The 67,731-nt window shown below is 44.1% G+C and overlaps 1 protein-coding gene across 1 annotated transcript; it reads right to left on the reverse strand.

Moving 5' to 3' along the window:
• Window positions 1-2,560: 2,560 nt before the first annotated feature.
• NFRKB (nuclear factor related to kappaB binding protein) lies at window positions 2,561-60,072 on the reverse strand. Its single transcript, XM_068240375.1, has 26 exons — window positions 60,010-60,072; window positions 56,552-56,693; window positions 54,518-54,719; window positions 53,371-53,498; window positions 45,845-46,019; window positions 45,669-45,770; window positions 41,717-41,790; window positions 37,679-37,763; window positions 32,263-32,440; window positions 30,303-30,411; window positions 29,751-29,877; window positions 29,316-29,381; window positions 28,975-29,054; window positions 27,787-27,830; window positions 25,412-25,472; window positions 25,118-25,292; window positions 22,965-23,071; window positions 22,745-22,868; window positions 22,575-22,654; window positions 15,715-15,929; window positions 15,367-15,634; window positions 14,954-15,151; window positions 13,980-14,660; window positions 12,615-12,721; window positions 6,461-6,596; window positions 2,561-3,332 (listed from the first exon to the last, which is right to left on the reverse strand). Exons 2-26 carry the CDS (start codon window positions 56,684-56,686, stop codon window positions 3,198-3,200), a joined length of 3,792 nt encoding a protein of 1,263 aa, XP_068096476.1. The 5' UTR covers window positions 56,687-56,693; window positions 60,010-60,072; the 3' UTR covers window positions 2,561-3,197.
• Between the last annotated feature and the right edge of the window lie 7,659 nt (window positions 60,073-67,731).

Genomic DNA, 67,731 nt, shown 5'->3' on the forward strand with positions numbered 1-67,731 from the left:
AGTATGCGGTCCGGATCAGATCCGGAAAATCCGGATAGCGAACGCTAATGTGAACCGGGCCTCAGGGGGACAGTCGTCACAATTCTGCCCCCAGTACAGTGCTGCCATAGTTTGCGGCGCTGTACGATGTATATAGATGGCGGTTTCGCCATCTAACAGTCTCCAATCGCTGCTGGGAGGCTGAGACAGAGCTCTGCTCAGTCACTCAAGCTGGGAAGCGCGTGCATCAGCATGCGCCATCCCCTGCAAGCTCCGCCCCTAGCACTTCACGTCAATTGGCGTTGAATGGTCCTGGGGTTGCCACCGCATTCACGCCAAACGGCGTGGATCGATCGGCAGGCAGTTAAAGCAAGCATCCAGTCCCTTTTAGGTGTTAGGCCACGTTCACAGTGAGCATCAGAAAAGCAGCGCTGCAGACAGTTAAATGAAAAGTATGCTTCACTTTAACCCTCAAGGCTCTTTTCCATTACCAATCGCCTAACACAAATGCAAGCAAGTGCAATTTTTCATTGATTGCAATTATGCGTTTATCATTACATACTGAAGTGGAATTGCACTTAAAATCGCTCCAAAAAGCGAATTGCACCTCAAAAAAATAAAAATTACAAAAATAGAAAATACTATCCGGCGATTCCTATTTTACAGGAGCTGCCCTAGTCATTCAAAAATTGCTAGCGTTTTGCAATCTGAATCAAATCACATTCAGTGGAAAAGAGCCCTTAACGCGAGTGTTTTGCAGTAAAGAACTGCAGTTAGTGCGTTATCATGCTGCATTCCATTATACGGCAATGCTCCTGTTGCAATGTGAACGTTGCATAGGTGGTGCATTGTGGCGCCACATTATGAAGCGACCACTACACCGCAACATACCACTGCGAACGGGCCTTAGGGAGGAGTAAAAAATCCTGAGCATGTCTTGATGCTTGAAGCGAGTCAGCAATGTTAACTTAATGGTGCCCTTACACGGTACAATAAAAACTTTCAATTTTCCTGTTTATTCGACCAAAACGCTTGAATCAATTTTTTTTTTCCAATTAAGAAAAACAAACAATTATTCAATTTTTTGGGAACTAAAATCCAATCGGACATGTTGGAAAAATCTTTATATATTCGATCTAATGGAATAATCGACCAAAATTATCTAATCGAAAAAAATAAAAGTGTACCATGTATGGGCACCAGTAGCCTGGCAAGGAGGAGCTGCTATTTCCATTTAGTCAGACATTCTGCTGGACATTTATTCCCCACATTATGACAGAGCAATTCACGGTGATCAGTTTTCAGCAGTTTATCTCTGGAAAGTGTGATGGGTAATACTGGAAAGTTTCAGTGTGAGCAGGCAGGGAGGAGTTGCTGATAGATGGCTGGCTGCATAGCGTTGCATTCCTCAGGCAGTACAAAGTCTGAACAGATGGCAGCAGCAATCTGTCATGCAGATAGTGCATGATGCCTCCCCAAACAGAAATCAATCGGCTTGGCACATTGGGCAATCATTGATCCGTGAGTGCTTAGCACTTTTTTTTATCAATTCCTATGTAATCAAATTTAAAGGGATACATGCATGTTTTTTTTTCTGTTGGAACTCCTTCATTACAGAATCAACCATACCATTGCTGTGTGTGCTACTGCAAATTATTCATTTTCAATCAACTGTTGATATTTTTATCAAACAAGATCATTAAACGTATAAAATGATTTGTATATGCATACTTTTAGTCAAGAGATGTGGATAATTCAAGTGTACATGAAAATTTCATGCAGCTTAGAATGGACCAAATGCACTTCTAGGGCTTAGTGCACGTCTGCTAGTTGTCCCAATGAAAAAAGACATGGGAAACAAATGCATTTTCTCTTTGATGTTCAGGCACTTAATACTAACAGTTTAGCTTTTTCTTGACGGTCATATTGATTTGCTGCACTGTCAAATGAGTGACTGAGGTTTTTTCAATCTCATACTAGTAAGCTATAGCATAGCTCAGCATACATACATGCTTTGAGGGATACCTGATGATTTGAACAGGCTGTTTGTGTTGCTCTAGTAGTCTTTCACCATCATTCTATACTTTTCTGTTTTACACTTCACTGAGAGAATATGTTTTTGCTTCAGACTTTTCTATTTATAAGCCCTGGTGTACTGTCATTATTTTCAGTTCTTAAGGATCAGTCTTAATGGTTCTCACAAACTGAATAATTCAAGTCATCCTGCAAACCTATTCAGGATTAAAAAAAAAAAAAGTTATCACTGTGGATGCAGTAAATGTTTCAGCATCCATTACTATGGTCCAGTATGACCCAGGCAATGATTGCAAGGTTTGCAACTTAATAAATTCTGGCCATTTTTGCTGAATGCCTATGTTGGCTCAGGAAAACCTTACTAAATCTGGTCAAGGACATTAACTGCGGGAAAAGCAACCAGCACTAGACAAAAACAATGACGTGCAGAGCTGTTAGGTTAGACTTCACAAACCGTTCTTTGTTCTAATTTTTTTTTTCCATAAATCAACTCAGATCTGCATTTCAATAGATTCATAAATTATAATAATCACAGCAAATACATTAATTCTGTCTTAAATATATTTAACTTTCCAAACGGAAAGGGCAAACACATATATATTAATTTTATAACCAGTTAAAAACATTAAGGATGAAACACAAATTGCATTTTTTTGGCTCAGAGGAGTCCACTTTGTGTATTTCAGTAGCTATACAATTCATGGCTGCACCTTAGCCTCAATTAAAGTTATTGCTTTGTCATTTCCAGGATCTCCCATGTCCTGGGTGCGGGTGTGCCAGGCAGCATCAACCTCATCATTGTAGTTCCTTTTAAGACTGCAGGATCGCCCATGTCATGGGTATACCAGACAGTATCGACCTCATCATTGTAGTCCTTTTATAGACGTCAAAATCTCCAATGTCCTGGGTGTGCCAGGCAGTCTCAACAACCTCATCACTGTAGTCCTTCTGGAAACTTCAGGATCTCCAATGTCCTGGGTGTGCCAGGCAGTCTCAACAACCTCATCACTGTAGTCCTTTTATAGACTTCAGGATCTCCAATGTCCTGGGTGTGCCAGGCAGTATTGACAACCTCATCACTGTAGTCTCGCTGGAGACTTCAGGATCTCCCATGTAATGAATGGGCCAGGCAGTTTCGACCTCATCACTGTAGTCATATGCACAATTCGCCCAGAGTGCAAAGGTCACTGGGGATCTGGCTTTGGTTTATTAGGAGGGTTCGTTGTCACTACAACAGTGGACATGGCCTTAGATGATGAAGGCGAGGTGGCAGCTGCAGCAGCTTGTAGGTGGGAGGCTGGGACTGTCTGTATACGAACCTGGTGAAGACAAAAGAAATAAGGTTTTAATTACTGGATGGTTTCAAACCGCTCAGATGATTTTAAAACCGAATTCTAGTATACTAGGTTTAAAGCATGGCAAACATAAGTCGCATTTTCCATCCTAACTACGGTAACTGTTTATTAAAGTCTAATCAGTGAATTCTTTATTTTTGATTTCAACCAACCAAAAGAGATTATTTTCAGTAGTAAAATTGAAAGAACATTTATCGGTCAAGTTGAAAAATTTCCCTCGATTTACAAATATCCAACAGGTTTGCAAGACTTTTCAATCTATTCCTATTTGATGGAAGGAAGCGTATGTGTGTATCCTCCTCGATTCAATGTGTTTTGTTTTTTCAGATCTCCTTCACTACAGAAATGATTATAAGGGCTGGTTCACACCTGTTTTAAACGCATCCGTGGAATACGTTTTTAAAGCTCTGCATAAATGCAGGAAGCGGATTCTAAGTTAAAAATAGGACCCACTTCCACTCGTGCAGAAACCCGGATCACACACAGATCAGTGTTGCACCGTTAGAAATCGTCACGGAGAGTCCGGATTTGACACTTTTTCCCGGACTGGACAGGAAAACATGTCTGCTCTCAGACACTGTCTATTCTCATAAGACTAGTTGCCGCATCCCGTCGCTGTCATACTCACGCGCCCCGCTGTCAATCACGACCGCTCAGTCCATTCTGAAGAGCCTGGAGGCCAACAGAAGCATGGGGATTCTCCATTAGGCTGAAAAAGACCAATGGGAGTCCTCAGCAACAGAGAAAATTCTCATTGGTTCATGTTGAACCAATGAAAATTCTCCCTGTTGCTAGGCAGAATTGGCCTGTTGCAGCCTATGGAGAGCCATGCTTCTGCAAGCCTTCAGACCTGTAAAAGGGACAGAGCGGTGGGACAAGAGGTGCCGAGGAAGGCACGGATGCGGAAAGTGCGTTGGCATCCAGATCAGATTTGTGTCAAATGGATCAGTTTTTCAGAAAAACATTCATTTAACACGGATCTGATATGGAACCGGACAAGTGTGGACCGAGCCTTAGTCACATGCCACATGTGATACTGCAATGGATTAATCTTCATTAGGCTCCCTGCACACTGCAAATCAGTTTTATGATTCCGATTTGCAATTCTGATTTTCCCTGAATACAATCAACAGAAAAATAGAGGAAAAAAATGCAGCATGCAGTAACGATTAAAAATCGGAATCGCATGCAGTGGGCAGGGAGCCTTTGACTGTTGACATTTATATCAAACAAATCAATTACATTAAAAGGCAGTCAAACTTAAAAGCGGACCTCCGACAGTAACTTTATATGTTACAACGAACTACGATGGCCGCAATTTCCTTTACTCACCTCCTCTGCCCCTGCACAACGCCATATACGATGAAGGCCCTGCCTTCATCATGCAATAACACCATACTGTTTTTAATTTTGGAGGCTGGGTTACTTCCTCCACAGCCCAGCTGCCAGCTCTGTGGCCGTGGCCTAATCACGCAAGATTTTTATCTCCTCAAAGAGTTGAGGGCAGGCTACAGAGCTGGAGGCTGGGCTGGGGAGGAGGTAACCCAGCCTCTAGAAACAACTCCATGGCGTTATTCCATGACTGGGTGGGTCCTTTGCCTTGCAGCCATTGTAATTCGTTATAACATACAGTTAGTGTCTCCCACACAAACTTTAATACACACTGGAGGTCTCCAAGTCGATTTGTGCACACTTAGCTTAAAGGGATTCTTAAAGAGACTCTAAAGCGAGATTAAAACTCGCTTTTTACCTTATATTCTACATGGGCATGTTTGCCCCTGATAAAACGCCGCTATACCGCGGCAGAACGAGGGGTCTTTACCCCCCAAATCCCCCCCCTGCAAAATCCACAACCAACTTGGTCGTAGATTTTGCTGCTCATAGAGGCAGAGCTTTCGGCTGTAGCTCTGCCTCCATGCGTGTCTATCAGCGGCAGATCTCCGCTTCTCCCACCGCCCCTCTCAGTGAAGGAAGACTGAGAGGGGCGGGGGAGAGGCGGCGATCAGCGCTGATAGACGCGCTGAGAGGCAGGGCTGCGGCCATTAGCCCTGCCTCAACAGGAAGCGCTCCCCGGACACCACGGAGGAGGATTTGGTAGGTAAAGTTCTGCCGCAGGATAGCGGCGTTTTAGCAGAGGCAAACATGCCCCTGTTGAATATAAGGTGAAAAGCGAGTTTTAATCTCACTTTAGATTCTCTTTAAGCCTAGTAAAAAAAAAAAAAAAAAAAATCATTTTTACTCACCTAGGCCTTCTACCAGCCCCCTGTAGCCGTCCTCTGCCCTCGCAGTCACTCTCGGATCTTTCTGCCCCCCGCTACTTTCGATTTTTTCCAACTTAGGCCTGTCGGCCAATCGAAAGTAGCTGGCGGCAGGGGCCAGGAGGATCCGAGAGTGACTGCGAGGGCACGGGATGGCTGCAGGGGGCTGGTAGAAGTGACAGGTGAGTAAAAATGTTTTTTTTACTAGGCTTAAGACAAACATTTGGAAGCCTAAACTACCTTTCATGATAATCTGTCCCACAATCTCTCACAGTGACATTTGTTTTGACCCACTGCTTTATCCTCAGGCACTGCTGGAAGCCTCCTGCTGATCATTTACCTCTACTTTCCATATGCCAATGCATGCAGCTCGGCTGGTCCAAATGAGCGTGAACTGTAAATAGTGCATCACAAATGATTGTATCTGCCAGCAATAGCAAAGTATCTGTGCAGGCTTCAGATACAGAAAAATATCAGCTGAACGCACACCATCAATGTGCCTCTTTTTACTAATCTCTAAGTCATTCCTGTACAGAAATCGGAGCACCAAGTTTGTCTGACTGGATTGATTGTTATTCAATACTGACAGAGGAGAGTTGATATGGAACCATATTTCCTTGTGCAAGTATTCTGACTAAAGATGGTGAATGAGGTGCAACTAATTCTGGTTTGTGAGAAAATGTAATGTTGCTTGGAATTGGGCCAAGATAAGTTGTAAGGAAATGCATGATCCAGTTCCAAATGGCATACATCTGCACCCAAGACAGAATTCATATCTTATTCACCATCCCTGGTCCGGAACCTTTCCAGGGACACTAGCCCACTCCAACATACCTGCGTGGTTTGGCCCTGTTGCTGGAGCTGCTGCAGTTGTTGAGCAGTGAGGAAGCTGACAGGTTTGTTTCCTGCAATCAGTTTGGTCCCCGCAGGCACTGTAGTCAGGATTATATTACGGCCAAGCCCGCTTATGCTAAAAAGAGAGACAACAGTGTTTGGTACAGTTATGCAATGTTCTACAATACAATCTGGGGGCAGAACTACGGATTCTATAGGGAAAACGTAAATTCTGATACAGCATCTAAATTCCAAGATGTACGGTAAGTTTTCCAGAAACTGCATAAGAATGCAAGTTGGGTGCTGCAGGAAGAAGATACCAGCCAGTGATTCACAGGGAACACATAGCTGACCTTGCACACCTTCTCTCTGCTGCTTATTAAAGTAGATCCGAGATAAACTTGTACTCATTGCATAATTTTGTTCTTTTCATATAGTTTATAGGGCATTCCTCAAGCCAAATACTTTTTTGTTGTTGTTTTAATACTCTAATTCCCTATAAACTAGGAGCCTTGGCACCGTAGCAAGGGATTATGGGAGCACAGTCTGGGCAGGAGGAGGTTACTAGCCAGAAATTTCAGAGGCAGAGGGGAGGAGGGAGGGGGAAAGGGAGTGAATTTGTCACAGGCTGAGGGCTGGAGATGCTATCAGCTTTCCTGTGTGTAATGTGACAAACAGAACATGGCTGCTCTCATTGTATCACAGGAATAAATAATCATAAACTGTTTAAGCTGTTTGCAGCTAGATTTGCTGTGTAAACTATCTAATCTTTAGATAAGATATAAAGACAAGTTACTTGTTAGAGTTTTTCATCTGGGATCCCCTTTAAGGATTAAGTCTGAGTAAATTAGCCACATGCTTGTTTCAGGTGTGATTCAGACATTAATGCAATCAGAGAGATCAGCAAGACCACCAGGCAACTGTTATTACTTAAAAGGAAATACATATACCAGCCTCTATCTTCCTCACCTCAGGTTCCCTTTATCTCCTGGTGGCCAGCAATGCAGTAAGGGCCCTTTTCCACTAGCAATCGCAATCACAAATCACAAACGCCAGCGATTGCGATTTTTCAATAATTCTGTTATGCGATTGCGATTTGTGATTTTCATTTGCATTGCATTATCATTGTAAAAATCGCTCCAGCAAGCGATTGCGATTTGCGATTTCCAAATCGAATCACTGTAGTGGAAAATACTTCTCGTGATTTATATGATAAAGTAACAACTCTAGCGATTTAAAAATCACTAGCGATTTGCGATTTTGCGATTCAGCAATCACAATCGCTCTAGTGGAAAAGGGCCCTTAAAGGGAACCCTAAATCTCTTGGCAAAAAGGAGCTACTGGATGCAGCCAGGAAAAAGCAGTAACATTTTTTGGTAAAACGTAAAGACATGCAATGCACAAAACTTTGTATGCTACCAATTAATTCATGCAAATCTATATTCCTATGTATTAACAAATGTAAGGCTGAACTAGGTCTTAAAATAAGAACAAACAATTAGAGACAGAAAACATCCAGCTACAAAAAAAGATTGGTAACTTTCAGAAGAGAGAATGTGGCTATGTATAGGTATTTACACAGCATGTTTGGGGCCGATATGTTTTTGCTTAAATGGAACCTGAACTGAGAGGGACATGGAGGCTCACATTTATTTAATGTTAAACAATACCAGTTGCCTGCAGGTCCTGCTTCTCCTCTGCCTCTAATGCTAGGTACACACAATGCAATTTTCTGATAGATTTACTGTCAGATCATTATTTCCAACATGTCTGATCTTTTTTCGTTCACTTCTATTAAAAAAAAATTGGTTGGAAATCAGATCGCACATGTTGAACATAATCGATCTGACAGTAAATCTGTGAGAAAATTGCAGTGAGCACCTAGCATAACATATTTAGCCATAGACTCTGAACAAGCATGCAGATCAGATGTTTAACAGAAAATCTGACAAGATCAGCCACATTCTTGTTTTAGGCAGGGCTGTGGAGTCGGAGTCAAGAAGTCGGAGTAATTTTGGGTACCTGCAGGAGTCGGTGGTTTCAATCAAGTGAGTCGTCGGATGATTTTTTTTTTAGACCAAATCCATAGCTTTTGTAAAAATTAGACTAAGGAGTCGGAGTAGAGGAGTCTAAGTCGGAGCAAATTTGGGTACCTGGAGTTGGAGCAATTTTGGGTACCTGGAGTTGGAGGTTTCATAAACTGAGCAATCTGAGTCAGAAGATTTTTTTACCGACTCCACAGCCCTGGTTTTAGGTGTGTGATTCAAACACCACTGAAGCCCAAAATATCAGCAGGATGCCAGGCAAATGGTATTGTTTTACAAGAAATAAATATGGAGGTCTTCATCTATCTCTAACATGGAAAATCAAATTATTCCCAAAAAATGACATTTACATAATTATCAATCAAATGGTGGATTTTTTAAAAATGGATACTGTATTCATTTTTTAACTAATGAATAAACAACACAGACAGTGTGAACAATCCCCCTTAAGGCCCATACACACGTCGGATTTTTCTGAACGACGGGTCGTTTGAACGTCCCGTCGTTCAGTCGTTCGCACGCGGAATCAGACGTGTGTACGGACTATCGTTCGCGTGATAAGACTGGTTTCCAGCGATCCGCCCGGCGGATCGCTGGAAACCAGTCTTATCACCCGAACGATAGTCTGTACACACGTCGGATTTGACGTGCGAACGACTGAACGACGGAACGTTCAAACGACGGGTCGTTCGCAAAAATCCGACGTGTGTATGGGCCTTTATAGTGCAACTTGTGCCTGCCTCTTTGCATAGATTATCCTAATGCAATCTCTCTCTCCTGCGGCGGTAGATTTGAAGAGAACCTGAACTGAAAATAAAAAGTCATAATAACCATACACAGGTCATACTTACCTCCCGTGTAGTCTACTCTTCAATCTCTTTCTCCCCTCCTGCGTCCCATTTGTCCACTGTGAGTGATGGAATTCTCCGTCCTCCATCTTAAAAATGGCAATTACCCCATAACAGCTTCCTGGTCAGCACACTGTTAAACTGTAATATCTCCCAGTTGAGCCATAGGAAAACATGGAAATTACCTTGCATATTCAGTTGTAAATGACAGCTGCTGATATACAGTATAACTGACAGCAACTGATATATTTCAGTTCTGACAAAATATTGTCAGAACTGGAAGGGATCACTGTAAGAAGAAAATGGTGAGCTTCTGAGAGGAACTGAGGGTGAGGTTAGCATGTAATATACATTTTCAGCTACATCATGGGTTTCTTTTAAATAATTTTACTCAGTTCAGGTTCCCTTTAAATGGAGGAGCCTGTGGGCGAACAAGGGGATGAGGAGAGGAATGGAAAGGCTATGTAGGACCCAGAGCCTTCCCTTCTGCAATCCTGGTTTGTAATTAACAGTTTTAGGCAGTGTTTACAAACAAAAGACTGGCTTCTAACCAGAGTATCATAGGCTGAGAACAGCTTACTGTGTGACTCATGCAGAGCTTGGAGGGGGTGTGTAAAGCTTCTGCCAATGACAAGCAGTGCAGTACATTCCACACATTCCAGCCTCAGCCTGACAGACACGACAGAGGAAAGGAGATAAGATTTATTACAGAGACAGTGCAAGTAGGAAAGGCTGCAGTAAGACAGACCACATTAGAACAGGTATAGGAACTTATAGGACAGAAGAAATAAGGCTCAAAATTTTGTTACAGAGTCTCTTTAAAATAATACATCCTAACATGAATGTATGAAATCAATTCATAAGCTACACATTTCTACTGTAGCATTTATTTTCAAAGCACTTTTTAAAGTACCGGTATTTATTATACCATTTAGATAGTCAAGTAGGCTTATTTGAAAAAACAGACGCAAGATTGATGGACAGCACATGGCAGCGGCTCAGTGCCTGCACATTCAGCACCTGATATGGGTACAGTCTATGGACACAGATTCCTGGGCTTTTATTAGGTAGGATTGCCATGTGAATTCACTTTTTACTATGGTGTTTAGATATGCAAAACAAACTATTCTACTTAATTTTGGCAGCTTCGGGTTATCTAACAGTTTAAGAACTCTGTGTGATAGTCATTTTAGTAGGCGGATACAGTGCTGCACTGACTTTAAACTGCATGGGATTTCGGGATCTCCTGGAAGGCCTGTTCATGGACGTTTCTCTTCCTAATATTTATGAAAATGTGCTGCCCAATATGACACATGAAGCGCTTATTTGTTCCGTAAATATAAACTATACACCATCATCATACCTCCCAACTTTTTGAGAAAAGACAGATTATTATAAGGTATTTATATTGTGTTGACATCTTTCGCAAAGCTTTATAGGGTATATATAGTCATGTCACTAACTGTCCCCTCAGAGGAGCTCACAAGCTAATCCCTACTATAGTTATATGTCCAGTTTATATATCTATCATAGTCTATGGCCACATTTTTTTTAATAGAGCCAATCTACTTACCTGTGCCCAGGCTGGAATTCAATCAGGGGACCCAGCGATGCAAGGAGAGAGTGCTATCAACTACGCCACTGTGCTGCCCGGAGGGACAACTTAACCTATTTGAGACTACGTGTAGTTAAAACCATACCGCAGGTGGGGATGCTTAAACCTGATGCAATGTAGTTTTAACACCACAGGCTCCCATGCATGGGACGCGATACCGCTTCCCTGCTGCACAAAACTCAGACAGCTGAGCTCAGTACCTCAGTCAGGAGTCAATTTCATTGGCTCCTGACCCTGTGATCACTGAGCCAATCACAGCATTCAGGAAATAAAAAAATGAAGAAACAAAAACAGCTCTGGTCCTTAAATGACAACTGGAGTGATGGAGCTATGAAGGCTGCCATATGTGTTTCCTTTTAAACAATACCAGTTGCCTGACAGCCCTGCTGATCTATTTGGCTGCAGTAGTGTCTGAATAACACCAGAAACAAGCATGCAGCCAATCTTGCCAGATCTGACAATGTCAGACACCTAACCTGCTGCATGCTTGATCAGGGTCTAGGGCTAAAAGTATTAGAGGCAGGACAGCCAGGCAACTGATATTGCTTAAAATGAAATAACTATGGTAGCCTCCACAGCCCTCTCACTTCAGTTATCCTTTAAAGAGGAACTATTAGCAAAAATATGCCCCCCCCCCCCCCCACACACACACACACAAACACCCCACATATGTAAGTAGATAAATACTTGCTCTACTTACATAACAGATGTATTGTAGTGTTCACGTTTTGGTTTCAGTACAGTAACAATGGTGTGTTCTGTTGATGGCATGAGCCGTCTTGTGTCTCTGGCTAGATTCAGAGAGAATAGAAGGGAACTGCAGCGCCTGGAGCCATTTTTAGGTGAGTCTGTGTGCGATGCCTTTATCCTTCCCCAATGTGCAGCGGGGAAGAGGGGGAATACGGCGGCAGATAAAAAGAGACAGTGTAACATGAAGCTGGAGGGGGGGACCAAGGCCAGTAACAGGAGAAAGCCTCTGGGCCCCCCTCCCTGAGCCCTAGCTGCCGCTGCGACCACACAGTAAAGGGGAGACCAGGCGGCCGATAAGAGGTGAGTGACAGAATTCAGCCAGTCAGGCTGATCCAGCATGCACTTCTCTTTTGCGTCTGCGTACGCTGTTAGAGCCTGGGGGCATGGGGAGAGAAAAGCCCCTTTTGAAAAAGGAAGATTGGTTTCAAACCTGTTAATCAATTTAATAGCCTGCAGTAGAGAATTAATTTAGTATTTTATGCCTAACAGTTACTCTTTAAGGGGCCAGAGCCTATTGGTCCTAAAGAGGTTAAGACACACCCCTGCCACACCCATAATCATGGCCCCGCCACACCCCTAGTCACCGATACCAGAAAGAATTCAGAAGCAAAAGAAGCATTTTCATAATGCAGATCGCACTGGTCCTTTCTGTCATCATTAGTTCTGCATTTTAACATTTGAAAATAAGAAATATAAAATTAGGATGATAGAAGCAACATTTAGAGTCTATTAAACACAATTTTCAGTAGAAAAATACATATGTTTACATAGAGATCAGTAGCCCATTATAATTGATCAATAGTAATACATTAACAAGAAGATAAACCTTTTTTTCGGTGGTAAAGTGGTTGTCAGTTGTCAACTGAGTATACTAAAAGCATAGGACAGATACTTACTTTGCTCCCAAGTTGCCCTTGATGATTGGTGCTGCTACAACGCTCTTACCCTTTACAGGCTGGCTGAGGACTGACAGTGGCACCGTTATTCGAGCAGGAACCTTACCCTGAAAATATGATTCACAGTTGTTAAACACACACATCAGACGATACATTAAAACTATCTGCCTAGTATAGTGTTGTGCTGCAAAACTGGATAGAACCCATCAAGCAATAGACTTCAGAAAGCATCCTGTAGCATATGGCACCAAAACATTAGCAGCAGGTTACAAGTTACAAGCAAAGGTCTCCCAGTTTCTTGATTGGATTGACATCTGATGAATTTTAAGCCAGAGCAAAGGTGATTCTTTAGACAAGGCCACATTCTCCCATTGCTCTTTCATACAGTTCTGACTCTCTAGCCCACTGCAGCCACTTTCAGCAGTGGACAAGAGTCAGCATGGGCACTGTGTTCACTCAGCAACTGTGATGAATTGTGTGTTCTGACATCTCTATGTGTGTGTGTGTTTGTTTTTTTGCCATTTGTGCTACAGTAGCTCTTGGGCACCTATGACCACTTGTCCAGTTCATCAATTGTCTAGTATTAACCACTGCATACTGAGAACACTCCGCATGACCTGCCGATGGACTGACTCAGTTGTCAAGACTTCACAATTTGTCATAAGTTAAAATGAACACTCTTAAAGAGAACCCGAAGTGGGGTTCTGACAATGCTATCTGCACACAGAGGCTGGGACTGCCTATACAGCCCAGCCTCTGTTGCTATCCAGATCCCCCCTAAGTTCCCCCTGCGCTCTGCTGTCCCCCATAAATCACAGCCGCGCTGTGCGGGCGGTGTTTACCTATGTACTTTCAGTCTCGCCGCTTCCCCCGCCTCCTGCATAGCTTCGGTCCCCGCCCGCATCCCTTCCCTCCAATCAGTGGGGAGGGAAGGGACGCGGGCGGGGACCAGAGCTATGCAGGAGGCAGGGGGAGCGCTGAGACTGACAGTCCATAGGTAAACACAGCCTGCTGCGACACGCTGCGTGTCGACAGCGCGGCTGTGATTTATGGGGGATAGCAGAGCGCAGGGGCAGCTTAGGGGGATCTGGATAGCAACAGAGGATGGGCAGTATAGGCAGACCCAGCCTCTGTATGCGGATAGCATTGTCAGAACCCCACCTCGGGTCCTCTTTAAGGATCTAAATGACTTAACTGCTTCCTACACAACATTATTCAGAACTGACTGTTCAGTTCAGGCCCAATATATGCCATCCCTTGACAAATGCCATTGTAGCAAGGTGACCTTGCCAGTGGTTTAAAAGCTTGTGGCCAAATACTGTAGAGAATGAACGTGAACACATACATGCACGCTAAAGCTCTCACCTGCTGAGGTGTGGTGACTGGAATCTGCCGCACAGTGGCTGTGGCAGCACCAACTGTGACACCTCCTGCTGGTTTTGCTCCACTGTTGGTGATGGGTGAAATGCTGACTGTTGTGGCTGCCTGAACAGAGCTGACCACAGCTGGCGAAGCCACTGCTATGGGTTTGGCTGTTACAGTAATACTCTGTGTATTTGCCACTTTAGAAGGCACAACACCAAGTCCTTGGACAATCCGTATTGTTGTGGCCGGCTTTGTTTCCGCCGTTGTTGTCGTTTTTATCTTTTGGTCAGTTACAGACATTCCCAGTGCAGGCATCAGCCTAAATCCAGAACTTCCAGGTTCCGACACCTTAACCTCTGGTGTAACCTTGATGGTTGTGGGTGCTGGGGGGGAAGGGGATGAAGGGCTGGATGACATATGTAACAATCCCTTGGTGGAGCTGCTTGGTGCAACAGTTGTAAAAAGTTCTTGTGATAGCTTAACAGCAGTGACTTGGGATTTGGCCAGCGTTGCCATCATGTCAGGTGTGATGCGCAATATAGTTTGTCCTTTGGCATCCGTGGTGATTGAAGAATGGGGAAGACGCAGAACATCTTTGCCTTGTATTCGCAGATTAGTGGTTGAAAGTGGAAGACTTGAGGCAGGTTGGGTCTTTACACCCAGCTGTCCAGACAGGGCCACCTGGTGGTAAGAAATAATAGATAAACTGTGTCTTAGATCCTTGGGGGGGGGGGGGGGGGGGGGAGGGGATAGAGTTTGCAGCAAGGTATCTACCTAGTAAGAAAGACAGCAAACGGAATAAGGAAAAGTAAAGAGGTGGAAGTGCAGGTAAAGGAGATACAACAATAACTGAGATCAAAACAGCTTGCAGTTTCTTATGCGCAAAAGGTTACACCAGTGCTGACTCCCATTCTGACAGGTTCAGGGTCACCTGTGGGGAAAGGATTAGCATACTTCTCAGTCTCCATGATTACCTGTTTGATGATGCTCTGCCCAGTGATGCTTTGCAATATGGCAGGGGTTGGACTTGCAGGGGTGCTCATCACAGATTTTGAAGAGGCTACAGTAGACGTTTGCAATGTAGTGACAGTGATAGTCCCAGGAGCAGCTACTGTGGTTGAAGGGCGTGGGGCACTGGCAGTCAGCTGTGCCTTCACAGGCATTGTCATCACCTGAGGACAGACAAAATTTTATGTACCGACAAATAACAGCTGTGTGCTCACACTATGGCTTAAAATCGAATTCCAGAAAACGCTGATCAGATCAAGAAGACTTCCTGGTGGAACAGGCGAGAATCTGAAGTATAACAAATTTAACTGATGGGATCTTGAAGTGCCTGCAATTGAGCAGCAGTGCTCTCATTACTACTTATGAAATGGTTTCTTACCTGGGTTAATCCTTTTGTCGTGGGCGCTGTTATAGGCATTCTAATATGTGATATGACTGGAGACAGAGGTTGGGTGACAACAGCAGGAGGTGGAGTGGCGGCCATGGCAGCAGAAGCTGTCACTATCCGTACTTGGGGAATTGGAGCAGCAGAAGGGAGTGTGGTACTCCTCACAGGGGTAGGGGCTACAGTGGTCATCTGACTGGTCACAGATGGAGTCAACAGGGTACTTAGCTGAGGCATGGTGGGAGGAGACACCAGGAGAACACTGCGAACAAGACAAACATATGATTAATCACAAAGCCACAACAAGTAAAATGGGAGGAACACTATTTACAGCTCTCTTACCTTGGACTTGATTTTGGAGACTCAGGAATATTGGGAGGAAGAATCTTACTGACAGCAGCAGCTGTTGTCGGAGACATTGGGGTTGTTGGCAACGCTGGCGTTGTTGGGGTGCTTGGCGTTCCAGGTGTAGGTGGCATACTGCATTCACTGAAGTTCAACTGACTTAATTCTGGGGTAGTGCTGCCTTTTCCAGAGAACTCCTTGCTGCCAGTTTTCTGCAGGTAAAAAGAAAAAAGTTCTACATTATTCAACAATGCAAAAAGCAGTGACCCACGGCAACTAACATAAATAGCTAAATGGTCTCCAGTAAGCCAAGGAGGACACTCCACTTATTACCTTAAAGTCTACCTGCAGGGAAAATAGTGCCCCAAGAGGAGTACTCACCACAAAAGTGGGAACCCTCTGTATCCTTCTGAGGCATCCCCCATCCCTATTGCAAAACCAGCAACAATGGTTTGGCAAAGGATTGGGTATGTGCAGTAGCATGGACATGATCGGGCTTTGGCAGAAAAAGCCAAGCTAATCAGGTCCATGCTACTTCGCACGCATAAGCCATGTGCGCCTGTACAGTAGCTTTTTGCACCAAGCACTTTGGGGGTCTCAGCACTAGAATGGCCTGGTGGCAGAGGACAGGGAAAGCATTACCTCAGTATGCGATTTTTTAATGTTTAATTCTCACAGGTTTACTTTCACCCTTTTCATACCAGCAGTCTCCAGCCCCTTAAGGACCAGACACTGCTGGTACCAAAAATCGTGGCTTTACAACTAATCGCCGCACGGACCCGCCCCTCGCCGCATGCCCCTTGCTATGACGGCAGAGCTCTGTGCGCCGGTCAGCACCTGACCTTGCCAATCAAAGTAAGCCACTGGGATTGCCTCACAGTGATCACGGGGTCAGGAGCCAATGAAATCGGCTCCTGATCAGCTCACAGAGCTCTGCCGTCATATTCCACAGCAGACCACAGGGCTTGCGGTGAGAGAGAGAGAGAAAGACAGATCGCCAGGAGTGGCGAGTGTGTCGGGTCTTCGCAACGCGGTAATTGAAATCTACACCTTGGCAGGAATAAACAGCCACAAACAGTGTGTAGATTTCAATTACTGCAGTCCGGAAGCAGTTAAAGAGCAACATTACCAAAATACCACAGAAGGGGGAAAAAACATTACATAGCAAAGGGTGAAGTAAAAAAATATAGGATAGATCAAGAAATGATTGATACTCTTTATTACTGGCAAAAACAACCACCACAAAATGCCCTTTTCTATAAACATGCCCACTTACAATATGATAGGCTAAAAGTTTTTTTTTTTTTTCTAGAATGCACAGAGGGACTTACTACTTGCTTGGCAACAGCACATTATCTCAGTCGTTTTCACTTTATGCATCCGAGCAATATTCACCTCCCATTCATTAGCCTATAACTTTATCACTACTTATCACAATGAACTGATCTATATCTTGTTTTTTCCACCACCAATTAGGCTTTCTTTGGGTGTACATTTTGCTAACAGCTAACTTACTGTAAATGCATTTTAACAGTAAGAATAAGAAAAAAAAGAAAAAATTCATTTCTCAGTTTTCGGCCATTATACTTTTAAAATAATACATGCCTCCATAATTAAAACCCACGTATTGTATTTGCCCATTTGTCCCGGTTATTACACCGTTTAAATTATGTCCCTATCACAATGTATGGCGACAATATTTTATTTGGAAATAAAAGTGCATTTTTTACATTTTGCATCCATCACTATTTACAAGCTTATAGTAAAAAAAAAAAAAATAGAAATATTTCATCTTTATCATCTTTACATAGATATTTAAAAAGTTTAGACCCTTTTTTTTTATTTTAAACATTTTATTTGGGTATTTTTGGGAGGGTGTGATGTAAATAGTAATTTTTGAAATGTAAATATATGTTTTGTTTTTTTGTATTTTTAGTGTAGATGTAGTTTTACTTTTTGGCCACAAGATGGCAACCTTAGGTTTGTTTACATGACGTCACTCTAAGCCAGTGGTTCCCAACCTTTTTGGAGTCGTGACACATCAAACCAAACGTTCAGATCTCAGTGACACGTAGACTAAATGCATGTAATGAGAGACAGGGTTTCCCCACTAAATGCACATAAGAGACAGCGTTTCACCAGTAAATGCAGGTAATGACAGACAGCCTTTCACCAGTAAATGCACGTAATGAGAGACAGCGTTTCCCCAGTAAATGCACATAAGAGACAGCTTTTCACCAGTAAATGCACATAAGAGACAGCTTTTCACCAGTAAATGTACATAATAAGAGACTCCTTTTCACCAGTAAATGCACATAATAAGAGACCTCATTTCACCAGTAAATGCACATAATAAGATACCGCTTTTCACCAGTAAATGCACATAATAAGAGACAGCTTATCACCAGTAAATGTACATAAGAGACAGCTTTTCACCAGTAAATGCACATAAGAGACAGCTTTTCACCAGTAAATGCACATAATGACAAACAGCCAGTTGTCCCCAGTATATGTAGCCAGGGATATATGTGCCCAGTATATGTAGCCAGAGGTATATGTCCCCAGTATATGTAGCCATGGGCATATGTGCCCAGTATATGTAGCCAGGGGTATATGTGCCCAGTATATGTAGTCAGGGGTATATGTACCCAGTATATGTAGTCAGGGGTATATGTGCCCAGTATATGTAGCCAGAGGTATATGTGCCCAGTATATGTAGCCAGAGGTATATGTGCCCAGTATATGTAGCCAGGGGCATATGTGCCCAGTATATGTAGCCAGGGGCATATGTGCCCAGTATATGTAGCCAGGGGTATATGTGCCCAGTATATGTAGCCAGGGGTATATGTGCCCAGTATATGTAGCCAGGGGTATATGTGCCCAGTATATGTAGCCACGGGTATATGTGCCCAGTATATGTAGCCAGAGGTATATGTGCCCAGTATATGTAGCCAGGGGTATATGTGCCCAGTATATGTAGCCAGGGGTATATGTGCCCAGTATATGTAGCCAGGGGTATATGTGCCCAGTATATGTAGCCAGGGGTATATGTGCCCAGTATATGTAGTCAGGTGTATATGTGCCCAGTATATGTAGTCAGGGGGTATATGTCCCAGTATATGTAGCCAGGTGTATATGTGCCCAGTATATGTAGCCAGGTGTATATGTGCCCAGTATATGTAGCCAGGGGTATATGTGCCCAGTATTTGTAGTCAGGTGCATATGTGCCCAGTATATGTAGTCAGGGGTATATGTGCCCAGTATATGTAGCCAGGGGTAATTGTGCCCAGTATATGTAGTCAGGTGTATATGTGGCCAGTATATGTGGGCAGTATATGTAGCCAGGTGCTCCCCCCCCCCCCCCAGGAGGCGAGAGCGAGGGAAGGAGAGCGGCACCTCAGGGTGCTCTCCCTCCCTCGCTCTTTCCTCCGGAACGACGTGCGGTGGCTGGCAGAGGGGTGGAACTTACCTTCCGTGTCTCCGTCTGGTCTCGTCGCAGGCGCGGGATGATTTGCCATTACTCTGGTCTGATCCAGACCAGAGCAGTGGAACTTCCGGCGCTTGGAGCGACACGGAAGGTAAGTCCCGCCCGCTGCAAACGCCTGACCGCAGCTAGTTCTGGAGGAGAGAGCGAGGGAGGAAGAGCACTCTAAGGTGAGGGAAGGGGGGGAGATGGCCCCCTTCTCCGCCGCTGCCCACAGCTCTCCCTCCACTGCGCTGCTTTCCTCCGAGAGCTGACACTGCGACACATACCCGAAGCTGCCGCGACACATGTATGTGTCGCGGCACATGGGTTGGGAACCACTGCTCTAAGCGTAAGGTAAGCTTAGAGGGACGTAGGGGGGGGGGGGGGGGATGTAGGAGGCAGAAAAAGCTAGGCTTCCGAGAGAAGCTGTCGCTTTTTCCTGCGGGGGAGAGGAATCAGTGATCGGGCACCATGGCCCGATTCACTGATTCCCTGGCTTACGAACCGCGGGCCGAGGGATCGCACATGGCCTCCTGGACGTAGCTTCTACGTCCAGGAAAGTAGTTAAAGTGAAACTGAAGCGAAAAAAACCTTGATATAATGAATTGTATGTGTAGTACATATAAGGAAATGAACCATTAGTAGCAAATAAATGAGTCTCGTATTATTATTTTCAGTTATGTAGTGTTTTTGCAGCATTGCATCATACTGTCATATTTGCAGTTTGCTCTGTTTTATAGTTTAAAATACAAAAGTGTAGTTTGCAGAGCTAATGATTCTTTGAACTTCTCTGAAGTAAAAAAATTATCTGAAGCTATCTGTCACTGTTTCTTTGATGTATAGTACTCCAGAAATCAGCCACCAATTTGGGCCTTGGAGCACAGAGAAGCTATTTTGCATAGATAACTGAAGTTTCTTAACTCTTCCTTTACTGGAAACAATATATGGCTTGTTTATTAGCTATTAATGTTTTATTTCTTAAGGTGGCCATACACTTAAAGATTTGCAGCAGATTCGACCATCAGATAGATTTCTGTCAGATGCCTATCAGGTCGAATCTGACAGGAATGTATCTGATGTGTGCCACACAGTAGGAATTTAATTTCTGAAATTCTATCGATATGCAGTGTTGCACCATTCGATCCAATGCAACCCTATGGGCCATCGATCGGCTGCTGACCCAGATTTTCCACCCGGACCGATCGAGCAAATCGATCGAAATCGGCTGGAAATCGATCAATCTGCCGATCGATCCAATGCAACCCTATGGGCCATCGATCGGCTGCTGACCCAGATTTTCCACCCGGACCGATCGAGCAAATCGATCGAAATCGGCTGGAAATCGATCAATCTGCCGATCGATCATGCTTTTGCTGCATCGATTTCTAGCCGATTCAATCAAAACGGTCGAATCGGCTGTCGATAGATGGCTAAAATCGCCCAGTGTATGGGCCCCTTTAGCTGTACTACCCATACAAATCATTATTTCATAAGTTTATTTTCACTTCAGATTCCCTTTAACAGCCATGAAGCTTTCAACCCCATGGCTAAAACATGTGGGAAACTGTGGGAGGGGTTTCCACCTCAATATCAGCCACACAGATGTCCCTGGTGAGTTATTACACAAAAGGTAAAGATTTCTTGTGGGAAAAGGGGTATTGGCGATTGGGATGAAGTTCAATCCTGGATTTAAGTTGCTCTTTAACGCAGGCCTGTTTCACTGACAACATTTTAGAACAGAAAACAAAGGTTATTATGTCAAGTCTCATTTTACTTTTAAAACGTTTTAATGCAAAAAAAAAAAAAAAAAAAAAAAAAGTTTTAATGCATGGCTATGTGCTGCATTGATTCCGTAGATGTACCATACCCAAATAGAATTTCATGGCTGCTGCAGTGTGAGTTGTATGTGTTTGCCCATTTTGTTAATAGAGGAAAGCGCCCTTCCTTAGGAGACAGATTTTTCTTAAATCTGTTTTTAATTCAATTCTGTAGCAGATTTTCTATAAGCAGCCCTTACTATATGTACAAAGTCATGGTTTACGTTATCACAATTTCTAGCGTCTAATGTAACATTGATTTCATGAAAGACATTTTCTTATTATTGTTAAAAATATTTCCAATTCAGCTTTCTGCAACCTGTGCTTTTCAAATGTCGGTAAGTTAGAGCTTCACTGCTTTGCCAACATAGCAACAGTACAGCATTTGGTATATAGAAGTCATTTTCGGTGGACCTTTTGATGCCAAATTCCAATCTCTGTGCATAAATAATTGGTGGCATACAGCTTGAAACAAAAACATTACTTTTCCTCAGAATACAACAGAATTCGGCTCACATTGTAAATTGCTGTCATTTCACTAAGCAGTGTCTGTCCATTTCAGACACACAACTGTAGAAGAGTGTAGGATCAACATTAAAAGCTTTCAGAAAAACGATAGGAAGAAGATATGCAAGTTTAAGGAAATTATTTAAAATTACAAGAGCTACAGGAGGCATATTGGTAAATGTTAGAAATAATTTACTATTATGAAGTGCAAACTACAATAGTAAAATATCATTAAATTATACCAATATTTTACTACAGCTAAACCTAACCCTATTCTCACACAGAACCCTCCCTCTTACTGCGCCTAACCCTAACTATCGCCACCCCCTCCGCAACCTTAAAGTACAGTTTGAAATAAAGCCCATGGTGGGCTAGATTACCCTATACTGAATGTCCTGGCATTGCTCATTGTCGTAAGGGTCCCTCCCATTCCCGCTCCTCTGAAGTTCCGAGCGATGCAGAGCAATGAATTAACTGCACTGGCCTGAATTCGGGACTGTGCACGCGCAGTGAAAGAAAGCGTTTGTAAATGAGCGCTTTGGTTTCACTGTGCCATAGCGATTCAGAACTGTGCAGTTCTAAATCGCACGAGGTAATGGGAAGCAGTTTCTCCAACAGGATCTTCAGTCCGGGGACGGGGGAACCCTACAATGCCAGAACTTTCAGTGTAAGGTAATCTAGCCCACCTTGGGCTTTATTTCACACTTTTAAAATGGATCTGAACCCAGAGCTTCCTCTCTGCTCTATAAGATTCGCAACAGCATAATAACCTTTAAACAAAAAACATTTATTTGTTACAGCTGATACAAATCCTGCAATAAATCTGCATTGTTTCTACTTCCTGCTTTCATGGAAGCAGACATATTGTTAACATCCTGTGTTTACAAATGAGCTCTCTGCTGTGACAGTCAGCTAACACAGCTAAGGGATCAAATTACAACTTGTGCCTAGTCACAAATAAGGGGGAATTAGGCTAAACTCTCTAAATACATACAGGGTGCATCCCCCCCCCCCCCTCCCAAGCAAAACCAACCAACAAAAAAAATGACAAACGGAAAGCCACATACAATCTTGGATGGTGTCTTTGGCTTTTGTTGCAATGCTTTCTTGGCTTTGGCTGCTGCTGCCTGTGCCTGGTGGATCCTCTCTGAAGAAAAAGATTGTTAGTTAGTATCTATACGTTTATATCCTTATATGTATATAAACCTTATCAACACAAAATCTACAAAAGTCTCACCAAACTCTTCCTCGCTGCGGTCTCGATGGAGGTATATCCACAATTTCCGTCCAATGTCATATTTCACACAAGGATCTTTCTCATAATGCAGCCGGTCTAACGCTCCACTCACTACTGTGTTAACCTGTTGGCCACACAACCATACCAAATTTAAGATCAATTAATGCACTGTGGAATTACAGATAACCAAATCAACCACTCTGAATTCTGAACAACTGACCTGTGCACTGGTAACATCAGGTGCCAAGAACTGGGAATCCTTCAATAGCTCACAGATCTCAGCACGAGTTCCTTCACCATTGGGAAGACGAGCAGCTGCATCACGAACTGGTAACAGAAATAGGATACAAAATGCATTTAAATATAGTTTATAAGGAACCTGTAAGGATACTGCTACAGAAGCTGCCATTGTAAAATTTGTTACTAGCTGAACTCAATGGACGTATGTCTTTTTTCAACCCAAATAACTATGTAACTATGCTGTCATTCTGACTATAATTTAACTACTCTTCAGTAAGCTTGCAGGATGCAACATCAGACTTTCCTAGCGATAGGTTTGTTCCCAGTCAGGTACTATCCCCAGTTGTGAAAGAGCAGCACAATGATTCCAGGAGGTTACAAATGTCTTGCCTATATGGCTATTATGGAAATCCCATTTATGCAGGGACTTCTTTGCCATTTGGCACATCATGTCTATAAAGTCTTCAGAGAACACAGCTAGCAACTGGTGCAGTAAGTCTGAGCGTGCTGAAAAGACCCTAAAATCCGGAAATAATCATACCTCCAGGGAGGTTAACAATACCAGTTGCCTGGCTATCCTGATGCAGCTAATCCAGTCAGAGCACCTGATCTACAAGCATGTTCAGGGTCTCATGCTAAAAGTATTAGGAGGAGGAGCCAGGCAATTTGCATTGTTAAACCTTCTTGGTGGTAACCCCGGGTCAAGCTCGGCATGGATAAAAGCCAGGAGGGGTAAACCCGAGCCTGACTGGTAGCAGCGGGGAGGTATGGAGACACAGCACAGTGCGGTGGCATTTCTAACTCACCACCTCCAGGATCCAAACACTGGCAGCCATTCTTTTTTCGATTCTCAGCGGCTCTTGAACACCTCAAGTGAGATCCCAGTTTGTCACAGGATAACAGACGGCGTTCTTACTACAGGGTTAGAGCACAACCCAGAGGACAGAGGGAGAATTGCAGTGCTGTGTAGGGCTGCTGCAGATCTATCTAGCAGTATGATTGTTTTCCTGCTTTAAGTGTACCAGAGATCAAGCTTTAGTCAGAATCGATACTTTCCCAGGGCTTCCGCCTGCCCCATAAACACATGCGAGTCCCATGCTGTCCTCCCACGGTGTGGCGTTCAGCCCCGGTAACTTGCTCAGTGTCGTCAGTTCGGGTCTACTGTGCATGCGCCAAAGACCCAGACTAGACGCGACTGAGCTAGTTACCGGGGCTAGATAGAAAATGCCTGAAAGGTAGACCGAGGGAGGACAGCATGGGGCTCACACGTGTTTGTGGGGCGGGAGAAAGCTCTGGGTAACTATCGATTCTGACTAAAGCTTGATCTCTGGTTTCCTTTAAGGTCTACAAGCTCATGAAAAATTGCACTGCTTTTACACTCTAAGGCCGGATCCACACTATGGCTCTATTCACACCTGCGTTTTTGCAGGAGTGATTTTTCCGCGATTTCACGCGGAAAAATCACTGAACACTGCGGCAATTTTTGCACTTCTTTAGCACTGAAACGCGATCGCCTGGAAATCGCTTGAAAATGGTGCAGGCTACGCGTTTTGCGTTTTTGGCCGATTTGCAGTGATTAGTGCAAATCGCCCAAGTAAGAACGGGCCCATAGAGTTTCATGATGCTAGCGCTTTTAAAAAACGCTAGCTTTTGAGCGTTTTACCCAAATTGCGGCAAAACGCGCTAGTGTGAATGGGGTCTATAAGCGCTTTTCTGAGCGCTTTGTGATTGATTAGCGCTTTTTAAAAATGTCTCCCATCCACTGTCATTAAAATCGTGGTAAAAATCATGTAAAAAACACAATTTTTACCGTACGCGATTGTGGCGATTTTTACAGCTATTTTAATGAAAGTGAATGGGAGAAATTTTTAAAAAGCGCTCAGAAAGCGCAAATCAATCACAAAGTGCTCAGAAAAGAGCTTATATAGTGTGGATCTGGCCTAAAACCCGGAAATAATCATACTGCCAGGGAGGTTAAAAGGAAATAAATACGGAAGCCTCCATATCCTTTTCACCTCAGGTGTCCTTTAAGAAGATTAACACGATTGCTGTATTACAAATTCAAGACTAATGCTCAAAAGCAGGACACCCAGAGAAGAAACACTGCAAAATTTACAAAGGAAAGCTTGTTACCAAGAGACAGAATGGTGACATAAGCTGGCCTATCAGATCGAAGCAGAGAGTGCTCGCGAGCCTTGTTCAGTGAAGTCTCCTTGTCAAACACACCCTTAACTGGACCAACTACAGAATCAAATCCGTGCATGCGGAAAGTGAAGGCCTTGTAAGGCTGGAGGTAGCGGTGCCTCTCCTGAATGGAGCAGAGAGAGGAAAGTCATTTAAAAAATTTTAAAGAAACCACATACCGTAATGTCTGGGTAAAAAAAAAATGCATATTATCTATATCACATTTTGAAGAGGGATTCTCACCTGCTCCTGGAATATCCGCTTCTCATCTCCAGAGCTTGGTCGCACTATGTAATCCGTCCTCCTAAAACATTGCAAGTAAAAATTAACATTTCAGAAATTGAATGGATGGCTTATGAGAAAAATGTGGCATAAACATACCGGTAATTAGATGAAGTAGTGTGCAGTGAAGTAAAAGGAAGAATTACCATAATAATGAGGGACCTACTTTGCACATAAATGGATGTTTAAAGTGAAGACAGCTACATATAGTTAGGTCCATAAGGGATTTTAATAACCAAAAGCGTACAGAGGATAAGGGTCAACCACAACCACACACAATGCACAGCAAATTCACATCAAGCAAATAAAGGAACTGACTAGGCCTGAAAGATAAATCGAATTTAAATCGAAATCGCGATCACCAAGATCACAATTTCAGAATCGTCAAATCGGCGAATATCGCGATCACGTCATTTCCACATGGGGAAGTTTGAAGAAGCGCCTTCAAACTTTCCCAAAGTCCCAATGCGTGCGGCCCACAGCGTTGGACATACTTTCCGTCCTCTATCGCCCTCTGCCGGCTCTTGTGCTTGGCAAAACTCCGGGTTCCTGTATGTCACATGACATGGCATGAATGACAGGAAATATGCCATGCATTAGAGCCTGCAGGAGGCGAAGTGGATAGACTGGCATCACTGGACTCGTGCCTGAAGCTATGTCCAGAACTAATGCAGCTTGGGGGACAGAGGAGGCACAGAGAGAGACAATGTGGGCACAGAGAGAAACATAGGAGACACAGAGGAGGCACAAAGAGACAGAGGGGGCACAGGGAGAAACCGAGTGGGCACAGAGACACAAAGGGGGCAAGAGAGAGAGACCAATAGGAGGCATGAAGAGGCAAAGGGGGCACAAGGAGAGACAGGGGGGACAGAGGTGGAACTAACAGGCACAAAGGGGGGAACAAAGCTTGATTTGAAGGAAATCGTGAATAGAATCGAAATCGTAATTTCGGACAGAAATCGCTCAATTCAATTTTTTCCTAAAATCGTTCAGGCCTAGAACTGACCATACGTTATGTCTCAAATGCAATTTCAAAAGAACACCCTGTGGGTGCTTTATGAGTACAGGGATGAGGAGTGAGCTAGCCATTTTTCACGCCCCTCATGGATCGCCAATGTATATCTTTCCATCTCTTGGATAAAGTCTCTGAATAGAGCCCTGCAATTCTTGGGGCCTATTATTTTTTTGCATTTTTGGATTATTACACTTTTAGCTGCATTGAGGATATGCCTCAACCTATCCATAGGTTTTTGCATTTTTTTTGTTTACTATTTAAAAGGATCTGTACAATAAAAAAACATAGCAATTGAGTCACTGTGATCTCCTAGGGCCCTCTTTGCCGTTTCTGCTGCGATCCTGGCTTTTAATTGCCAGTTTTAGGCAGTGTTTACAAACAAAAAAGCATGGCCGCTAACCAGGAAGTGATGTATATGTAAATACAGTCTGGGATAAGTCACAGTTTCTCAGCATGTGACAGGCAGCTCCCTCCCCCCTCAGCCTCACAAACTGCATCACAGACAAGCTGAAACTGAGAGCAGAGAAGGTGTCTGTGAGAAATAAACAAAGCACACAGAGCCTGGAGGGGGCGTGCATAACTTTTTACTTTTACCGATTACAACAGAGGCAGCCCATTCCTCCCTGGGTCGACAAAGCTTGACAAAAAAAGATTAGATACACTACATAGACAGTGCAACTAGAAAAGGCTGCAGTAATCCAGACTACATTAGAACAGGTATAGGAACTTATGGGATAGAAGAAATAAGGCTGAAAATATTGTTGCAGAGTCTCTTTGAATCACCGATAGTTATGATGCAAGTGGCAGAAAAATGGGTCACGTGGGGTTTGCCCGAGTCCAGAAGGGGGTTATGATGACAGCCTCAAAGAATATGCATTAGGGAACTGATGGCTCCAGAGCACCTCCAGCAGTGCGGGAATGTCCTGAGAATAAATCTGTTCAGCCTCCCAGGTGTATTAATACTAACAAAAGAGGACTTTGTAGTTGGTCTCTTGTATGCAATGATTCTCTATCAAGTTTTTATTGTAGTGATCCTATTATTAAAGTGCAGATGCCCTAATTCATGAACACCTTTGGCTTGTCTACTTTCATTACCAAACTGACTAAATGGATACTGGCATTCTTTAAACAACTGTTTATCCTTTTACAAAACTATAACTTCCATGACCTTATTTTGAAAGGCTCTAAATTGTGCTTCTAGACAGCACAAAAAAGTACCTCCTGAACTAGAAACACCCCTGGATTTACATTCCACTGGTTAAGAAACTGCATACGGTACATAATATATGGTGGAAGGAATATGAGACTGCGCCATACTTACACTCTAGCAATGGGTGTTGTAGGATCTGGACACTCTTCAATATCCTAAGCAAAAAGGAAGGCTTATTAGAAGGTACACAATGAGACTGTCAAAGATACAAAAATTGACATTGAAATCTGAATTAAGAGGAACATAGAAGATGTGACTGCTTTCCAACATTAACCCCCTAGGTGGAATGATTTCTTTCCAGATTTTAGGGTCTAAAAGCGGTGCGATTTTTTTGCATGCTTTTAGACCCTAAAACCTAAAAAAATAAATACATTTTAAAAAAAATTCATGCTGCTAGAAAAATCTGCAGCAGCCCTGCACTTACTCACCTCCCTGGGATACAGCGCTGCATTTTTCCCTCCGTCCTCCGGGTGGTGCTGTAACCCTGTAGTGAGATTGCAGTCTGTCGTCATGATGGCCATCTTACCATGGGGGTGCAGACCCTCCGTTGAGAGGGAGAAGAATGGCGCCTGACATTGGGATCCCCGGGAGGTGAGTGAAAACGCCCGCAGTGCGCTTTGCTCTGCATATACCTCCGGCGGCTAACACGAGTCAAGCTCAGGGTTACCGCTCCTGGCTTCATTTTTCCACCCCGCGCTAGACTCGTGATTACCGCCAAGGAGGTAAAAAATGTCCTAGTTGCCCATTTCTTTGAGGGATAGCCCTTTAATCCTCCCAAGTAACAAATGCCAAACAATAATTAATATACCAAAGGTTGTTCCAAAACCACCAAGATTCGTCTGGCTGCCCATTTGTTACAGTTTCCACATATCTCTTACTTCATGTATCCCTTAAAAGGTACCCATTGTGAAAGACATATGGAGGCTGCCATTATTATTTCTATTTTACACAATACCAGGTGCTGCTGATCTTTCTGATTAGTAGTGTCTGAATCACACTCCTGAAACAAGCTTGCAGCTAATCCAGTCAGACTTCAGTTGGAAAAACCTGATCTACATTCTTGTTCAGGGTCCAAGGCTAAATGTATTAGAGGCAGAGGATCAGCAGGACAGGCAGGCAATGTACATTGGTAAAAAGAAAAACATATGTCAATCTCCATATGCCTCTTGACTAGGATTTCCTTTAAGGGACCTATTACTCTATGCGAAGCACAGGGTACACAGCACAAAAATACCCCCCAAAACATGAACTTTATACAGAGCTAGAGAGTCCTAAATAGATATTCAAAGATGTCCTAACCTTGATGAATATATTATCCTTCATCTCCAACCAGAGGTGAAACAAGGTAACAAGCTCCTTCTCAAGATCAGCTGGAGGCCCTGCAGCAAAGACATCTGTGTTAACAATGAATGGCAAGTGGGTCGGTAGGCAGAGAATCAGCTGAATGGCAAGGGGATGGGGAGGCAGAGAATCAGCTGAATGGCAAGGGGATGGGTAGGCAGAGAACCAGTAGTGAATGGCAAGGAGATGGGTAGGAAGAGAATCAGCAGTGAATGGCAAGGGGATGGGTAGGCAGAGAATCAACAGTGAATGGCAGGGGGGTAGGTAAGCAGAGAATCAGAAGGCATCTGGGGACTCACCGAGACATATCCACTGCTGAGTTTTCTCCTTGAACTCCACATATGGAGTAAATCCAGACAAAGTGCCTGCAAATCAAAATTCCAGATTGAAGAACAAAAGCAACATGTCACTATAGTAAATCTGCATGTTAAACTTACTGCAGTCACCAATACGGTTGCCCAGTCAGTGTGGTTCATCAGCAAACAAAAGATGTTGCCCCTTTCACCAAACTATTACAGGCAAATCTCACCAATGTGGGAGATGCAGCCTAATCTTCATGATAAAATCTAGCAGTTACTACACAAACACTATAAACCAAGTTAAAATATATAAATGCCACTGCTGCGCCTTTGCTGAATGCAGAGCCACTTTCAATACATTGACCTTCCTTCTGCTTAAAAGTTATCTTTTATCTGCAGGTTTATAAAAAGTTAAATTATGCAAAATAGTGTCACCTTTATTATCGCCACTAAGATACAGAAGTGCGCAGTGTACCAGGTCACACCAGTTGGGGGCGGCAGAGAACCAACTATTCAGGGTGCTGGCAGGTGAGGACTGCCACTGTGACACCTTCTCCTCCAGCTACAAACACAAAGAACAAGGTTTATCAATAATTTACAGCGTCAACAGAAATATTAAAAGCAAGTCATAAGAGTCAAACCATATTATGTCCAGGTGCTAGCTGCAATATGAAGAGAAAATGATGGGAAACTGCCTAATCTGGACATGAGCAACAATAAAACCCTGACAAATAACCCAGCCAAAACGTTGCCTTTATTTCCTCTTCAAAAATATGTACGGTTGTTAAGATGCAGAGACATTGCAAGCTAATTCAGACACTGCTACTCCCTGATCAACCCAGACTACAAATACAAGATGCAGCTCACTGGAAACATGTTAAAAGAAAAGCTACATTTTTTAATAATAAAAAAAGGTAGGAACGCATCTGTTCCTGTAGGAAGGCAGAATGATTTATAGCGGATCACACATCTATTCCAATCTCTCACCAAAATGAGACTGGAGGGCCCCTCTGCCATCAGGATATCTAGCAGCAGATTGAAGAAACTGTCCGATATCTCATTGAACGGTAATGGTGGCTTCACATCTTCCATCGGTCTGTAGGAGACAAGACGAAGGTCTTACATAGTTATCCAAGTTGAATAAAAAAACAAAACAAAAAAAAAAACATGTTCATCACGTACAAAATCTCAAACCTTCCTGAGCAATTAAACCCAGGGAAAGGAAAAGCTACAAGAGTTAACTGTCCTCCATCTCAAAACAAAACCAAGCCACAAAATGTATCACAATAGCGAAAAAGCGTTTACTCCACAAGTTTCAAACTCAAGTCCTGAGGGCCAAATACGGCCCTCTTCACCATTTTATGTGGCTCTTCAAGAGCTTCAAATGTGCATCACTGTAAGCATTAAAAGAACAGCACACTGCATTCCCATCTAAAAAAGCACAGCAGAGACAGGGTTCCTGATTGAAACATTGTCAGCTTGAGACCTGGGGCAACGCAGGAACCCACGGGACAGCCCAGCAAAATTAACGTAGGACACCCTCCTTGGATCTAAGCCTCTCCCTTCATGTGGCTGGTCACACACACACACACACACACACACACACACACACACACACACACACACACACACACACACACACACACTTTACCCCCAGCACCCTATTCCCAGATTGCAGAGTAGCACAGCAGAGAAGTGTAACATTTACCAGCACTAGCTCTGTGTCTGACCGCTTCTGTTCTACCTAGCAGCTGCACGCTCTATGCTTACAAACCTCCAGCTCCTGATCATGTGACATGCATTTAGAGTCAGAAGTAGGCAGCATAGAGCGTGCGTCTGCCAGGAAGAACAGAGGAGACCCCAAAACAGCACTGAAGGAGGTAAATATTAAAAACTCAGAGAAAAGTACATAGGCGCCCCAAGGATAAAAACACTCTGAATAAAATATATATAAGATGGGGGGTTCTGGATGAACCACCTCCCCAAAAATGACAAAATCGCACTGATTAAAAAAAAAAGGAAACAGCTTTATTCTCACTCCACAATATAACTAGCAGGTGTAGCGCCTCACCTGAGACTGAAGGCCTACACCTCCTATTGACGAAATTCTGGAACCATGTTCAGCTAGCACAGACTTTTGTTTACATCACGGCTGGACCATTTTAAAGAGACTGCATTGGATTTTAAAGTCTATGACCCCCAGCTATTCTACATTGTCAGATAATCCCTTACATGTGGTTAAAGAACAGAAAGAAAATTTACATCTAAGATCATCTGTAAAACCACAGCATATAAGACTAACTACAATCTACAGAAAGCAAACAGAAGACAAAGAGAGAAGGTAAATGTGAAAGAAACTTGCCCTCAGCCTCTGAAAACTATTGAAAGAGAAAGCCATAAACTAAAGGTGGAACCTGAAGCATTCCCACCTGTTGTGCCAGAGACACGAGAAAAGAAGGCAACTGAAGAAGTTGCTCCAGTTTTTATGTTGCCTGAGGAAGCGGGCGTCAGACCCGTGAAACGCGTTGCAAGTTATATTGTGTAAACTCCCCGTCTGCGAGAATAGTGGTTGCCTGAGCCGGCAACCTACACTTGTGAGTAACATCCTTTTTACTTTAACCAACAAAATAATAACAATATCACACTATTGGGGCTCTCGTTTTTCCTTTTTTGTCTTTAAACGTAAATATTAAACTGCTCCACTGTGCTACTCTGCAGAAGGGGAAGGAGCAGGTCTCCCATAGCCCTCAAACCCACTCCCCCAACAATTTGATCCGAGAGACTATCATTTAGATTTTGGCCTTTTACATGATTGAGTTTGACACACCTGTTTTAAACATAAATCATATTGTTAGGTGTATATAAATAAAGAAAACTAGAAAACAAAGCAAGAAAATACAATAAACACATTTATGAAATATGAATTCAACATCACAGCTAAACTCACTCTTCCTTCACAGAGGTTAGCGTGAGGGAGTCAGATGGAAGAAGTGCTGGCATCATCTCAGTCTCTTCTGGGGCATCAGGGAAGTCCTCTGGCTCAGTCTTTATCGGCTTTATCTTCCTCCTCTTTCGCTCGTCCCGATCTTTTACCCGCTTTTTTATTGTAGCCAGATCATAAAGTGCTGCCAGATATAAAAACAGCTCAGAACATGAACCATAATATAAATATGCATCACCCAAAATGGTAGTTCCCTACATATTGGCCTCAAATGGCTCTTGCATAAGAAGAACTACACATGGCTGAATGACTTCACATGGATCACTCACACTGCACTGTGTGCCTGCCTCACAAGGATTGTTCACAACATGAAATGAGATATGTACTGGCTAATTAAAGAATTGTAGATTTTGCTGATTTAGTACAGATTTTGTTGCAATTTGTATGCATTTAATTTCCCTCAATAGCAATACAATAATTGAAATTGTGGCCCATCCAGACATCAACATGATCCCATCATGTAAAAATATGTACCAGACAATTACCAAAAATAAGTTTAAAAATTATAGGCTTTGAAATATGTGAATAATATACTAGCTTTATTTAATAAAAGATGTTCCCCATCTGTAGATACAAAAGCCCAAAATAAGAACATTTAATATATCACATAGGAGTGCTCCAGTCTAGCACCACAGATGGAAGCATCTCCGCATTGGTCTACTGAATAACCCACAAAGATAGGTCAGACCTTAAAGCTATAGCATTTCCAACCTCATACTGCTTTGTAGGCCAGACAGTTGCTTCTGGAAATATCCGCTTTGGAGTCAGAAGAAATCAATTTTGCGCAAATTCTAAATGGTATGATCAACTAGTGTTGATCATACCATATAGAATTTGCGCAAATTTGATTTCTTGATCATACCATTTAGAATTTGCGCAAATTTGATTTCTTCTGACTCCAAAGCTGATTAACCACTTGAGGACCACAGTCTTTTCGCCCGTTAACCACCCTGGCGTTCTGATTAAATCGCCAGGGTGGCTGCGGGAGGGTTTTTTTTAAATAAAAAAAAAACTATTTCATGCAGCCAACTGAAAGTTGGCTGCATGAAAGCCCACTAGAGGGCGCTCCGGAGGCGATCCTCCGATCGCCTCCGGCGCCCAGAATAAACAAGGAAGGCCGCAATGAGCGGCCTTCCTTGTTTTGCTTATATCGTCGCCATAGCGACGAGCGGAGTGACGTCATCGACGTCAGCCGACGTCCTGACGTCAGCCGCCTCCGATCCAGCCCTTAGCGCTGGCCGGAACTTTTTGTTCCGGCTGCGCAGGGCTCAGGCGGCTAGGGGGGCCCTCTTTCGCCGCTGCTCGCGGCGAATCGCCGCAGAGCGGCGGCGATCAGGCAGCACACGCGGCTGGCAAAGTGCCGGCTGCGTGTGCTGCACTTTATTTGATAAAAATCGGCCCAGCAGGGCCTGAGCGGCAGCCTCCGGCGGTGATGGACGAGCTGAGCTCGTCCAGACCGCTCAGGAGGTTAAGGACCAGAGCCTTTTTCTCCATTCAGACCACTGCAGCTTTCACGGTTTATTGCTCGGTCATACAACCTACTATCTAAATGAATTTTACGTCCTTTTCTTGTCACTAATACAGCTTTCTTTCGGTGCTTTTTGATTGCTGCTGCGAGTTTTAGTTTTTATTATTTTCATCAAAAAAGACATGAATTTTGTATAAAAAAAAATTTTTTTTACTTTCTGTGCTGACATTTTTCAAATACAGTAAAATTTCAGTATACGTTTTTGTCCAAATTTATTGTGCTACATGTCTTTGATAAAAACAAAAAAAAATTCAGTGTATATTTATTGGTTTGGGTAAAAGTTTACAAACTATGGTGCCAAAAGTGAATTTTCCCATTTTGAAGCATCTCTGACTTTTCTGAGCACCTGTCATGTTTCATGGGGTGCTAAAATTCCAGGATAGTATAAATACCCCCCCAAATGACCCCATTTTGGAAAGAAGACATCCCAAAGTATTCACTGAGAGGCATGGTGAGGTCATAGAAGATTTTATTTTTTGTCACAAGTTAGCGGAAAATGACACTTTGTGACCAAAAAAAAAAAAGTTTCCATTTCTGCTAACTTGCGACAAAAAAAAAAAAATGAAATCTGCCACGGACTCACTATGCTCCTCTCTGAATACCTTGAAGTGTCTACTTTCCAAAATGGAGTCCTTTGTGGGGTGTGTTTACTGTCCTGGCATTTTGGGGGGGGGCCTAATTGTAAGCACCCCTGTAAAGCCTAAAGGTGCTCATTGGACTTTGGGCCCCTTAGCACAGTTAGGCTACAAAAAAGTGCCACACGTGGTATTGCCGTACTCAGGAGAAGTAGTATAATGTGTTTTGGGGTGTATTTTTACACATACCCATGCTGGGTGGGAGAAATATCTCTGTAAATGACAATTTGATTTTTTTTTTTTTTACACACAATTGTCCATTTACAAAGATATTTCTCCCACCCAGCATGGGTATGTGTAAAAATACACCCCAAAAACACATTATACTACTTCTTCTGAGTACGGCGATACCACGTGTGACACTTTTTTGCAGCCTAGGTGCGCTAAGGAGCCCAACGTCCTATTCACAGGTCATTTTGAGGCATTTGTTTTCTAGACTACTCCTCGCGGTTTAGGGCCCCTAAAATGCCAGGGCAGTATAGGAACCCCACAAGTGACCCCATTTTAGAAAGGAGACACCCCAAGGTATTCCGTTAGGGGTATGGTGAGTTCATAGAAGATTTTATTTTTTGTCACAAGTTAGTGAAAAATGACACTTTGTGAAAAAAAACTATAAAAATCAATTTCCGCTAACTTTTGACAAAAAAAATATCTTCTATGAACTCGTCATACACCTAACAGAATACCTTGGGGTGTCTTTTTTTCTAAAATGGGGTCACTTGTGGGGTTCCTATACTGCCCTGGCATTTTACGGGCCCAAAACCGTGAGTAGTCTGGAAACCAAACGTCTCAAGATGACTGTTCAGGGGTATAAGAATCTGCAAATTTTGGACAGGTGGTCTATGAAGGGGCGAATTTTGTGGAACCGGTCATAAGCAGGGTGGCCTCTTAGATGACAGGTTGTATTGGGCCAGATCTAATGGATAGGAGTGGTAGTGGGGTGACAGGAGGTGATTGATGGGTGTCTCAGGGGGTGGTTAGAGGGGAAAATAGATGCAATCAATGCACTGGGGAGGTGATCAGAGGGGGGTCTGAGGGGGATCTGAGGGTTTGGCCGAGTGATCAGGAGCCCACACGGGGCAAATTAGGGCCTGATCTGATGGGTAGGTGTGCTAGGGGGTGACAGGAGGTGATTGATGGGTGTCTCAAGGTGTGATTAGAGGGGGAATTAGATGCAAGCAATGCACTGGCGAGGTGATCAGGGCTGGGGTCTGAGGGCGTTCTGAGGGTGTGGGCAGGTGATTGGGTGCCCTAGGGGCAGATAGGGGTCTAATCTGATGGGTAGCAGTGACAGGGGGTGATTGATCAGTGATCAGTGGGTGATTAGATGGCAGAACAGATGTAAACAATGCACTTTGGAGGTGATCTGTTGGTAGGTCTGTGGGCGATCTGATGGTGTGGGAGGGTGATCAGATGCCCGTAAGAGGCAGGTTAGGGTCTGATCTGATGGGAGGCAGTGACAGGTGATTGACGGGTGATTACAGGGGAGAATAGATGTATACAGTACATGGGGGGGGGTGTCTGGGGAGGATCTGAGAGTTGGGGGGGGTCTGGGGTCGTTCTGAGGGTGTGGGCGGGTGATTGGGTGCCCTAGGGGCAGATAGGGGTCTAATCTGATGGGTAGCAGTGACAGGGGGTGATTGATCAGTGATCAGTGGGTGATTAGATGGCAGAACAGATGTAAACAATGCACTTTGGAGGTGATCTGTTGGTAGGTCTGTGGGCGATCTGATGGTGTGGGAGGGTGATCAGATGCCCGTAAGAGGCAGGTTAGGGTCTGATCTGATGGGAGGCAGTGACAGGTGATTGACGGGTGATTACAGGGGAGAATAGATGTATACAGTACATGGGGGGGGGGTGTCTGGGGAGGATCTGAGAGTTGGGGGGGGGGTCTGGGGTCGTTCTGAGGGTGTGGGCGGGTGATTGGGTGCCCTAGGGGCAGAAAGGGGTCTAATCTGATGGGTAGCAGTGACAGGGGGTGATTGATCAGTGATCAGTGGGTGATTAGATGGCAGAACAGATGTAAACAATGCACTTTGGAGGTGATCTGTTGGTAGGTCTGCGGGCGATCTGATGGTGTGGAAGGGTGATCAGATGCCCGTAAGAGACAGGTTTGGGTCTGATCTGATAAGAGGCAGTGACAGGTGGTGATTGACAGGTAATTACAGGGGAGGATAGATGTATACAGTACATGGGGGGGGGGGGGGTGTCTGGGGAGGATCTGAGAGTTTGGGGGGCTGGGGGTGATCAGGAGCCCCCAGGGGGCAGTTTAGGGACCAATCTAAAAAATATAGTGTTGACAGATAGTGACAGGGAAGTGATTGATGGGTGATTAGGGGGGTGATTGGGTGCAAACAGGGGTCTGAGGGTTGGGCAGGGGGGGGGGGGTCTGAGGGGTGCTGTGGGCGATCAGAGGGAAGGGGGGGGGGGGAGATCAGTGTGCTTGAGTGCTTACCTGCATGGCTGCAGCCTGCCCTTGTGGTCCCTCGATCACTGGGACCACCGGGGCAGGAGGCAGCCTGTATAATACGCTTTGTATACATTACAAAGCGTATTATACATTGTTTAGCGGCGATCGTGCAGCTAGTAACCCGCCGGCGCTTCCGAACGGCAGGCGGGTTACAGCGCGAGGGGGGCGGAGCCTGTCGCCGGCGCTTGATCGTGTCACCCGTGACGTGATCGGCGCATAACCACGCCCGCCACCGCCGATGGGCGTATTGCGGTCGTTTGGGCCCAGCCCTTGCCGCCGCCCATCGGCTGTGGGCGGTCGGCAAGTGGTTAAACAATGGTAATCACTTGGCTGCAAATTGCTGTGGTACAAAAGGCTGCAAATTGATGTGGTACAAAAGGCTATGTGAGAGCATACTTCTGTGTGTAAATTGGACATTGCTAGCTACATCAGTAATGCACTACTACTAAGATTTCTTTTGAACAAGCGACACTTCCCTCAATCATGATCTAGATCATAGTTCCTCAACCCTGTCCTCAAGGCCCACCAACAGTACTTTTGCAGTAAACCACAAACATGCACATGTGGGGTAATTAGATTCTCAGCAGAGCGGATTAACTGCCTCTCTGGATTTCCACAAAACATGCACTGTTGGTGGGCCTTGAGGACAGGGTTGGGGAACACTGATTTCTAGATAACACAGCATGTTTATATTAAAAATCTTGGTAATAAAATGTGTGGGAAAAGTACCTGCCAGAGATCCTTTCCTGCCAGCGTTAACCCGAGTCATTATATCGTTCATGGTGACCTCTTCAATCATCAGATCAGGATGATCCTGCATGAGAAACAACAAGATGCTCTAGTGTGATCACCATCTACTACAGGCTACCAAAACAATAACCAAAAGCAAAAAGCTAGGCATTCAGCTATCACACAGCCCAAATGCCCAACACTGAAAACAGCAGAGGGAGAGTATCATTTATGGTTTGGTTTACTGGTGATGGTTAGGGTATAATGTGCATGGAGGTTAAATTGGGGCTAAAAAGTTAAAAGTCAGAAAGGATTTACTTTTGGGGGAGAGCGTTAGTGAGAGGATAAGTTAAAAACAAAAGGGGATGTTAGGCAGGGCTGTGGAGTCGATACAAAAATCTTCCGACTCCAATTCCGACTCCTCAGTTTATGAAACAACCGACTCAGACTCCAATTCCGACTCCGGGTGCCCAAAATGGCTCCGGCTCCAACTCCTCGACTTCTTAGTCTAATACTTAACAGGGCTGTGGATTTTGTACAAAATCATCAGACCCAAAATTGCTCCGACTCCGACTCCACAGCCCTGATGTTAGGGGACAGGTTTGGGTTAGCCATTAGGAAGGGTTGACGTCAGGGTTAGGAAACTGAGTGGGGAGAAGCTTTGAAATCATATTTCAAAATATTGCAAACCCCAAAGAATATCAGTAATAAAATACCAATGTAAACTCTCCACCACCACTCTATATGTGTTCTCAATATTGGGTCCTCTACCATAGGCCTGGGAGTTTGAGGGCTCTATGCACTCTGTTCCTTGCACTTCACTTTTCTAGGAAGATAGCATTGATGTTATACCTGGGATCTGTTGAAAAACTACCCCACCATGTGTTACTGGCAAGTCTAACCTGCACTTTCTTCAGCCATCCGTCAGGGTAGCTAGTGAGAAATAAGAGAGGACACCACAACAGAGACCTTTATGCCAAAGGTCCTTTGTCTTCTTATGAATGGATGTCCACCCTGTTGTGCCTGATGAAGACCGTAATTTTCATTCTCTAATAAACAATGCAGGTTGCTGACTTCTGTGCTGATGCTCTGCCTCTAATACTTAAAGTCACTGGCCCAGAATGAGCATACAGATCAGATGCTTTGACTCCACTGGCTGCATGCTTGTAGTAGATGTGCGAACCAAAAACTAAAGCCAAAAGATCAGTATGACAGCCTGGCAACTAGCATTGTTATTTCTCTCACTTCAGGTTCCCTTTAAAAAAATTTTTTTTAAATTAATAGCTGCGTACATATGCACAATAATTGTCATCAAGGGTTCTGGACTAAAATCACTAAGGCGACAGTTTGGGGGCTGAGCACTTCACAGACAGCGTGCTCTGCTATAGTTGAGCAAAACGTCTGCTGCTATTGCAATTGAAGAAGGTAGACAGCAGGGGAGTGTTTGGCATCGCTTCCCATCGTTTGGTACATGTGTAGCTTTTGACCCCCGCAGGGTGACACAAAAACGTTTAGCTGATCCTGGATGCTATATGTAGAATCCAGAAGGAAATTACATGACGGGAGACTAAGGGGTCGAGAGCAGGGTTTGCACAAATGACAGGCAAAACAGATATCGACGTTGAGCGACTATCGCCAAGTACCGCGATTAACGCTCGTTCAACATAGGTGAACTTGTTCAATCAGTGAACTTAGAAGTTAAAAGTTTGCTAGGTTCTGATGGAAGGGAAACCAGGCTGTCCTGTGCAACCATGAGTTGAGTGATAGATATGACATACCTCTGCTTAAAGTTTTCTCAGAACACAAAGCATCAGTTCGAAAGAAGGCACAGTATATGTAGTAGTTGTTTTGGTCAGAGTAAAGCTAAAGTATCTAGCCAATTCTCTGGACAAAAGAGCTGTGGAACGTAAAGAAGAAATTTAGGACCAGGACACCCACTGGGAAGTGATGAAATTAAAAAAATAAATTAAAAAAAATTCCTGGTTTAGCATCCATTCTGATTTAATGATAGTCTGTCTGCTGAGAAAGCTTGCCACCACATGGAGTGAGCCATTCAAGTGTACTGCTATAACCGTTATAAGTTAGATTTTATCAAGTTAAGGGATGCTTAAAATCTGACAACCCCCGCATTCAAAATTAATTCATTCAGGTAGTCTACAGCTGGCAGTGTTCTCCCCAGCATCAAATAGGTGGGCGCTCCGCCCGGGTAAGTTGGGCGCCCGCCCGGCTGCCATCTCGCGCTGGTCTGTCATCTCGCACCTGGCTTTTATGCACATACATTTTCAGATGTTCCCGGCGGGCCGTAGGAAAAGTACTGCGCTCCGCGTACACTACGTGAGAACTCTCCTCTACGTAGGAGACCTCGCACTTCCTGGCAGGCTGTATTTGTGATGCCTGGTGCCTCGAGAATGCTCATTGGCTGGGTGGCATAAGAGGTGGGACTATCTGTTCTGAATGCTGTGGGCGGCTGGGAGCGTTCCTCCACGAACGAGGAGTTTTAGCAGCGTGACAGCCAGTCAGCTACAATAGCGTGGCTATCTCCCTGAGTCTTTTACACGTGGGTAAGCTGCTGATCTTCTTTCACTCTGCTTTTGGCTGTCGCCTTCATTTTGCTAGTGTTATTTATCACTCTGTGTGAGTGTAGGTTGCCCTTTAGAAGTTTTCCTTGTGCGCTGATCTCTGATTTGTTATCTAGCACTGCATTGCGTTGGAGGTCTAATCAGCTTACCCCGCATTTTGGAACACAGCTGCTAATAAACCAACAACACTTATTTGCTTTTTTTTTTTTAGCTATATCTCGGTGCTGCGGTGTGCTTTGTGTTGGCCAATATGGTGTGCACCTAAACTGCAAAACAAAATTTTCTGAATGATGATCAGGCTTGTGATTAATTGTGTTTTTTTTCTGATAGCTGATTGTTAGTGATAGGTTAGTTTACTCCTGCACATATCCCCCATATATTGGGCATTATCATCTGACCTTCTGGTATATGTTTTTTTTTTTCTTTTCTTATAATGTCAGCCTGTGAGCTAACTCTGGCAGTTACTCTGTGCTGTGAAAACTGTCCAGCAAAAGTCTGTGCAAAGTGGTCCATTGCACAAACTAAAGAATGAACTCTTGAGCCAGTGTAGAGAGACTACAAGGTATGTGCACTATGAGATATGCAATACCCCTCGACCCGCCACATCCCCCCACCCCCAATGACCCTTACTTTTCTTTCAGCAGCAATAACATCTGACATGCAACAATGACTCCCGTGTGGAGCACAGCAATAACCCCCATAACCACCAAATTTCCCCGTCTCGCACCACCCGGCTACTTTTTCATGCCACCCGGCTGGAGAAAAATTCTGGGGAGAACACTGAGCTGGGGTATTGTCACACAAGATCATCTCTTTTCCCCATATCAGATCACAGATATATATATTTTTTTAAACTACTTTCAGTTCTCGAACGTAGAGTAGTGATGACACGAATCTGTGGGCCACTTTCCCTGGCTGAGCGGAAACAGACAGGCTGCCTTCCAACTTCTGGCATTTCTGCCTGTAGTTATCCTGACTCTGATTCTGGTGCCACAGTAATGATAGAATCTCAGTCTCCATCCACCAGCACAGAGACTGGAGTAGTGAAGATGGTAAACCAGGTGATACATATAACACAGAAATAAATTATATAGTATTTAAGAATGGAGATGCTCTTGTCACTGATGGAACTGCTAAAGACATCAATCCCAGCAACCATATAATTACTCTTACTTGCATCTGAGTCTGTTTATTCTGTATCCCAGGAAGCAGATTTCCTGGGTAGATTACAGATGCAACATTTCAAGTTAGTCCAGTTTTGGAAGACATTCTTACACCAAAGTTAGCTCTGAGCAGACGACCATCACTACTCACCTACTCATCCTCTTCTTATACTGTAAGCAGAGATACACAGGGAACACCCCCACCCTGTCGTGCCCAACCGGGTCATTTTTTCATGCCACCCAGCTGGGAAAAAATGTCTCGGGGAACACTGCAATAAAATGATGTTTACACTCACTGGCTGGCGCTTCCGCTTCTCTCTATGTCTCCTCAGCATCAGCTTCAAATCCTGTTCTGTCAGGTCAGCCTTATCTGCAATAAACAGACAAATCTTACACTACTGCAGAAACATCACTGTCTTATTAATTGCATTTGACCTTAGTATTTACATAGTTTAATCAAGGTTATACAGTATTACTATATTCTGAAATACTTGTCTGTACCAAATGAGCTGCCCTATTACTAGTAAATTAATTTCTTGATTTTATAAATGCCAATGCTATAACTTTATAGCCTCTTGATTAACATGATAACTACAACCTTAGTTTTCTATTTTTTTGGCTTTTGTTTAAATTTTAGGGTTAATTAATGGTTTTTGCATCATTAACAAATAATGCCAAAATGACATAGGCATAGTTGTAGAATTTAGACCCAAACTTTACCAGTATCCTCATTCATTTGGCAGTGACAGACTTGGATGCCCAATAATGTGTCAGTTTCCTACCCAGTAGCTCATTGGTTTGTTCCCAGAAGCAGATAACATCTTCATATAGCTTTAAAATAGCTGAGCTTTGGTAGTAATGAACTTCCTTGTATGTTGTGTTCTTTCAAAGAACATGAAAAACACACAAGTATATTCTAAATAGAGGAGTTAGAGGTATCATAAATTGGGGAGCTGAAGTACTAGAGGCGTAACCTTGCTTCAGTTCGTTATCTATAAGCTGTGCTATCAGCATGATGCACTGAAGAATGAGGACCAGGCACACAATACTGTAGAGTCATATCTAGCGGACCTGAACTCAGAACTTCCTCTCTGCGCTAAAAGATATGCAACAACATACTAACCTTTAAAGAAAAACATCTTTGTTACAGCTGATACAAATCCTGCAATAAATCTGCAGTGTGTTGACTTCCTGCTTTCATGGAAGCAGACAGTGTTCACATCCTGTGTTTACTAATTAGCTGCTCTGCTGTGGCAGCTAGCTGATTCAGCTTAGATCAAATTATAACTTGTAATTACAGATGAGGGGGGAATCATAGAGGCTAAACCTCTAAATAGATACAATGTGTAATTCTCTATTTATTCCTTCTGTCCTGTGCAAGAGTTCAGGTCCACATTAAGCCATATAAACACTTCAAATTATTATCACCTAAAACAATCAGAGATTGACAGCTTTGGAACAAGTTTGGAAAATACACCCTTAAGCTTCAGACAGAGCCTTCTTTGTTCTGTGTAGTGGGGACAATGAGTGAGTGGGTGCTTATATGCTCACATTTCAAAGGAAGTTCCCGCAAGAACAGCTGTTGGGTTGGCCATCAGTGATCCAACACAATGTATCATCATCATCAACAGCATTGTTTTGGAGCACCTGTAAATTCTAGATTTAGGCTGTCCATAATGAATGATCATTTTGGCCGAGGAAAATTGTAAGAGTGTGTACATAGCTTTAAACAGACTATACATATACGATACAATCAGTCTTCTCCCCAGGCTCTTTTAGCTGGCTAGTTTTGGTGAGCACCCGGCTGTCATCGCCTCACCTCCTCCTCTGCTGTAAGCAGAGTTGTGCAGAAAAGCACCAGCCCTGCATTCTCATATCGCCCCACCTGGCTTTTTCATGCCACCCGGTTGGAAAAAAAACTCTGGGGAGAACACTGAATACAATAAAAGCATGGAAATTTATTGTCGGAGTTATAGCTCCTTTATAGCCTGGACACACTGTTGCTGATTTTCATAATGCATCTTAGCTTGTGACATACAGGGCCATAGGGCCAATGTATAGGATTGTCCGATGAGCAAACCTAAAAGCTGTGCAAAAGTGTGTTCTGACTGTGCACTGCTGCATGCATTTTGTGCGCAACATGGTGCCTCCCCATTCAGGAACCATGAGCTTATGTAAAATGCATGGCCACTTGTGTTGCATGAGCACCTGAGATTGTAGGTGGGTCCTAACTTTACTTAAAGTGAATCTAAACTGAGAAGGATATGGATTTTTCCTTTTAAAATAATACAAGTTTCCTGACTCTCCTGCTGATCCTGTGTCTCTAATACTTTTAGCCACAGCCCCTCAACATTCATGCAGATCAGATGCTCTGACTGAACCCAGACTAGATTAGCTGCATGCTTGTTTCAAGTGTGTGATTCAGACACTATTGCAACTAAAGAGATCAGCAGGACTGACAAGCAACTGGTATTGTTTAAAAGGAAACACCCACATCCCTCTCAGTTGAGGTTCCCTTTAAGATTTTTATTCAATCTTTCAGGATTGAAAAAGGTTGTTCCAGACATGGGTGCTACAGAACACGTACCAAAAGACTGCTGCAGATAACATTATGAAGGAACAGATTTGATGCTTTGACATCACAGCCAGGCAGTGACATTTGATTCACAACTAATTTGGCCAGCTTACATGTCTTGTCTTATGGAGAGGAAGAAGGTACGGAAAGGGACAAAGCAGAATATTCAACCCATCAGACTGCTTGTTGCAGACATTATGATAAGTGCAGAAGATGGAGGAGGCATGAATACATATCAAATTGACAGCCAAACCTACACAAACAATAAGCTGTGTAAAATTTTAAGTGCACGTATAGCTTTCACTACAAATACAATTCTTAGCAACTTTTACAAATTTAGTAGCTAGCCCAGATCGCTGTCATACCACTTCCTTCTCCTAGTAGATAATGTATGAACAGAGGCGGCAACAAAAGGATAATATACACTAAAAACAGTTTAAAAAAGGAAGGTAGTGGAGGACTTACCGTACCTCTCCAAAGAATGACTTAATTTTGTCGAATTAAAAAATGACATTTTATTGGATGCTCCACAATGCAACGCGTTTCGCAGGTGTGAACTACTTCATCAGGCAAATAAGTCCACCACCTCCCTTTTTTAAACAGTTTTAAATATATATATATATATATATATATATATATATATATATATATATATATATATATATATATATATATATATATATATATATATTCCTTTTGTTGGCGCATCTGGTCAAATATTATCTACAAGCTTCTTTCTTTGTTCCTAATATCTACAAAGAGTGACTTCTTAACTTGAAAGGGGTCAGGTTTAATCACTCCACCCAGTTAACCAGTAGTTGCCTTAGCGGTAACCCTTGTTTGCAAGTATCTTTTATACATGGTACTCTTGAACATAAATTTCACCATACTATACTATTGGTGGCTCTCGATTTTCCAGTTTTGTCTTTCTACTCTAACTAGTTTAGGGATAAATGAGAAGGGGGTGAGCACAACTGAAAACCGACAATTCAAAAGTTCTGTCTGTGTGCCCAAAGCTGGAGGATCCTAGGTACTCACAAAATAATATCATGTACAACAAAAAGGTGCTCATTAGCAATTTGTGGGATTTAGGATTAAACAATGTAAATTTAACAATGTTAGAAAGAAAAATAAAATTACTGTCTTTAAACAAGTCCTGTATTGGCAAACTGAAATTGAAGGTCTTGTAATCATATCATTAAAGAGACACTGTAACAAGAAAAATGTCCCCTGGGGGGTACTCACCTCAGGAGAGGGTAGCCTCTGGATCCTAATGAGGCTTCCCCTGTCCTCCTCTGTCCCACGGGGGTCTCGCTGCAGCCTTTCAAAGCCGGCGTGACAAATCCGACAGCCTGTTCAATATTTACCTTTCCAGGCTCCTGCGGGGGCGCTGTTTCGGCTCTTCTGATGGAGATAGGCGGAAATAGCCAATCTCCGTCGGGTCCAGACGGAGATCGGCTATTTCCGCCTATCTCCATGGGAAGAGCGGATAATGCGCCTGCGCTGGAGCCACGGAGGTAAATATTTACATTGCCACCGCTCCGAGAGGATTTTCGCCGCCGTGGGACCGAGTAGGACGGGGGAAGCCTCAATAGGATCCGGAGACTTCCCCCACCCGAGGTGAGTACCCCCCCAGGGGACATTTTTTCATTACAGATTTACTTCAAGACTACCTGCAGTTTTCATGTCCTGTGTAGAAAGTGTGGGCACTGCGCGAAGTGGCACACTAGTGCCTGGAGAGCTTGTAGGTGACCCAGGCAGCCAGGATGTAAGATCTAAACACAAAATATACAAATCAGAGCCACATAATGAATTGTGAGTTTACTGTATTTTCAGGTTCCCTTCTTACCCTCCTCCTCTGAAGACAGCATGCCATCTGCACACTCCTCCTTAACCTCTCTGAGAATTTTCAGGTAACGCCGTTGTGCCCTCCGCTCCCTCTCCTCCGGAGTGTTCCGCAGGGAGGTGTGCTTCCTCTTCATCACTACATCTGGACCATTCTTCCTGGAAAGGTCCAACAGCTCCTGACAGCCACACAAAAATGATTATAAAACACATGGAATACAGCCAGTGATGAAAGAAGATAACGGAAATGACAGTGATCAAGGTATTTAGCCACTCTCTACCACTACTTCTGATGCAGTCTTGTACACAGATATGTAGTGGAGGATGAGATACGTTTCTCAGACACTGCACATCGGAGTTTTCTGACTGGCCTCAACCTCACAGACCTTGAACCACTGTTACGTGCACATGGCTTTCCCATCAATACACTGACAGCAAATTACAGCATTCAAAACTGCCAGAATAAATGCGGTCTAATAGCTATATAGTAGGGGACAGATGTATTTGACCCGCTGATGATTTTGCTTGTCTGCCCTCTAATCAAGAAATTACCAGTCTATAGTTGTAACAACAAAAGAACCCTCAAAAACTGCCCCAAAGTCAGAGCTTAAAGGGGAACTGAAGTAAGAGGTATACGGAGGCTGCCATATTTATTTCCTTTTAATTAATACCAGTTGCCTGGCAGCCCTGCTGGTCTATTTCTCTGCAGCAGTATCTGAATAACACCAGAAACAAGCATGCAGCTAGTCTTGTCACATCTGACTTTAAAGTCTGAAACACCTGATCTGCTGCATGCTTGTTCAGGGGCTATGGCTAATACAGGGAGTGCAGAATTATTAGGCAAGTTGTATTTTCGAGGAATGATTTTTATTATTGAACAACAACCATGTTCTCAATGAACCCAAAAAACTCATTAATATCAAAGCTGAATATTTTTGAAAGTAGTTTTTAGTTTGTTTTTAGTTTTAGCTATTTTAGGGGGATATCTGTGTGTGCAGGTGACTATTACTGTGCATAATTATTAGGCAACTTAACAAAAAAACAAATATATACCTGTAACGATCGGTGTCAACACGCAGAGAGATTCTGATTATTGGTGGGCTGCAGACTCACCAATAATGCAGATATACACCGGATTATGAATGATCTGCAGAATCACTAATAATCCAGGTATGTCTAACCTCTGGACACCTGAGACGTGAGTGTACAGTATCACAGTAACACGTTGAGAGGGAACTGCCAGGAAGACTGGAGGCAGTGAGGAGAAGGAAATTCATCCCTAGACGTGGGTGAATTCCCTTAGGCCAAAGGCTCCCTAGGAGAGGGACATAGGCCTGGTTGCAGGAAGCCCTGCTGCTAATATGAACAGATTTCCCCTATCTGGTTGTGAGATCCTATCTCACTACAGCCTAGTGGCGAACCAAGGAAGTACAGATATACAGTGCTAGTCTTGGGTGAGTGGTCCGTAGTTACAGCACCCTGGAACTAGCCTAAAGCATAACATAGAACTGACAGTATCCTAGTCTTGGGTGTGAGGTCCGTAGTCACAACACCCTGGAACTGGTCTAAAGCATAACATAGAACTGACACAGTATCCTAGTCTTGGGTGTGAGGTCCGTAGTCACAACACCCTGGAACTGGTCTAAAGCATAACATAGAACTGACACAGTATCCTAGTCTTGGGGTGAGGTCCGTAGTCACAACACCCTGGAACTGGTCTAAAGCATAACATAGAACTGACACAGTCTCCTAGTCTTGGGTGTGAGGTCCGTAGTCACAACACCCTGGAACTGGTCTAAAGCATAACATAGAACTGACACAGTATCCTAGTCTTGGGTGTGAGGTCCATAGTCACAACACCCTGGAACTGGTCTAAAGCATAACATAGAACTGACACAGTATCCTAGTCTTGGGTGTGAGGTCCGTAGTCACAACACCCGGGAACTGGTCTAAAGCATAACATAGAACTGACACAGTATCCTAGTATTGAGTGTGAGGTCCGTAATCACAACACCCGGGAACTGGTCTAAGCATAACATAGAATAACATAACATGAGAAGGTAATCTAGCTCAGTGTGGATTCCCAGGTCCGTCCTGGTTCAACCACACTGTCGGATCTGACTGAGGTCTGTGTGCCAACACGTTAAGCATTTGCAACGGCAGACGATGTGAGACTGAGGGACAAGTGGTTATATAGTGCAGCGCTGGCCAGCGCCGCCCAGTCCCTTCCAGCCAATCCGCATCCATCCATGGATCAGCTGACCGGCGGGGTCAGCTGATCCCTCTCTGCTTCCCATAAAGCTTCTGTCTTGGCGCGCGTGCGTGTGTGTGTATTCCGCAGCCTATGTGCACAGGAAGGCTGTATAGCATCAGACACATGTCGCCGCGTGTAAACCGCCAGAGCAGACGCGGAAACGGCCGCCATAGCATGCGGCGGCCATTCCGCAATCCTTCACAATACCCATTTCAATTATTTATTTTTACCAGTGAAACCAACATCTCAACATTCACAAATATACATTTCTGACATTCAAAAACAAAACAAAAACAAATCAGTGACCAATAAAGCCACCTTTCTTTGCAAGGCCACTCAAAAGCCTGGATTCTGTCAGTGTTTTGATCTGTTCACCATCAACATTGCGTGCAGCAGCAACCACAGCCTCCCAGACACTGTTCAGAGAGGTGTACTGTTTTCCCTACTTGTAAATCTCACATTTTATGATGGACCACAGGTTCTCAATGGGGTTCAGATCAGGTAAACAAGGAGGCCATGTCATTAGTTTTTCTTCTTTTATACCCTTTCTTGGCATCCACGCTGTGGAGTACTTGGACGCGTGTGATGGAGCATTGTCCTGCATGAAAATCATGTTTTTCTTGAAGGATGCAGACTTCTTCCTGTACCACTGCTTGAAGAAGGTGTCTTCCAGAAACTGGCAGTAGGACTGGGAGTTGAGCTCGACTCCATCCTCTACCCAAAAAGGCCCCACAAGCTCATCTTTGATGATACCAGCTCAAACCAGTACTCCACCTCCACCTTGCTGGCGTCTGAGTCGGACTGGAGCTCTCTGCCCTTTACCAATCCAGCCACGGGCCCATCCATCTGGCCCATCAAGACTCACTCATTTCATCAGTCCATAAAACCTTAGAAAAATCAGTCTTGAGATATTTCTTGACCCAGTCTTGACGTTTCAGCTTGTGTGTCTTGTTCAGTGGTGGTCGTCTTTCCGCCTTTCTTACCTTGGCCATGTCTCTGAGTATTGCACACCTTGTGCTTTTGGGCATTACACTGATGTTGCAGCTCTGAAATATGGCCAAACTGGTGGCAAGTGGCATCTTGGCAGCTGCACGCTTGACTTCTCTCAGTTCATGGGCAGTTATTTTGCGCCTTGGTTTTTCCACACACTTCTCGCGACCCTGTTGACTATTTTGAATGAAACGCTTGATTGTTCGATAATCATGCTTCAGAAGCTTTGCAATTTTATGAGTGCTGCATCCCTCTGCAAGATATCTCACTATTTTTTGACTTTTCTGAGCCTGTCAAGTCCTTCTTTTGACCCATTTTGCCAAAGGAAAGGAAGTTGCCTAATAATAATGCACACCTGATATAGGGTGTTGATGTCATTAGACCACACCCCTTCTCATTACAGAGATGCACATCACCTAATATGCTTAATTGGTAGTAGGCTTTTGAGCGTATACAGCTTGGAGTAAGACAACATGCATAAAGAGGATAATGTGGTCAAAATACTCATTTGCCTAATAATTCTGCACTCCCTGTAGTATTAGAGGCAGAGGATCAGCAGGGCTGCCAGGCAACTGGTATTGCTTAAAAAGAAATAAACATGGCAGTCTCCATATACCTCTCTCTTCAGTTCCCCTTTAAAGTGGGTTGGAAGTCCATATTAACTGAAAAAAAAATATTCAACAGGAAATTACTTGGTCAGCCTACATTTCCCATTGATTTTAGTGTTCACTGACAGAATTTAGTTAAAAAAGTAATATGAAAAAAAAAGAAACCTTTGTATGCTGGTTTCCATCTTGACTGATTCTCTGTGATGCCAAAAGTGACATCACTTCTGCACTTTTCTTTTTCAACCCAGCCCAGTGTTTTATTTTCCCCTCCCTGCTGTCCCTCCCACAGTACACATCACCTTGACAACAAGCTTATATCAATGTGTAAACCTCCCTAAGGCCTTGTTCACATTAGGCAACACGTATCGCTGTGCATTCGAGACGCAAGCGCACCCAATCACAAGCCATATGCATTGCCGATCCCATTCATTGCAGTGAATGGGATCAGCGATGAGCTTTTGCAAAAATGCATGCAGCAGTGCGATAGCACATCGCACTGCTGCGCAGCACGCATAGTATGAAGTGCTCTCAGCACGCATAGTATGAAATCAGAAGTGCTCTCTATGCACTTCTGATGTTCTTGCTGATCGCATACTATACGCGCTGCTGAAATGTGCACAACAGTGCATATAGTGTGAATGAGGCATAAGGGCCCTTTTCCACTGGCAAGCGCTTGTGATCGCGCAAGCTGCTTTTTCCACTGTCCACATTGCGCTGTATCGCTGCTGGGAATGTAGCGCGATTGCAATGAGAATTGCGCCACCCGGCGATTGCAATTCGTAACAAAATGAATCGCGAGCGAAGAATCGTAGTGGAAAAGTAGTGTTATCCAGTTAATTAACTATTCGTTCATTCGAACTGGTTCTTCCTTGTGAGCCGAGTGATCTCATTAATCACACTGAACAATTCATTTGTAACAGTTCAGTGGATGAAACAGGAATGCAGCTGCTGAGCTGTGAGTGAGAGAAGGAACTCCTCCCAGCTCACTAAGGGCCCTTTTCCACCAGCGCGTTTGCGCTGGCTGAATCGCAAAAACGCAAACCGCTAGCGATTTTACAATCGCTACGGTTTGCTTTTTAACATAGGAATCGCGGTAGGTCATTTCCACTACCGCGATTCGCTTTTGACGGGAACGCGAACGCGCGGCGGAGCGATATTTGCCGCGATTTTGCTATGCAGTGCATAGCATAGCAAAATCGCGGCCGCGAACGTCGGAGAATCGCCGGTTTTGCGATTCAGCACTGCAGGTGGAAAAGGGCCCTTAGGGATCAGATTACAGCAGCAGCTCCCGACTCCTAACTGATCTGTTTTGAACAGTTCCTTGGCTCAATGATTCAAAGAAGGAACTGTTTGAACGGATCTTCAGTTCAAGTAGTTAAAGTGGAGAATCAGAGGCTGATGTGCATTTATAAAGTGAACACAGTCATCCACTTTGCATCCACTAAATTTTACACAGAATGTGTTCTGTGTTCATGATCCGGATCTTTTTAATGAACTGACTCTAATGAACCGGTTCATTGAAAAGATCCAGACTTCCCATCACTAGGTGCGATACTTTCAAATGGCTAAGGAGGGAAGGAGGAGGGGGGAAAAAAAAAAAACCTTACCCACAATCCAGCAGGCTTACCCACAACCTCCCAGTCCAGTGACTCAGCAACGGCACAGGCATGGGTGAGTTGGGGGGGGGACATGAGGGGGACACATATTTGTACCCCATGTAAAAAATTAAAGGGGAATACATAGTATTGAGGACAAAAAATATTTTTTAGACTTGTTTTTATTTTTGGCGTTGCAACCCCCTTTAATTAGTGAAAAGTATTTGATCTCCAATTAAGATTTCAGGCTCCCAGGTGTCTTCACTGTATGCAGGTTAGGATATTAGGAGTAAGAGAGTGCTCCTAGTTTGCTCCTAGTAATCCTAGTTTGTTACAGGACCTGTATCAATTGTATCAATTTGGCCAAGCAGTGGCCAAGTCCTTTGTTTACGGTGACTGATGCAAGAAGCTTTCCCAGTAAAGCACACTGAGAGGTTAAGATAAGAGAGCAAAGGAAACACCATAGTAATTATAGCAATATTAGTATAATTCTACTTGTTGAAATATGAATGATGCATATACGGTACGTGTTTTTTTAGGAATGTATTTTTTAAGGAAAGGTGGAGATACGCTTTAAAATCTTGCACTAGTCAAAAACATTCCAAATATATGTACTGTGCTGCTATTTGTAAAAGATCGCTGCTTTTACTTTTTTTTCTTTTCTTTCAATGCAAAACCATTGTGATGAACACAAATGTTTCTCTTTAAAGAGGAGCTGTTAGGTATAAGGTCTCAGAGGAAAAAAAAACACATATATCAGTAGCTAAAGATTGGCTGTACTTACATTACATATGCATTTCACTGTCCACATTTGGATTTCACAGAATTTTTATATATACTATTTGCAGAGAATGATGCTCCTGACAGCTCATGGCAGGTTCCATGTTTGTCTGTCTCCTATGAAGCCAATTGTGTCATCATGTCCTCCCTGCTTCCTGATGATTCGACTCACAAAAAAGATCCTAATGGACAACACTACTGTGCAGTGAATATTAATTAGCCATGTGGCTAGGAACAATAGCAGACTCATGCAGTATACTCTGCCCTGTGATTTTTCAGTGCTGTGAGCTGAACTGCATTACAAGCTGCTGTAACATGAACCTGTAACTTCTCACTAGCAGCCGAGGGGAGGACCCAAGGTGGGGAAAAGCAGCCCCAGAATGTTTTGCAGTATGTTATGCGGCCTCTCGTCCTTTTAAGAGCTTGGGAATAACAGCCTTGCTGTTCGGCACACATCAAAAGTAAGAGAGATTTTTAACTTCAGTATTGCCTTTTTGGTTTCCTTCTAAACTGTTAAACACAGGAGAATAGAGGTTTAAATTAAGCTTTTGCAGCCTGACAGTTACTCTTTAAGCTAGCGTTTCCGAGCTCTGAGTTGGTACAGCCATTTTTGCAGAGATGTGATGCAGCACTAGCAGTGTTCTTCATCAAAGGTTTATTAATAAGCTGCTAGCATTACTCTGATTGTTTATAAAACAGGCCCACTTAGCAGCCCACACAGCAGAGCTTTTCCAACAGCCAAATGGAGCAGCTCCTTGAATATAGCTCTGTGGTTCACCATCAAAAGCATGTAACCTGCTTGACATGCGATATAGGTTGTGTGAGCCAGCCTGTCACAATGCATCTATCATATTCTGCTAGTTTTATAGGCAGAAAACTGAAGAGAAACCATAGTCCATAACCAAAATAGAAGCAAAACAAAAATGTGCTGTCTTAAAAACAGAGGGTATTTGCAATTATGCATTGTACGAGACAGCATATGCTCATTTCAACCTGAAGAACTGCAAATACCTTCTGTTTTAAGAAGGCACATTTCTGTAATTGATGCTGTGTGACATGCTACAGTGGATGCAGCACAGCCAGTGTCTGTAAGGAAGGAGAGGAAAGGGAGGGCACAACCAGCACTATGGCTGCTCGGCAAGACTGGCAGAGAGAGGCCAGGGCTGCGGAACGGCATATCACAGCCTATGGGCCAGTACCGGGCCATGGACCCCTATTCTAGTACCCGAGTCTAAAGTCTACATATGATTTCTTGAACGAGTAACATGCACAAGTTTTACAACAAAATTAAAATTTGTCTCACCTTCCGGGAAGCCAGGATCTGTTTGAGCAGAGTGTGGTAATACTGCTGCTGCGATGTAATATATCGCTTATACTGAGACTTAAGACACAGCTGGCGATACTTCACCACCTCTGGGTTTAAGTGCCCATCTAATACATGATAAGAGAGACATTAGGTTAAAAACACATAATACATAAAAAATATCCTAGCATATTTGATTTAAAATGCAAAAAGCATTAATCTCAAACCATAACATTTTTAAATACATTTAGGAATAATTAGCAGAGATTGAACTAAATTAATTTGTCGCCTGAAACTCATCCTCTGCGACTTACCCTCTGGAGGATTAGCATTACAGTTTGTTGGATATTCTGTCGATTGCTGCCTCCCTGCCCTCTCTCCAAAGAACAAGCTCATTTGACCAAATCAAAATTCTCATACATGTACTGGCATTATGGCTGCTGAATCATATTCTGCAGGACATAAAACCATCTCAAGTTTGTAAGAGCTTCATTCAAAATACCTAAGTATAGACCCTCATCACACACTTCTAGTGGTGCCATTCCTGCAGCCTCAGGGTTTTCGTTGCAGCAGGTCACTTTTCAGGATTTAAAATGCAACCCTTCTGGTCCATTGCAATGTTTACCCAAGTCATTTGGGCATAGAATCTCTCCAGTTTGTTTTCCGTCTACTCAGAAAACATCAATCTCTTTGAGTGTTTCGAACAGTTCCAGCAGGAGCAGCGCAGCAAGTCTGCATATCATCTATGGTTAGATGTAATATGTAGCATATATTTACAAATGCATATCTTCTGGCTTATTGATACATATTTTGTGCCCAAATTATTAACATTTTCCCAGGTTAGGATCACTGGACAAAAACCCTTAAAATCTGGAATGACTTTATTAAAAAAAAAAAATTGTTCACAGATTGAAAGAGTGCACATAACTACAGTCATTTAAACGTAAATAACAAGCCCTTGCTATGGTTCACTATGACCCAGATAAGGAATTAAAAGTTTAGTCACCTAACAGATTATAATAAATCCAAGTTTGCTGGATAATCTGCTTTTTCAAACTTTAGCAGAGGCCCATTATCTGACTAAATAAATCCAAGACAGTCTGAGCCCCTGGAAATCAGAACATCAGACTCAGCATGCGGCACACACCTCGGAAAAGCTTCTGTGCCATATGTAATGGGTTGCCAAAGCGAAAGTTTTCTCCCTGAAACAAAGCCTGGATGATGTCTTCGTGTTGACTAGTGTTGTCTTCTGGGAAGGTAGGCAGGAACTGCTTGAGATGTTCTCTCTGAGAGTCTGAGAGGACATTTTGCCATGTATCCAAACTGACCACATCAAAGAACAGTTCAGGCTGTGGAAAAGAGAGATAGAACGGATTAAAAAAGAACCTACAATACTAAACATAGTATAAGAAGTCACACTTCTAAAATTTTAATTAACCTGCAATTCCTTTAACTTAAATCAGTGTTTCACAACATTATTATATCATATACCTCTTCATCAAAGAGGTTCTTTGCCAAGTACCCCTTGACACGTACCTGTTATCATACTCAGTTTTTGAGTATACATGATTTTAAAACATTCCTTTATGCTTTATATTAACTTAAAATCCCTATTTAAGCATCATCCATTAGCCGACATGGGCATAAGCCAGCCTAGAGATACCAGGTTTTTGCACCAGTTTCTCGAGTATTTTGTAGGCATCAGAATTGTTGGTACCAAACGGATTTAACTTTTTTGTATTAAAAGCCATAAACACCTGCAAGTGTTTTTCTTTTTATTAGAAATACTGCTGGATAATATAGCTTGCCTTGCGCACACCTGGTAACATTCTGCCAGTTAAGAAATGAAGCCATGAGGGCAGAGCCAGCATTCACAGGTGGCATTCATGCTGCCACAGACCTTCAAAGGAGGCTACCATCCCCCTAGAGGGGTGTGCTGAGATCGCGCTTCGTTGCCAGCTGGTTGTCTTTATTACCCCACCAGGGATTACCAGCATATTTAACAGCACACAACTACCTCCACGCTGCATACAACACTGCTTAGGGGAGATTCGGCCTCCTTTGGGAAAGAAATATCATAAATGAGGGTTCCCCTAACAAGCAGTTCTTGTTGTTTTTAATAGGAGTTGTGCTGAAATTTCCTGCTCAAAAGAAGAAGCCACACCCCCAAGGTGTCCCCAAATGCCTGCTGTGGAAATTTATTTATTAATAAGCTGGTAACCATATTCGATTAGGGTAATCAAACTTGCCGGGAGTCAAACAGGAAAATTGAAAACTGTATAGCTAGCTTTAGTTTAGTTGTGTCTACAACACTGAAAAAATAATCTACTCAGACAACTTTACCAGAGTGAGGGCCGGTTCACACTCGGCGCTTTGCCTGCAAATTTGTGTGCAAAATCTTGCGATTCACGCTTGGGATTCCCATTCGATAGAACGAGAATCATAGAGAAATCACCCCCAGAACGCTGCATGCAGCGCGTTAGCGATTGATCAAAATCGCAACCACTGCAGTATCCATAGGGAGACATTGTAGCATCGCTTTGCTGATTGCCGACGATCAGCAAAGCACTGAAGAATCACCTCAATGTGAGCCAGCCCTGAGAGATTACCAATGTTCTGCCTTCACAGTCAATGAACTATATTACCAAGCAGGAGACTGTGCCAGCCTTTAGATTGTAAGCTCGCAAGGGCAGGGCTCTCTCCCCCTTTTGTGTTTTGGAAATCATTATACATTTTATTCATCATGTTACTTTTATCACTGTCATTACCAATTCTGTATTTTGTATCATTTTTTGTATTTTGTAACTAATTATGTATCTTGTATATTAGTGCACACCATTGTCTGTATTATGTACCCCATGTTTGCTTCTTACTTTGTACAGCGCAACGGAATATGTTGGCTCTTTATAAATCAATAAGAATCAGTAATGCAGTGAAAGCCATGAACAGGACATGTTCCTTTTCAGCTACTTTCCAATACACTTACAAAAGTCAAGCAGGAATGCTATGTACATTTAAGAGTTCTGCTTAGGCAGGTTACATTCGAAGTATGATTGTAATGTTCTTCAAGCCCCTATTCAGCACCTGTCTACATCCTGCCTCAGTAATACTTTATCTCGCTACCTACAACCTGTGGGTGATGAAACAGAGCAGGGAAGTAAACACAGCATTGGGTACTTACGTCCTCTAGCAGGTCCTCAGGAAGACTGACCCGTGTTCCTCCCAGTAAACAATCCTCCATGATGGGGGTCCCATGGCTGTCTGTGCATGACCCCAGATCCAAGGGGTCATTCAACATGGTGTCCAGAGAATCCATGGCTTACCTAGGTGGATAAATACCCATAAAAGCTCAATCTCTACAACTTAACAAAGACCCAGTAGGCTCTGGTGTTGGTCACATAGACAGCAATCTGTGCAACGTTAAGCTTTGCAGCGACATTGTCGGTATACATTTATACAGCACAAATACATTTTCTGAAGCTCATTCACAGAGAGTACATTGAACAATTTGTCACTAAAAATATGGGGAGCACATTGGCGGCGTAATGGTTAGCACTCTTGCCTTGCAGCTCTGGGTCCCCAATTCGAAACTCAGCCAGGGCACTATCTGCCAGAAGTTTGTATGATTTCCTCACGTCTGTGCGGTTTTTATCCAGGCACTCCAGTTTCCTCACACATCCCAAAAACACACATAAGTTAATTGGCTTCCCCTTAAATTAGCCCTAGACTACAACACATACATATGCATATGACTGTGGTAGGGATTAGATTGTGAGCCCTTCTCAGGAACAGTTTAGTAACAAGACAATATACTCTGTACAGCGCTGCAGAAGATGTTGATGCTATATAAATACTAAATAATAATAATGTTTATAGGAACTTGCAATCTAATATCTATCACATTTTGGGGACAATTTTTAGGGGAAGCCAATTAAACTTCCAGTATGATTGTGTGAGGAACCCAAAGGGTGTGATGGAAACACACGCAAGCAAGAAAGCAGAGAAAATACAATCTGGGCAACAGTCTGACCTCAGCTTTAGCTACCTCTTCTGCAATCAGCTTGCATTTATATGGTCAAATGCTATTAAAAAATATATTAGCTGTGCCGCCACCTGTGGTACTAAGAATATTTTTAAAGAGTAGCTGTCAGACATACTATCTCAGAAAAAAAAAAACACATATGTAAGTAGATAAATACTTATTCTACTTACATAACATATTTATTGCACTGTCCACGTTTTGATTTTAGTGTTTTTCTACAGTAAAAAAAATAGAAAATCCTTAACATTTCCCATTTTAACTGTGGCTATTTTGAAGCCAATCCTGGTGTCATTTCCTCCCTTACTCTCCTCTGCCTGATTGTGTATGCATTGCTAGCCCTTCACTATAGAAAGTGCATTGCCTCAGCATGAGAAATATTGGCCAATGAGAGAGGAACAGAGGTGTGGGAGGGAAAACCGGGGGAGGGACGAGGTTTCAGCCAATCAGGCTGCATTAAATCTAAGGGGAAGTAGAGAAGCAAAAAAGGACAACCCACCATGCCCTGCAACTTCCTTTCTGTGTAACAAATTTTGTAAATACCAAAGAGTCAGGTAAACTAGGGAATGATCATTTATCAACAAGAAAAGTAACAGTAACCAGGATTACCTGGTTAGCATCCTTATTACTGGTTTACCAGATAAAAATAAAGAATTGATTTTTTTATTATATGCCCGACAGCGACACTTTAGGTCCTTTTCTATGTTAGGATTCAAAGTACATAGGGATCTAGCTGGGTACACACGATACGTTTTTCCGCTCCATTTTTTTTTTTACCCAATCTTATTTCGGTACTTTTCGGTTAGCCGGGAGCAACCGCTAGGTGGCGTTAACCTCCCTGGCGGTAAGCCGCCGCGGAGGATTTCTCAGCCGATTTGCATAATTTTTTTTTTTTTTTTTTTTTTACACCCAGCTAGCACTTTTCTAGCTGCGTGTACAAACCTATCGCCGCCCCGCCCCCCGACCCTTGCGCAGCCTGGCCAATCACCGCCAGGCAGCGCTAAGGGGTGGATTGGGACTCCCTCCGACGCCATGACATGGATGATGTCGATGACTTCATCCCAATCGTCGTCATGGCGACGGGGGAAGCCAAACAGGAAATCCCGTTCTGAACGGGATTTCCTGTTTGCTCTGATCGCCGGAGGCGATCGGAAGGGTAGGGGGGATGCCGCTGCACAGCGGCTATCATGTAGCTAGCGCTAGGCTAGTTACATGATTTTAAAAAAAAATTTAAAGTGCTGCGCCGCCCCCCCCTGGCGATTTTATTGTAATGCTAGGGGGGGTAATTACTATTCCCCCTCCAGGCCGCCATGGATAGTAGGGAAAGATGTAACTCCAGCGATCGCTGGCAGCAGTTACATCTTTACCTACTATCTATGGCGGCCTGGAGGGGGAATAGTAATTAACGACACTTCAGCGATCGCTATCTTTCCCTACTATCCATGGCGGCCTGGAGGGGGAATAGTAATTAGCGCCACCTAGCGGTTGCGCCCAGCTAACAGAAAAGTACCCTTATTTCCTGCTCTATTCTCTTATCTTCCGCTCGTTTTTCTTATCTTTTTCCATTCACTTCTATGAGCAATCGACCAAAAAAAATAAAAACAGATCTGAAGGAATATCATACATGTCGGAAATTATCAAACCCATCTATCGGGGTAAAAACGTATGGTGTATTCCCAGCATAACTGGCCGAAAAGTGTGGTTGTATTACATTATTACTATAACCTATATGACATCTAGAAGTTCAAGAGTGTGCTGTCCATCCAATCACACCAGTAAAATTACCATATGAACTTTCTTGCTGGGTCACCTAAACCATATTAGGTCCACCCATAGCAAGTCTCAGTTGCATAGGGTATCATGAGGTGATCAGCAGAGGCATTACAGAGCTAACTGCCATGTTGCCATCAAAACTTATCACAAAGATCATTTTGAGCGATGCATCTAAAGTGCATGTGTAGCTTTAAAAGTACAGTGAAGACAAAAAAAAAAAAAGTTATTCCTGGAATGTATTCTTTTGTATGCAGACTGGAGCCCTCCACAGATTAGCCATGTGCAAGACAGGTTCATACACACTGCAGAAAGTGGCCCCGCTTTAGCGCCTTTGAGAATCTCTTGACACCTCAAAGTGGAATTTCTCTGTTTCCTGCTGGGTTCCCTAAACTAGACTAATGCCTCACGTCTAAAGGCATTTTAACACAACTATCAGCTTCAATAGTATTCAGTCCAACTGCCCTCAGGTTAATCAAGGCAAGATCAGACTCTGGGTCTGTATGAAGAGATCTCAGGGTAGAACAGGTTCACTTCCTCTAACAACAACCAGTTACTAATGCAAGTTAGTACATGTAATAGGCACACTGACTGGCTGCTGGTAAACTAGTTAATAAACTTTAGAGTATGCCACTTCAAGCATAACACAGATTGATCTATGTATGCCTAGCAATGCACATTCATGGATGTTAGACTGCCTAAACAGAACACACCCTGAATGCTGACTGTACTACAAGACAACCGTCTGAAATACAAACAATGCATGGCGGCTGTCTACAATAATATAACCCCGGATTACCCCAAAACTACCTGCACTACTAAACATTTACCTTAGGTCTATTCTACGCTTCATCCTCTGGTACCGGCTTCCGCTCAGTCTAGCGGAAGTGACCTTCCAGCAACAGAGCAGCCACAATTCCGGTTCCTGATACTGGAGACTGAGCATGTTGGGAAGTGGAGTCCGTAGTCTGCCAATTGCTTTCTTGCCCGTTTTCCGAGCTAGCAATTCTGAATCGGAGAGAGATTTCCTTTTTTTACGTGATTGGATAGATAGTAACATTTAAACTGGAATTCTCCACTCCTACAGGCTGTGTTAATATAAAATAAATACACTGTATATATAAATACACGGATATATAACTCTGGTTAATACGCAGGACCAGTACGCATAGTGCTCAATTGGTTTTTTTTTTTAAGAGGGACAGGTGCTTAGCAGTGCAACTACCTATACATAACACCCTTGGGAGGGAAATGATTTTCATACAGATTTCTTTTTTTATTTGGCCTTCTTTCAGGACTGATGTACAAATATATGTAAATATGTTTTTCTACTGAGTAAAAGAGTGTTTCTAAGAGTTCTGGTTCACCATGAGCTTGCTGGGTACTCTCTACTCTACCTCTGGGTGTTTCAAGTCCTACCCCATAGATCCACATTAATCCATGTCATGCACTGATGAGGATCACTCAATCAGAAACAGTCTGTATGCATGTTGGCTTATAGTGGCACTGTAATATTAACAAGCTGACATCATTGCATTCCAGTGGATCTGGAGGTGTGGCTAGCTTCCAGGTACAACAATGGATAATTTGCATATTTCAGCAGTGATGCACTGGGAGACATCTCGGAGCTCACTCCAACCTGAATTATCGCAAATACTTTCGGTTTTAAGAAGGCAAACTTTTGTTTTCCATTGTTCTATCCTTAAGGGGAAGGTCCGGGAAGACTAAATTAAAAAAATGTATTTACCTGGGGCTTTCTCCAGCCCCTGGCAGCTGTCCTGTGCTCTCGCCGCAGCTCCTGTGGCTCCCGGTCTCCTCCGGTGCAGATATCGACCTCGCCAGGGCAGCATCTACTTGCGCTCCAGGGTGTGGCTCACGGAGTCGCACTGACGTCATCCGGATTGTACTACGCATGCGCAGAACTACTTTGTCTGCGCAGTACAGTCCGGAGCGCAAGTAAGCCTCTTGTACCGGAGAGGACCTCGGGCCACCGGCGGGGAGCAGAGCTGCGGGGAGGGCACTGGATGACTGCAAAGGGTTGGAATAAGCCCCAGGTAAGTGGATTTTTTTATTTTCAGTCTTCCTGGACGTGTCCTTTAAAATTGATATAACCATTGTATAGTGAAGGGCTAGCACAGTACAGTGCTCGGAAGAAGGCACGTCCCATCACCTCCCAAGATTGCTCAGCCACCAGCGCTACTACTAGCACCACTTCCGCTGCATTTGACACTTCGCAAGAATTATTTAGTGGTGAAATCACTGATGCACAGCCATTGTTGTTACAGCCAGATGAATTTTCACCAGCTCATATGTCTGAGTTACGCAGCAACACTATGGATGTAACGTGTAAGGAGGATGAAGGACCTACTGATAGTGCATGTTTGGATTTTTCTGAGGCAAGCGAAGCTGGGCAGGATGATTACGATGATGACGATGATACGGATCCTCTGTATGTTCCCAATAGAGGAGATGAAGAGGGGGACAGTTCAGAGGGGGAGTCAGAGAGTAGTAGGAGGAGAGAAGTTGCTGAAAGAAGCTGGGGCAGCTCTTCGTCAGAAACAGCTGGTGGCAGTGTCCGGCACCATGTATCGCCACCTATGTACAGCCAGCCAACTTGCCCTTCAGCATCAGCTGCTGAGCCCCCATAGTGCCCACATCCCAGGGTGGCTCAGCGGTGTGGAAAATTTTTAATGTGTGTGCCTCAGATCGGAGCAAAGCCATCTGTTCGCTCTGGCAACAAAAATTGAGCCGTGGAAAGGCCAACACTCACGTAGGGACAAGTGCCTTACGAAGGCACCTGGAGAAAAGGCACAAACAGCAATGGGATGGCCACCTGAGCAAAAGCAGCAGCAGCACACAAAAGAAAAGTTACCCTCCTTCTCCTCTTCCTCCTTCAGGTGCATCATCTGCTTCTGCCGCTTTCTCCCTTGCACCTTCACAGGCACCCTCCTCCACTCCGCCTCTGCCCTTGAGCGGTTCCTGCTCCTCTGCCCACAGCAGCAGTCAGGTGTCCGTGAAGGAAATGTTTGAGCGGAAGAAGCCAATTTCGGCCAGTCACCCCCTTGCCCGGCGTCTGACAGCTGGCGTGGCGGAACTGTTAGCTCGCCAGCTGTTACCATACCGGCTGGTGGACTCTGAGGCCTTCCGTAAATTTGTGGCCATCGGGACACCGCAGTGGAAGATGCCAGGCCGCACTTATTTTTCTAGAAAGGCCATACCCCAACTGCACTGTGAAGTTGAGAGGCAAGTGGTGTCATCTCTTGCGAAGAGCGTTGGGTCAAGGGTACACCTGACCACGGATGCCTGGTCTGCCAAGCATGGGCAGGGCCGCTACATTACGTAAACAGCCCATTGGGTCAACCTGGTGAACGATGGCAAGCAGGGCGCAGCGGACCAAATTGTGACACCTCCACGGCTTGCAGGCAGGCCTCCTGCCACCTCCTCTCCTCCTGCTACATGCTCTTCGCTGTCCTCCTCCTCCTTGGCTGAGTGGCAGTTCTCCTCTCCAGCTACACAGCCCCAGCTCCGCACGGCCTATGCTGCATGCCAGGTACGACGGTGTCACGCCATCTTAGACATGTCTTGCCTCAAAGCGGAGAGTCACACTGGAGCAGCTCTCCTGGCTGCTCTTAAGAAACAGGTGGATGAGTGGCTGACCCCGCACCACCTGGAGATAGGCAACGTGGTGTGCGACAACGGCAGCAATCTGCTTGCCGCTTTGCATATGGGGAAGCTCACACACATACCCTGCATGGCATGAATCTAGTTGTTCAAAGATTTGTGTCAAAGTAAGCTGGCTTAGCGGATGTCCTGAAGCAGGCCAGGAAGTTCTGTGGGCATTTGAGGCGGTCTTACACAGCCATGGCAAGCTTTGCGGAAATTCAGCGGAAAAACAACTTGCCGGTGAGACGCCTGATTTGCGATAGCCCGACTCGCTGGAATTCGACCCTGCTCATGTTCTCCCGCCTGCTAGAACAGAAGAAAGCCGTCACCCAGTACCTCTACAACTACAGTAGAATAAAACAGTCTGGGAAGATGGGGATGTTCTGGCCCAACAACTGGACACTAATGAGAAATGCATGCAGGCTCATGTGGCCGTTTGAGGAGGTGACCAACCTGGTGAGCCGCAGTGAAGGCACCATCAGCGACTTGATTCCCTACGCTTACTTCCTGGAGCGTGCTGTGCGTAGAGTGGCGGATGAAGCTGCGAATGAGCGTGACCAGGAACAGTTACGGCAGGAACAGGCATGGGACCAATTTTCATCAGACCCAGCTGTTTCCTCAACACCTGCGGCAGCACAGAGGGGGGAGGAGGAGGAAGAAGAGAAGGCGTGTGCAGAAGACGAGTCAGACTCAGAGGATGATGAGCAAGGTGTTTCTTTGGGGGAGGAGGAGGAGGGGATGGTGGCAGGAGAACAACCGCAGCAGGCGTCGCAGGGGGCTTGTGCTGCTCAACCTTCCCGTGGTATTGTTCGCGGCTGGGGGGAGGAGGTTGACTTACGTGACTTCACTGAGGAAGAGCAAGAGGAGATGCATGGTACATCTGGATCCGACTTTGTGCAGATGTCGTCTTTTATGCTGTCCTGCCTGTTGAGGGACCCCCGTATAAAAAACCTCAAGGGGAATGAGCTGTACTGGGTGGCCACACTACTAGACCCTCGGTACAGGCACAAAGTGGCGGACCTGTTACCAACTCACCTGAAGGTGGAAAGGATGCAGCACATGCAGAACAAGCTGTCAACTATGCTTTACAATGCCTTTAAGGGTGATGTGACAGCACAACGCCAGCAAGGTACCACTGCCACTAATCCTCCTCCCGTGTCCACGCAGTCAAAGACAGGACGCTCCAGCGATCTCATGGTGATGTCGGACATGCGGACGTTCTTTAGTCCAACGCCTCGCCGTAGCCCTTCCGGATCCACCCTCCACCAACGCCTGGAACGGCAGGTAGCCGACTACCTGGCCTTAAGTGTGGATGTAGACACTGCTGTGAACAGCGATGAGAAACCCTTGAACTACTGGGTGCGCAGGCGTGACCTGTGGCCAGAGCTGTCCCAATTTGCCATCCAACTTCTCTCCTGCCCTGCCTCAAGCGTCCTGTCAGAAAGGACCTTCAGCGCAGCTGGAGGCATTGTCACTGAGAAGAGAAGTCGCCTAAGTCACAAAACTGTTAAGTACCTCACCTTTATCAAAATGAATGAGGCATGGATCCCGGAGGGCTGCTGCCCGCCCCAAGACTAAGTCAGTCCCCGCACACACAGCATCTCTGCCTGCACGCCGTGTGACTGGCTGCCTGGCCTGCCCCAAGAAGACTAAGTCGCTCCCAGTCCCTCCACACAGCATGTCTGCCTGCAGGCCGCTTGACTACCTTCTCCGCCACCACCAACTGGGTCCGGGACTCCAGGCGGATTGCTGAATTTTTTAGGCCGCTGCTAGCAGCGGCCGCTGTAATAATTTTTCTGGTGCGTGTACATGACTGCCTAATTTTTCTGGCTGCACTGCGGGCAGCTGCAACAACAAAAGAAAAGGCATGTACATGCGCCCATTCCCCTTCGTGATCATTACCTTGCCGTGGTGAAGGGGCTTGCGTATCACAATGAAGCAATGACCGGCGCCTAGATGAGTGTCTCGGGGGGCACACCCACGATAATAAGGTCGTTGCCTCATTGTGGTCAGACCAAATTTGATCAGCTGGACAGTCACTGTTCTGTCATTCACCTACATCAGCCAGGCGACCATATGGGCTGTAAAGCCACCAAAACCTGCACTCTCGCCATGGTGCGCACCAGTCCAGCACGGCCGTCACTACACAAATAGCTGTTTGCGGTGCGTTGCACGGTGAGTTTGGTGTGTCAGTGTGAAGTAGTACCTTAATTACACTACCTGATTGATGTATACACATGCAAGATGTTTTAAAGCACTTTAGGCCTGTCATTTAGCATTCAATGTGATTTCTGCCCTTAAAACGCTGCTTTGCGTCAAATCCAGATTTTTCCCGGGGACTTTTGGCATGTATCCCACTCCGCCATGCCCCCCTCCAGGTGTTAGACCCCTTGAAACATCTTTTCCATCACTTTTGTGGCCAGCATAATTTTTTTTTTCAAAGTTTGCATCCCCATTGAAGTCTATTGCGGTTCGCGAACTTTTACGCGAACCGAACCTTCCGCGGAAGTTTGCGAACCCGGTTCGCCAACCGAAAATCGGAGGTTCGGCCCCACTCTAATAACCAATAGTGATAGAAAGAACCAGTAAGGTTTGTATTGTTAAACTACGTCTATTGCCTGTGAATTCTTTGGGACACATGCATGACTAGTGGTGTAGCAAGAGTGTGTGTGCTGAAAACTCACTCAAAAAGGACAACAATGATTCTTCAGTGGAGGGAAGCCTCTGGACGATTGACACAAGATTTATATCCTAATATTTTCCAGGCAGACTGAACTGCAGCCACGTTACACATGGATGTCAGGATCATGAGGGAGAATTGCTCAAAGACTTCTTACTGTTTTACATACTGGCTTGAGCTGAGATTTGAACCTAGGTCAAAGGCTCAAATCCTACATCAAAGGCAACAGCCTTACCAGTACAATATTCAGCTGACCCTATGATCAAGAGGTTTCTCCAAACCTCCTTCAGCCCACCACTGCTCACATCCATGCAGGAAGGAATAAGCTGCATGAGTGGCTCCGCGAACATATTAGACAAAAGCCCTTGTCTGCTATGTTTGTAGATTCCCAACTCTGGATTGGTGGGGTTGAAGAAGATGGGGAAAACCTGTGGATTATTCAGAGGCTTCCCTCTACTGCTGACATACTGTAAGTATCTAAGGTACACTTTAAATTGTACCTAGGCAAATCTTAGCACAAAAACACATACTTACCTAGAAAGAGGGAAGCCCCTGGATCCTATAAATGCTTCCCATGCTGTCATCCATTCCCCAGTTGTTAAGTGTAAAGCCCCCAAAGAATTCCAAAAAAGGGTTTGTCATAATGAACATTGGGGCTGTGCTCCTTCTCAGATGTGAGCGCCGCTGTACTATGCCTGCCGCACGGCCATGCTCTTCCTCCAGAAGAGGAGCACGGCGCCATGTTCCCGGAAGGTCCAGAGTATTCCCTGTCCTTAGGCAATTGTTTTTTTTACCTGAGATTCGCTTGATTTTGCTTTAAAGGATACCCGAACTGAAATGTGACATGATGAGATAGACAGAGGTATGTACAGTGCCTAGCACACAAATAACTATGCTGTGTTCCTTTTTTTCTTTCTCTGCCTGAAAGAGTTAAAGATCAGGTATGTAAGTGGCTGATTCAGTCCTGACTCAGACAGGAAGTGACTACAGTGTGACCCTCACTAATAAGAAATTTCCTAGCAGAAAATGGCTTCTGAGAGCAGGAAAGAGATAAAAAGGTCCAATAGTTCATAGATTTTAGCTCTGGCATACTTCAATGAATGTGTTATTGAGCAAAGACAATAAAATAAAAAAACAAAAAGTAGATTTTAACATAAAATAAAACTATGGAATATCTTAAAAAGTCATTTTTAAGGGAAGGAAGATGGATACAATTGTTTATTTCATTAGTTTATTTTCACCGCGGGTGTCCTTTAAAGGTGTCCCCCTTTCTTATGTCAAAAAATTGGGACATGGTCCAGTACGTTGGGATTTTACCACTGTACATTATAACAATATAATGCTGGCCACATAGACTAATATAATTAACCATTTATCTTATTTGCTGTGGTTGAAAAATTGCAGCGTATTGTGAACTACTGTTCAATGAAACTTGGTATACAGATCCCTTACTACCAGGGATGATATGTTCTGGGGGCCACGTCCCCCCTGCACACCTGGGCGGAGCTACAAACAGCCAATCAGATTTCACCCATTCATGTGAATGGAAAAAATGTAAACGCCTGCCATTCTCACAGCAATAAAGCTAGAGTCCCCACACTTGGCACAGTTGGTCACTTGGTGACTGAGGTGAAACATTTGGGAAAGTGGATGGAGCATAAAACAGCAAATAAAAAAAAAAGGAAAATTCAAATTTCAGCAATTCTTTTTAAATGGGAAAATGTAAACTGCAGCCATTCTTACACTGTTGATCGCAGGGTTTTCAAACTTGGCACACTTGGTCACTGGATGACTGGGATTAATATTCAGGCAAGTGGGTGGTGCCTAAAACAGCCAATCAAAATTCACCTATTGATTTTCAAAGGGAATATTTAAATTGCTGCAATTCTTACATTGTTAAAGGGAGTCTGAAGCGAGAATAAATCTCGCTTCAGACCTCATAGTCAGCAGGGGCATGTGTGCCCCTGCTAAAACGCCGCTATCCCGCGGCTAAACGGGGGTCCCTTACCCCCCGAAATCCCCTCCGAGCAGCGCATCCCCTCTTCCAGATTGAGGCAGGGCTAACCGCCGCAGCCCTGTCTCACACGCGTCTGTCAGCGTGTATCTCCGCCTCTCCCCCGCCCCTCTCAGTCTTCCTTCGTTGAGAGGGGCGGGGGAGAGGCGACGATGCGCCGCTGAGAGGCAGGGCTGCAGCCGTTAGCCCTGCCTC

This window comes from Hyperolius riggenbachi, chromosome 6, assembly GCF_040937935.1.
Source record: "Hyperolius riggenbachi isolate aHypRig1 chromosome 6, aHypRig1.pri, whole genome shotgun sequence".
Lineage (NCBI taxonomy): Eukaryota > Metazoa > Chordata > Amphibia > Anura > Hyperoliidae > Hyperolius > Hyperolius riggenbachi.

Coding starts and splice junctions, on each gene's coding strand:
- NFRKB (XM_068240375.1), bottom strand. CDS start 56,686: ATGGATTCTCTGGACACCATGTTGAATGACCCCTTGGATCTGGGGTCA. Junction 30,412..32,262: donor CTAACCTCTGTGAAGGAAGA/GTGAGTTTAGCT, acceptor TGTCTCCTACAG/ACCGATGGAAGATGTGAAGC. Junction 25,473..27,786: donor ACAACACCCATTGCTAGAGT/GTAAGTATGGCG, acceptor GCAATGTTTTAG/GAGGACGGATTACATAGTGC.